General features: G+C 51.2%; 1 protein-coding gene across 1 annotated transcript; it reads left to right on the top strand.

Annotated features, from left to right (window-relative positions):
* The first annotated feature begins 26,458 nt into the window (after positions 1-26,458).
* On the top strand, positions 26,459-69,853 carry LOC116950712 (hepatocyte nuclear factor 6-like). Its single transcript, XM_032968698.2, has 2 exons — positions 26,459-28,016; positions 69,285-69,853. Exons 1-2 carry the CDS (start codon positions 26,639-26,641, stop codon positions 69,623-69,625), a joined length of 1,719 nt encoding a protein of 572 aa, XP_032824589.2. The 5' UTR covers positions 26,459-26,638; the 3' UTR covers positions 69,626-69,853.
* Positions 69,854-72,089: the final 2,236 nt, after the last annotated feature.

Genomic DNA, 72,089 nt, shown 5'->3' with positions numbered 1-72,089 from the left:
AGAGGAGGGGGTCTATGAAGAGGTCAGACGGGGGGGTCTATGAAGAGGTCAGACGAGGTGGTCTTTGAAGAGGTCAGACGAGGTGGTCTTTGAAGAGGTCAGACGAGGTGGTCTTTGAAGAGGTCAGACGAGGTGGTCTTTGAAGAGGTCAGACGAGGTGGTCTATGAAGAGGTCAGACGAGGGGTCTATGAAGAGGTCAGACGGGGGGTCTATGAAGAGGTCAGACGAGGTGGTCTATGAAGAGGTCAGACGGGGGGGTCTATGAAGAGGTCAGACGAAAGGGTCTATGAAGAGGTCAGACGGGGGGGTCTATGAGGAGGTCAGACGGGGGGTCTATGAAGAGGTCAGACGAAAGGGTCTATGAAGAGGTCAGACGGGGGGGTCTATGAGGAGGTCAGACGAGGTGGTCTATGAAGAGGTCAGACGAGGGGGTCTATGAAGAGGTCAGACGACGGGGTCTATGAAGAGGTCAGACGAGGGGGTCTATGAAGAGGTCAGACGAGGAGGGGTCTATGAAGATGTCAGACGGGGGGGGGTCTATAAATATATATTTACAAACTATCTATGGTTGTTTACAATATTAAAAAAACGAGTTCTGGCTGCGAGTTAGTTGTTCTATGCAAATGCGAAGCGCGGTGTAGTCGGTGTTGTTGTTGGGTCGTGACTGTCAATGTGGCACTGGCCCCGGAAGTCTGCTCAGGCTATACGCGGGATTTTTTTGTTTTTTGTGGGTTCGAATGTGTGGACTCCTCCGGGGAGGTTGAGAAAGATCTGTCCAACCACGTGGTTTGTGTGTTGGAGGTTGGAAGAGTGTTTGGGTTGTGGAGCGAAGTTATCCATCCTCATCATTGCCTACACATTCACCATCATCATAATTACCTGAATCACTTTCACCTCCATCACCATCACCATCTCCAGCTTCATGACCATCACATCCATCACCATCGCCATCATCCTGACTTGCACCAGCTCCTCCATCGTCATCACCACCTCTGTTTTCATTACTATAATCACCAACTTCATCATCGATCATCATCAACACCCAGAACAACTTCACATTCATCATCGTTATCATCATCATCACCACCACAGCCAAACGGCTAGGGATATGTGGGTAGGGCTATGTGGTTAAATCACTCTGAGTCGTTCTGCGAGTTGGTCTGTGCGGCTGATGTAGATGCTGACTACAATTTCACATTCAGGTGGCGAAGCGCAGATTACCGCGTCAGGAGCAGCGGAGTGGTGTCGTCACTGTGATGTCTCCTTCGTATTTGTGGATCGGGGCATTGCGTCGTGATATGTTGTACGGTCTGTTCTGCATTACTACAGTGGCACACGATTTGAGGAGTTTGGATCGGCCATGGTTTGTGGAGTGCATGCGGTTGGGGGTGGACCATGAGCTTCGTGGAAGATCAAACCCAGGGATCTTCTGCGTTGGGTCTTTCAGAAGGTTTATCACGTAGGAGGCTTTCACGTTCAATATCATCCTGAATACAGTTTTTTTTGGGTTAGATCGCGTACACATATAAATGTGTCGTTAAACCCGCCACCACCTGACACAGCCAACTAGTAAGGTTTGTCACGTAAACAGAACGTGGCCATATTCTTGGTTCTTTCGGTAAAGTCACGTACTCAGATTGTAAATGTTGTGGCTTGGCTCTCCAACATACCGGTGTGCTGTACTAGTGTAGGGGTGCTATGGGGAATAAACACATGGCACGGGAAGGTGTGGTTCACCCACACCTTGGTGGCTACAACAACGTCCGCTAAGGCTCCAGTGGGTATAAAGTGCGGGGAGCCAGGGAGCTCGGGGCAGAGTGTGGGGCCCGAGGCTGAAGCAACCAGTGAAGAAAGAAGGCCAGCTAGGTGAGACCCTGGAACTCCTGTGTCCGCTGCCCTTTTCAGGGCTGACACAGCAAGCCAGTGGTGCGGCCCCAGAGCCCCAGAGTCAGAGTCCTTCTAAGGGCCGGTCTGGTCGGCGGGGTGCCGAGATCTGTGCCTAACCAGGGCCGGATCTGATAGCCTCCCTTAGAGCCCTACCAGGAGGAACTGGGAGCCTAGAGCTTAGGCTAGAGAGCCTGGGGTGTGTTCCTGAGTTATACGGGTGGAGGGGCCGCTACCCCTTCTAGTGTAACCCTTGTTAAGGTTTAAATAAATAGTGCTGCTTCTATTCTGCCGTCTCCGTGTCCTGGAACCCACTACACTAGTAACGAATTGGCTACGTTCTGATTTAAAGCTTTCGTGACTGCAGGGATTCATATTCTTGGTTCTTTCGGTAAAGTCACGTAGAAGGGAAACAATAAAATAATATTATTAAATATTATTAAATAATATTATTAAATATTGTTTAATAATATTATTGATATTATTAAATATTATTTAATAATATTGTTAATATTATTTTATTGTTTCCCTTCTACGTGACTTTACCGAAATAATATTATTTAATAAGGTGTTTGGTGTTTGTTTGTCTTCCTTTCGGTCAGGCAGGCCTCATGCTGACCGGAAGGAAGGCCGAGGTGGTTACCAATCAGCACGCCTGGACGTTCCCACCGTCCATCTTCCTGTGGCGTTTGCCGAGTCCATAAACTCCCTCCCACTCCTCAAATGTCTCAGTTGAGAGGTGGGAATGGATTTTCTTCTTACATAATTTGTTTATGTACTGTATGTGTACGCGTGGGTATGCGTGTGTATTATCTGAGGCATATCAAGTTCAAGTTTCATTTATTAGGTATAGCCCTGTGAGCCATGCGGCTCTTAAGTCGGGTGCAACCGCAACAAACAATATGAATACAGAACATCTTAAAGCGACGACGCGCAACAGAAACATCCTGGAATAAACCAGCAAATATTCCACACAAAAAAACGTATTAAAACGCTGTGTGCAAAAATCACAACGTAGTGCAAGCCAACAACAAACATAAGACAATTTAGATTAACCATATGTTTTCGAATCACCAAAATAAAGCTATAAAAACAATGTAACAACAGTAATCATAGGAACTGTGATTTTAAATTTTACAATAAACGATATACATAACACGTACGACAAAACCTGCATCCATAGCTGGCAGCACGACACTCCCAGTGTATGATGTGTGAGTGAGTCAGCAGCAGCGTGAGTGAGTGTATGATGTGCGAGTCAGCGCACGATGTGTTAGCGCATGATGAGTGAGCGAGTGTATGACGTGTGAGTGAGCCAGCACACGATGAGTGAACCTGTGTATGATGAGTGAATGGGTCAGTGGTTGTGCGAGTGTATGATGTGTGAGTGAGTCAGTGCATGGTGTGAGTGAGTCAGTGCATAATGTGTGAGTGCGTCAGTGCATGGTGTGAGTGAGTCAGTGCATGATGTGTGAGTGAGTCAGTGTATGATGTGTGAGTGAGTCAGTGTATGATGTGTGAGTGAGTCAGTGCATGATGTGTGAGTGAGTCAGTGTATGATGTGTGAGTGAGTCAGTGTATGATGTGTGAGTGAGTCAGTGTATGATGTGTGAGAAAGTCAGTGTATGATGTGTGAGTGAGTCAGTGTATGATGTGTGAGTGAGTCAGTGCATGATGTGTGAGTGAGTCAGTGTATGATGTGTGAGTGAGTCAGTGTATGATGTGTGAGTGAGTCAGTGCATGATGTGTGAGTGAGTCAATGTATGATGTGTGAGTGAGTCAGTGTATGATGTGTGAGTGAGTCAGTGTATGATGTGTGAGTGAGTCAGTGCATGGTGTGAGTGAGTCAGTGTATGATGTGTGAGTGAGTCAGTGCATGGTGTGAGTGAGTCAGTGTATGATGTGTGAGTGAGTCAGTGTATGATGTGTGAGTGAGTCAGTGCATGGTGTGAGTGAGTCAGTGTATGATGTGTGAGTGAGTCAGTGTATGATGTGTGAGTGAGTCAGTGTATGATGTGTGAGTGAGTCAGTGTATGATGTGTGAGTGAGTCAGTGTATGATGTGTGAGTGAGTCAGTGTATGATGTGTGAGTGAGTCAGTGTATGATGTGTGAGTGAGTCAGTGTATGATGTGTGAGTGAGTCAGTGTATGATGTGTGAGTGAGTCAGTGTATGATGTGTGAGTGAGTCAGTGTATGATGTGTGAGAAAGTCAGTGTCGGCTCCCTCTGCTCGCGCCGTCGGCCCACCCCCCCCCCCCCTGCTCCGTCGCCCCCCCCGGCTCCGTCGCCCCCCCCCGGCTCCGTCGCCCCCCCCAGCTCCATCGCCCCCCCCCCCCTGGCTCCGTCGCCCCCCCCCCCCGGCTCCCCCGGCCCTGCCGGCTCCGTCGGCCCCCTCGGCTCCATCGGCTCCCTCCGTCGGCTCCCTCGGCCCCCTCACAAAGGGCCCCCTCACAAAGGACCCCCTCACAAAGGGCCCCCTCACAAAGGGCCCCCACAAAGGGCCCCCTCACAGAGGGCCCCCTCACAAAGGGCCCCCTCACAAAGGGCCCCCTCACAAAGGGCCCCCTCACAAAGGGCCCCCTCACAAAGGGCCCCGCCAGCCGCTGCTGGGAGCGCGGCCGGGAGTGCTCCCGGAGTGCGAGCACCTCAGGCGGCCATCTTGCTTCAGGCGGGGGTCAGATGGTGTCTACTTTCTCATTATGCATGTGCATTATGCGAGCCCTTTGAACTTGTCCTTCCTGTCGGTCCTGGGCCTCCCCTAGGAAGACTCCACCTCAAATGAGTACCCACAGCAGTCGAGCAACGACTTCTCAGTCGAGCAACGGCTTCTGAGCGCTTGACCATGCAGCTTCAGTTTGGCTGGATAGAGGGGGCTAAACGCATGCGGCACGGGCTGCAGAAGAGATAGACTGATGTGGTACAAAAGGATAGTGGACTTGAGCAATAGGTTTTTACCCTTTTAGCTGGCACAAAAACTGACACCTTAATACAAGGGATAATGTTTGCAATAACCACAAAACAAGCAGTCAAAAAAGCAAACAAAAAGAAACAACTCTGATAATGATATGCACTGTCCTTGAATTTGATTGGTCCACACCCGAGACGGCTTTTCTTAGAGCCTAGTCTCCACTGGTGTTGGACCAGATGACACCATAAGGCGTACAACTCAAAAACAGCGCACTATCAGAGTATTGATAGCTCGGGGTAAGCCTTTACATTATGAGACCTCTTCTGCCAGTAACAAGATACAGCAATAGGTTTTTACCCTTTTATCTGGCACAAAAACTGACACCTTTATACAAATTCAAGGACAGCGCATATCATTATCAGAGTTGTTTCTTTTTGTTTGCTTTTTTGATTGCTTGTTTTGTGGTTATTGCAAACATGATTCGTTGTATAAAGGTGTCAGATTTTGTGCCAGCTAAAAGGGTAAAAACCTAATGCTGTATCTTGTTACTGGCAAAGGAGGCCTCATAATGTAAAGGCTTACCCCGAGCTCTCAATACTCTGATAGTGCGCTGTTTTTGAGTTGTACGCCTTATGGTGTCATCTGGTCCAACACCAGTGGAAACTTGGCTCTAAGAAAGCCGTCTCGGGTGTGGACCAATCAAATTCAAGGACAGTGCATATCATTATCAGAGTTGTCTCTTTTTGTTTGCTTTTTTGGCTGCTTGTTTTGTGGTTATTGCAAACATGATTCCTTGTATAAAGGTGTCAGTTTTTGTGCCAGCTAAAAGGGTAAAAACTTATTGCTGTATCTTGTTACTGGCAAAGGAGGTCTCATAATGATAGTGCACTTGTCGATGATCGGTACCAGCGGTGTCAAGGTCGGCCTTTATGGAGGAGGCTCGTGAAGGACGCTACTAGGAAGTTGGAGGAAATCGCCCTCGGATGACAACGGAGGGCAGAGGAGTGACGCTCACAACAACGAGTGGAGCGCAGGGTGTCTAAAACACAGACAGTTGGCAAAGTAGGGGGCACAGGTGGTACATTTGCCAATCATCTCAGCCAGTCAAACCACAGCATCTGGATCTGTCCCGTAATCTCCTGCCAGCGAGCCTTCAACAATTCACGTGGCCTCAAAGTGCACCTAGCCCTGTACAAGCCTTGTAGTGATGTTACCGCCACTTATTAAACTATATATTGTTTATTTTACCATTAGTGGCGAATAGCTGGTTGTTGTTTGTGGGGAGCCGTGGCGCTACGAACCCTGGAATACAAGCTCGGCTCACAGTCAACAGAGACGAACATCAACACTGGGGAAACAAAGGCGGCCACGTGTCGCGCTGGCCACCCAACCCCCATCGTGTGCCGTGCCAGCCTTCATCGGTGTACGCTTACAGCGCTTGCACCCAACAGTCTGTTAAGGCTACACGGGGGATCTTTGTCTTTGTTATGCCCTAATGTATGTTAATCACCTGTTCGCGAGGCTCTGGGGAGCACTTGTTTAGAGTGCGGACTCCGAACGGCTCCGGGAAGCTGCCTCATCCCTAATCGATCGCCCCCTCCTCCGATGCCCCCCCCCCCCCCCGTCTTACCGTCATCAATCACCGCCCCCTCGTCACCAGTCACTGAAGCAGCAGAGTTGGAACGACTTAGGCTGCCCGCGCTCCGTTAGGCCGTTCAACCAATCTCCACGTTCAAAACGTCCGGGTGGCCATCTTGCTCTAGATATTCCACATTGCTATGGCGGGGGGCGAGGCTACCCATAGGGCCATCACCACCGGTGACTTGCCAACAGAGGCCCGTCGTATCGGGCCACGGTGTCGTGCGCCTAACACGGCCACTGCGTGCTTGATGGGATTGGTACAACAACTTTGTACTCAAATTGTGAATGTTGTGGATTTACTTTTCAACACACCGGTGGAGTAGTAACTAATTGGCGTGTTTTGTTTACGTGACCAAACTTACTGGCTGTGTCGGGTCGTGGAGGGTTACGACACATTTATACTTATGCGATCTAACCCAAAAACCTTTATTATGAATATATTGGTCGCGAAAGCCTACGTATTAAACTACTTTGTTCACCACCACTGTCTTTTCAAGTACCTGAAGCTCGTCTTTAAATCTCTCCATGGCCTTGCCCCCACCTCATCTCGCCTCTCTCATCTCCTTCCATGCCCCCTCCTCTCGTCCTCTTCGTTTCCAATCCTCTCTCCGTCTTTTTCTGTCTCTCTGTGCCCAATCCTGTGTTCGGTCCTTCTCCTTTCTTGCACCCTTCCACTGAACTCAACTTCCTATCCATATTAAGCACCACCGTCCATAAACTCACCACTGCCCATAAACTCAATACTGCCCATAGACTCAACACTGCCCATGGACTCAGCACTGCCCATTGACTCAGCACTCTCCATAGACTCAGCACTGCCCATGGACTCAGCACTGCCCATAGACTCGATACTACCCATAGACTCAGTACTGCCCATAGACTCGACACTGCCCATAGACTCGACACTGTCCATAGACTCAACTTTGCACATAGACTCAACACTACCCATAGACTTAACACTACCCATAGAATCAACATTGCACATAGACTCAACATTGCACATAGACTCAACACTACCCATAGACTTATCACTTCCCCTGTACAGGAAGCAGTCCTCCTCCTTAACCTCCTTTCAGTCCCCTCTTAAAGCCTCACCTCTCCTCTATTTACACGCTTTTATTTAACTCTGTCTGTTGTTGTTGTTCCTCAAATATTGTAACGCAATTTTAACCCACTTCCCAATGTGGCATCGACTGCAAACTTGGTATACTTACGTCATACTGATGACAATACTATATTCTAGCATAAAAATATATATTTTGAAACATTCTTTTTATATGTTATTTTGGGTCTCATTGTCCACGGTCAACTAACGTTGGCTGTAATTGGCCACGGCCCTTACGTTGTGGCAAGCTTCGGGGCCACTTCCTGGAGTCGTGGAGTTCTTCCACTACTAGTACGGTACATTTCATTAAAGCGTGATTTAAAAAAAGTTTTATTTAATATATATTACTTATTTATTTCCATTCGCTTCATCTTCCCTCCCCTCGCTCCTCCACTCAATCCCGTCCCTCTCCTGTCCTTGTGTGATCCTACTCACACCCACTCACTACAACGACAACCGCTGTTCACCACTAAGTAGTGTCGACGTCACCACGGCGCTTGTGCCACGCTAGGTGCACTTTGAGGCCACGTGAAGTGTCGAAGGCTCGCGGGCAGGAGGTCACGGAACAGACGCAGGTGCCTTGGGGTTGACTGACTGAGATGACCGGCAGATGTACCAACTGTGCTCCCCACTGTGCAAACTCCTCCTCGAAGACTCAAGTGGAACCATCGACCGTAGCGGGAGTGTGATTGTGGCCGTGCAAACTCACAACTATGGACCGGAGGCGAAGCAGAAAAATGACTGCACACTTTCTCTATCTCTCTCTTTCTCCTGAAGCCCTCTCGTTGTGACGAGCAGCAGACCTCGACATCGGCATCGAGAACCTGGACTCTCGTGCCTGCTGTTGCCATTGTGCGAAAGAACAGAGTAGAGTTATAGGTGGGCGGGGGGGGCGCTTTGGGTTGGGGGGGTGGCTTGTGTTGTGGGGGGGGGCTGCCGGTCCCGTAGTCTCTTTGTGCGGCCACCGCTTGGAATGAAATGAGACATCACCAGCCTCTCCTTCTTCTGGGGCTGTGGAAGCAAAGCTCCTTAGCGGGAAATCATCAGTGCCGGAGTTCATTTCCCCGGCGCCTGCGTTAATACAGCGCGACGCGTAATCCCCGCTTTAATCGGGGATCTTATCCAAGGTGCGTTAACGACTCCTTCATGCACTACACATCTTCTCAGTGCCGGGCAGGCAAGAGGCGCGCAATCACTCGGGTAGCTCCGCGTTCACGCGCCCTATGATGCAGTCGTGGCGACACGCGGTGCCTCGCATCGACGGCGCCCGGGTTCGATTCCTGACTTACGCGCCTCTCTCGTGTGAAGTTTGTGTGTTCTTCCCATGTTCTGCAGAGAGTGAGAGTGGAGTTTGTTTGGAGTTTGTATGTTCTCCCCCTGTTCTGCAAAGTAAAAGTCAGTGCTAGAGTGTGGAGTTTCGATATTCTCCCCCTGTTCTGGATGGGTTTCCCCCGGGTTCTGCATATGTTTCCTTCCCACAGCTAAACACCCACACGCAATGTATGTATTATGTTGAACTTCTTTGGCAAAGGTACTTAGCCAACCGTGCTAATCGGATGTGCGAGGGAAGGACAAAAACATAAACACGAAAAAACTGTTTTTAAAATGTTGTGTTAATTTGATTTAAAAGGAAGAGCGTTCCAGACAGGCCGCAGAAGCGTATCTGAAAGCGCGCGATGCAGTGACCATCTTTGTTCAATGGCGAGCAGCCAAAAGCTGCAGCGAAGATGCCCGGAGTTCGCGTGGTGGTGCATGCTCCTTGACGAGGTCAGCAAGGTATTGTGGTGCATTCGTGGCAGGCACTTTGTGTGTAATGAGTGCGACCTTACAAACTTAATAATAGCAATGACGTTGTAAAATTACATTCACACTGAAACTTTAATAATGTAATTTTAATAGAGTCAGTTTAAACAAGGACAGAGATGGCAGAGTGGAAACGTCAGGAGACAAAACTAGGTGAATTCAAAACTTTGAGGCAGCGACATTAATTGATTTTGATCGAAAGTGCGCGTGAAATCTGGGAACTATTAATCGACAATCAGTCGTGCGTCGCAGATCTTTTTTTCGGATTGTCCAACGGTAACAACAACAACTGGTGAGATAAATGGAGAGCAGATCTACAGAAAACAGCCTTGTCAATGAAAATAACCCTCGGGTGAAGATGTCTTCTCACATGCAAGGACAACTATGCCCAACCGTGGAATGGGGGCCCTTAAGAAATTGACCATCACAGGTCCAGTGCGACAGCTAAAAGTAAAAAGAGAGAAATATGAAGGTAGCGAACAGGTTCAAATCTTGAGTTGATTCCGTGAACCTGGTTGGGAACTCAAGAGACCAGGAATGGAGTCTCATTTGCGAGGTTGACTCGGGGTCGCGACTACAATTACCACGGTGATAACGTAAAGATTTGGCAGTAATCAGCTCGAGAGCTACGCCACAGATGCATTAACATAATCATCGTTAGTCATTATCTCCCCACAGCTATCGCTCGCGTTCCCCAGAGAAGCAAAGCGCAGATGAATCTTAGGCTTCACGGCAGCCACGCTCTTCCCCGGATCAACCTCTTAACCTCTCCACAACGCAACCACACTCGTCACCAAACACTGCGGCCTTCAGAGGGGACCTTTCGGAGAGCAATGGCCCGAATGTGCTGTGCTTATTTTGCTTTGCGCAAATCTAGACTAAGTTTATTAATAACGATAACGATGGGTTTATACACGTTATGAACGAGGCGAAGTTAAACAAGGTGGATTGGCACCGCGAGTTTTGCAATGCACTCGAAACCCGATGTAATGTTTGTGGAATGGAACACGGAGTGGATGAAGGAAGTGATTTGTAACTTTGATTCTTACCCAGGTATCGATATTTCATATTTTAATGTGCAATTTTATTCGATTTTACTTTTAGTTTAGTTGTCTTGGTGTGATTTTGCTGCCTTACCCAAGCTTGCGTTTAGTGTTGAAAAATCGGCAAGCAGTGTATGCACTTTTATAATTTGGACTCATATACTTAAATTATCGATTTGTTTTTCGTGACTTGCTTACCTACTCTCTATTTTATAGTCTTGTCGTGTTTGTGTTTATTGCTTGCTGTTGTAACTTGCTGACGCGCCCCTACTAGTCATCTGTGAAAAATATCTTCAGAGCTCATCGGATTCCTCCAGAAAAAATATTACAGATTCTGATGAAGTCCTGCGCAGGACGTTGGGGAAATCATAGGCCCTGTGATGTCCATGCAAGCGCATTTACTCAAGGCTCTGATGATTTCGAGCCCGAGTTCGACTCCCCTCTTGTGTCAACCGTGGTAATCCCACATTACTATGACGGGGGGGGGGGGGGGAGAGGTAGTCTTACCAATCGCCCATAAGGAGTCGCAGCCTCGTCACGTCTCGGAAACTCAGCAGGGTTTGGGGCCTGGATGTGGCGCTCGGGTGGGTGGCTACCGCCCAGCGCAAGACAGTTCTCGAGTGCCACGTGGATTTTGTTGAGTCAGGCGAGACCTCCAGGGGAGCAGGAGCGAGTAAAACTGGGACATCACGATGGACACAACGCGGGTTGAGGAAAACCCATAAAGAAAGTATTCTAGAGAAAGAAGAAGATTTTTTTATGGGACAAGTCTCAGAGCAAGGGTCCTGAAGGAAGAGGCTCTTCGACGAAGCCCCGCCCCCATCCACAGCTCCCCCCAACCCCCACTAATCCCCACCCTCCCCTCTCTCTCAAGCGCACAGCGAGCGTGACAGAGCGGCCAAGGCTCCAGCCAGTCGAGGCGTTAGGGCACCCAGAGCTTACACTCGACCCGTCGAATGTAGGCCACGCGGGCCCTCCATACGCTGAAGGAGAAGACGAAGATGTGAAGATGCCGTCGCTTCCTTGCTCATGCCAGAGCCAGAAGCTGCCGCACAGTCTACTCACGCTAGCACGGCCTTATTCACCGTCATAGTAATGTGGAATTGACATGCTAGGCACGAGACAGGAGTCGAACTCAGGTCCGAATCCTTTAGAGCCTAACACAAATTTGTGTTCTCCATTCCCTCTCTCTCTCTCTCTCGTGTGCACGGAGGAGCTGTCCCCGGTGCTGAAATGTCTTTCCCTCTCTCTCCCGTATACACGGAGGAGCTGTCCTTGGTGCTGAACTTGTCCTTCCTCTCTTCCATGTCGGCCCGTGAGCGTGGTGCAGGTCAGCTGCCCACAGCGCCTTATTACGGCGCAACACATGTATATGGAGAAGCTGTCCCTAGTGCTGAAATATCCCTCCCTCTCCTGTGTACATCAACTCCCCTATTCGATGAAGAGTCACGATTCAGAGTGACGATTTGAATAATCATTTGATGTTCGTGTTTGTTTGCGCATGGGATTCATATGGGAAGTAACGGTTATTGCCTGGTGTGTGCGATATTCGCTGCTTGAATGCAAACTTTGTAAGATATCGATTTAAAATGTGCAACTACTCGTAATTGCGTGTTTGTTATGTACGAGCGTGCGTGTGGATGTTTGCGTGCCTTTGTACGTGTATGTGGGTGCGTATGTGAGTGGGAAACGGTAGTGTAGTGTTTAGCACGCCAAGCTACAAATCCGGCGACCCGAATTCGAATCCCGCTCACGGCCAACACCTATTGAGAATGACGGCGCTCCTGGACCTCCCCTAGGTCGACTCAGCCTCGTGTGCCGTTCCGGCCTTCATACGTGCTCGCTAACAGTACTTTCACCACCAGCCTGTTGAAGACTATACAGGGGGTCTTTGTCGTTGTATGTATGCCATGTATATGCGTATGTGTATGTATGTCTGTGTGAGTATATGTGTAAGTGTATGTGTGTGGTTCTATGTGGATAGATTAGGCTAAACGGGCGCGGCACGGGCTGGAGAAGAGATTAACTGATTTCGTAATAAAAGATGTGGAGCTGAGTGGACTTGCCGATGATCGGCACCAGTGGTGTCAAGGTCGGCCTCTGTGGAGGAGGCTCGTGAGGTACGCTACTGGGCAGTTGAAGGCAGTCGCCCTCCGACAACAATGGAGGGCAGAGGAGCGACGCTCACAACAATGTGCGGAGATCAGGGTGGCTAAAATACAGCGAGGTGGCACAGTGTGGAGCACAGGTGATGCATCTGCCAGTCATCTCGGTCAGTCAACCCATGGCACCAGGGTCTGTCCCGTGACCTCCTGCCAGCATCGAGCAATCCACACTTTACGTGTCCTCAAGGTGCACCTAACCTGGTATAAGCACCGTGGCGATGTCACCACCATTGATTGGGGAACGGCGGCTGCTGTTGCTATGCCCTCCAAATTCGGCGACCCGAATTCGAATCCCGCTCACGGCCAAGACCATTGATGAGTATCTGAACCGGTCCTAGGCATCCCCTAGGTATATATTCGGCTTTACATAAGCACATGGTGTGATATGTAAATAAAGCTACAAGGGAGACAAAAGGCGACCGGGCGTGGAGCTGGCCACCCACACCCTCGTGCGCCACGTCAGACTTCATAGTCTGTTCTGACAATATTTCACCACCAGCGTGGTGAAGTATGGTCAGCCTCTCAGCATGACCGCGATAATAAATGACCTCGACAAGTGATGGCGGATCGTCGTGTCAGCTTCATTGAGTCTCGTCGAGTAACGCCACCGCCGCTAACCATCTCCTCCCTCTGCTCTCGGCCTCTCGCTGCGTTCAAATCGCGCACCGCAATCACAGACAGTTCAGAGACCGACGATGGATATTAATACTGTGTCACACCCCCCCCCCCCCGCTCACCTCGCCTCATTATCTTTCGCCTGCCTCTGTTTTGTGTCTTTGCACAAGTGAGAGCGAGGGACGATCCAGCGCTCGCGGATTCATTCGCCAAGTCACTCGCTTACTCGGTCAGTCACGCTCCATATCACTCGCCTATTGCTACTGCCGCGCTGGTTCCTGTTCCCGTGAACGTCACATGTGGAGGAGTCGGTCAACCAGACACTGGCTGTCTCGTCTGACCCTTCAACTGTGTTCAACGACCACCACACTGCAGCTCACAACAACAACTCACTCATCCACCCACACACTCAAACACTCACCCATCCACTCACCCATCAACTCACAACAACAGCTCACTCATCCAACACACCGTGTCCAACTACCATCACCACACCCACCACACTGCAGGTCACAACAACCCACTCACTCACCTACTGACCCACCCACTTACTCACCCACCCACCCACTCACCCACCCACTCACCACACTGCAGGTCACCTCACCTCACCTCTCTCTCTCTCTGCTTCTCCCCTCGCACTGCTCAAGTGTGGAACTCCCTCCTCCTCCTCCCATCGTCGCCATCGTCTCTCACCTTCCCAAGCTCTTTACACAGCAATCACTTGGTTCACTTCGAGACCTCGCGTCACGCTCTAAGCCAGTACAACTGTGATAACGGTTCTGGTTGTTGCTGGCCGCTCGCCTGACGTTTTGGGCCTTTTTGCTCAGCAACTGCGTTTAAAAAAAGTGAAGCGACCTTTGCGGGGATGAGAGCGAGCATCAAAGCCCATTAGGGGCTTCAAGCGCGCGGGGGGGGGGGGAGGGGCTCATGCATTATTCATGAGCGCACCCCCGCGACTCAATCATTAGCGCGCCTTCATTTAGGGTTTTCGCTCCCCGCGTCTCTTTCATGATTTCACTTAAAACTCTGGGGGCAATGAGTCACACCCTCCCTCCCTCCCCCTCGCCCCCATCCACCAGAGGCAGGTCTAGAAACTTACCAAAGGGAGAGCGGTCTCTAAATATCAAGTTCCTTTAAACAGGGGCCCCCACATTAGAAATATTTAATGCACACTCTTTCGGAAAGAACTATCATCAATAAAATACCAATGTTGATGATTTTCAGCAGGGGTCGGGGGTGGGGAACGATCACGCCCCCCCCCCCTCACCCCACTCTTGGACCCCTTCCACCCCCGCCCCCCACTATCATCAGCAACCCTCCCCCGCTCACCTCGCAGAGAGAACCGCGGATGATTCAAGGTCCGCGAATCAATTGGCGAATCGCTGCGTCTCCTTTGCCGCCTGTTCACCGTCTCGCTCGCATCGTTTTGTACTGCTATCAGAATCATTGCGACGTCGGCACAGCTTGCAAGCGCGTTCCGCACAGGAAAGTCGCTCGCTCTCGCAGGGAGGGAGAGAGGACTTAGCGTGAGCGACGAGGAGGAGGAGTAGTCACAGACGAGGAGGAGTAGTCACAGACGAGGAGGAGTAGTCACAGACGAGGAGGAGTCGTCACAGACGAGGTGGAGTAGTCACAGACGAGGAGGAGTAGTCACAGACGAGGAGGAGTAGTCACAGACGAGGAGAAGTACTCACAGACGAGGTGGAGTAGTCACAGATGAGGAGGAGTAGTCACAGACGAGGAGGAGTCGTCACAGACGAGATGGAGCAGTTACAGACGAGGTGGAGTAGTCACAGACGAGAAGGAGTACTCACAGACGAGAAGGAGTAGTCACAGACGAGGAGGAGTAGTCACAGACGAGGTGGAGTAGTCACAGACGAGGTGGAGTAGTCACAGACGAGGAGGAGTAGTCACAGACGAGGAGGAGTAGTCGCAGACGAGGTGGAGTAGTCACAGACGAGGTGGAGTAGTCACAGACGAAGAGGAGCAGTCACATACGAGATGGAGCAGTCACAGACGAGGTGGAGTAGTCACAGACGAGGAGGAGTAGTCACAGACGAGGTGGAGTAGTCACAGACGAGGAGGAGTAGTCACAGACGAGGTGGAGTAGTCACAGACGAGGAGGAGTACTCACAGACGAGGTGGAGTAGTCACAGACGAGGAGGAGTAGTCACAGACGAGGAGGAGTAGTCACAGACGAGGTGGAGTAGTCACAGACGAGGAGGAGTACTCACAGACGAGGTGGAGTAGTCACAGACGAGGAGGAGTAGTCACAGACGAGGTGGAGTAGTCACAGACAAGGTGGAGTAGTCACAGACGAGGAAGAGTAGTCACAGACGAGGAGGAGTAGTCACAGACGAGGTGGAGTAGTCACAGACGAGGAGGAGTAGTCACAGACGAGGTGGAGTAGTCACAGACGAGGAGGAGTACTCACAGACGAGGTGGAGTAGTCACAGACGAGGTGGAGTAGTCACAGACGAGGAGGAGTAGTCACAGACGAGGAGGAGTAGTCACAGACGAGGAGGAGTAGTCACAGACAAGGAGGAGTACTCACAGACGAGGTGGAGTAGTCACAGACGAGGTGGAGTAGTCACAGACGAGGTGGAGTAGTCACAGACGAGGAGGAGTAGTCACAGACGAGGTGGAGTAGTCACAGACGAGGTGGAGTAGTCACAGACGAGGAGGAGTAGTCACAGACGAGGTGGAGTAGTCACAGACGAGGAGAGGGAAGGCCGCCACGTGCCGGTGTGGAACCAGACGCAGTCCTCGGTATATGCGGGAAGGAAATGGGTCAGCCAGGAGACAATCAACGTTGCGTGTTTGTTCGCTGCGTTAACCCGAGAGGAAAAAACAACAACACCACCAATACCACCACCATCAGCACCACCACCATCACCACCACGAGCGGCACCCCAGCGCGGAACGCGATGCCACGCGGCGCTCGTCGTCACGATGGATGAGGAGGAGGAGGGAGGAGGAGGGAGGAGGATAGTCCGACTCTAACTAAGTCCCATTCCCGGGCGCGGCTAACACCAGTGTCGAGTCAATAGATGTATATATGACCCAGCTGGGGCCGTATCCTTCACTCACCCGTACTGACCAGCTTGGTGAAGTATGATTAGCCCCCCCCCCCCCCGCTATCCATGATAAGTTTCGCGTCGATAACCGTAGGTTCACTCGTTCGTTTTGTTCCGACTACTTCCCTGTGGCACGGAAGCCCACGACTCTACGTGGATATTCGTGCAACTCGTGCTGTGTCATTGACTTCCTCATGAACCTTCGATGTCGCACCGTCGTGTGTTTTTCCGCACGGTGTCCGACGTTCCGGTAAAGTGTCCAAAATGCCGAATAATAAGTGTATTTCCCGAGTAAAGCCCAATGAGATAACAGGCTATTTTTCCAGATCAACTCGACCAGCAGACAACAGCATTCCACAATAAACAGATTTAAAATAACATAAACTTTTAGATGTATTTTATGTTGCATTTCTTTCGCACCGTACGTAGCCAACTGCGCTAATCGGAGGTGCGGAGGGAAGGACAACAAACTGAACACGCAAAGCAGTTCTAAAGAAATTAGTTTTTAATTTATATTTAAAGTGCATAGCTCTGGTGGCTTCCTAATATCGGAAGGAAGATCGTTCCAGACGGCCGCGGAAGCGCATTTGAAAGCGCCCGATGAAGTGATCGTCTTTGTTCGATGGCCAGTAGCCAAAAGCCACAAGAGATTAAACCAAAACTTGGGCGCAAAAACATTAAACGCGTTTGATACAAATCTGCAATCATTCATTACGATTTACATTCACCGTGTGAGCCTTCATTGAGACTGAAAATTAACGCGCAAACGAGGACCGAGATCGCGCGCATAGAGAGTACGGCACAACAAAACGCATTGACTACGAAACTCCAAACGCAGCGCACGGGAAACGTGAAGTGCGCTGATTCGAAGGTTGAACGAGCCGACGTGAACGGCGCTCGAGTCGCCGATCAGGACGGCTGTCGAGTCACGGGATGCTGGTACGTTATCGACGCAGTCGCACGAACACGTGGCCTCCAACAGCCCAGAAACGCAGAGCGGCCAGCAGCAAACAGCATCCTTGCCACGGCTGCTTTTCGAGTGTAACGCGAAGTCTACAGACAGTCCACACATAGAGTATAGTGATAGATTACAGGTAGTATGTCGACAGTAGCTCCTATTTGTACGTGTGCACAAATGAATACATGCGTACATATATATACAAAGACAAAGATGTCCTTTATAACTTGCAGCAGACTGCTGGGGCAGGGGGTGTTAGCGAGCACCCATGAAGGGTGGCACGGCCCACAAGGGAGTGGATAGCCAACACCACCCCCGGCCGCTTTTGTCTCCCGAGTGCTGATAGTTACACAACGCACCAGGCACTAATTTGAGTCTGAGTCGACCTAGAGAAGGACCCAGGACCGGCTCAGACAGTCGTTACCGATCTTTGTCGAGAGCGAGAATCGAATTCGGGTCACCGTGTTCGTAGTGCAGAACGCTGACCACTGCGCCACCGCTCCCCACACACACATATATATGTATATACAAGACACACTCCCGTATAGCCTGAACAGACTGTTAGTGCAAGTGCTGTTAGCGAGCACCTATGAAGGCCGGAGCGGTACATGAGTGGGTGGATGGCCAACACAATGCCCGACCGCCTTTGTCTTCCCAGTGGCGATGATTTTATACACAGCACCAGGTGCTCATTTGAAGCTGAATCGACCTAGGGGAGGCCCAATACCGGTTCAGATATTCGTCACCAATGTTGGCCGTGAGCGAGAATCGAACTCGCGTCGCCGGCTTCGTGAAGCTCGATAAGCTCCGAGCTCTTTTCCAGAGGCGACCTTGCCGCACATTTTGATCGCCGGAGGTGACCCGAAGAACAGAGAGAGAGAACACGCACATAGGGTCCGGATCGAACCCACGCGCTCGTGTTTCGCAGGCGAGCCCCACCTTCACGCACACACACACACCTCCTGTGTTTCCCACACAGGCTGTTGTAGAAGTGCTCTCAGCGAGCACCTATCAAGGGCAGGAACGACGAATGGTCGTTCGAGATGACAGTGGTGTGACCAGGAACCACACGCGGTCGCCTTTGTCTCCTGAACACTCCGAGCAGCGCCACATTCAAGCCCCTCTCCCCCCACTCCCGCCCCCGAAACCTCCACCGATAACCCTCCCCCATCGCCCGACCCCTTCACAATGTCACTCGCCATTACCTTGCCGGGAGCCAAAAAGCCCGAAGCAGACGCGGTGGCGAGGGGCGGCGGATCGATGCGTTTCCATGAATGAGTTCCCCTCTGCAGATAGTCCCTTGCGCGGCCCCGCAAGAACCCCTCTGTGTAGGGGACCTCTCTTCCCTGGCACCACACGGAATTGGGGCACTCAGGAAGGCCAGAAGCCTCCTCCCTCCCACCCCCCTCCAGCTCCTAGGGGCTTGGCTCGAGGGAGAGATGTGTGGAGCAGGAGGAGGATCGTCCGCTCCATCCCCGTGTCGCTCATCTTATCTACTGCGGCGTCGGTGACGAACCTGTGCTGGTCACGGTGGAGTGTGTGTGTGTGTGCACGTGTGTATGTGCACGTGTGTGTGTACACGTGTGTGTACACGTGTGTGTGTGTGAGCGAGAGTGTGTGCGCACGTGTGTGTACACGTGTGTGAGCGAGTGTGTGTGTACACGTGTGTGTGTGAGCGAGTGTGTGTGTGCACGTGTGTGTGAGCGAGTGTGTGTGCGCACGTGTGTGTGTGAGCGAGTGTGTGTGTGAGCGAGTGTGTGTGTGTACACGTGTGTGTGTGAGCGAGTGTGTTTTAGAGTGGGGAGCGGTCGTGTAGCGCGTAGCACGCTGTGCTACGAACCCGCCCACCCGAGTTCGATTCCCGCTCACGGCTAACATCGGTGACGAATACCTGAACTGGTCCAGGGCCTCACGTAGGGCGACTCTACCTCAAATAAGTACCTAGTGGCGGTGTGTAAACATCGCCACTAGGGAGACAAAGGCGGCTGGGCGTTGTGCTGGCCTCCCACTCCCTCGTGAGCCGTGCCCCAACAGTCTGTTGAGGCTACACGGGGGTATATACCTGTGCCTTAATATAAAATAATCACGAGTTTAGCGTCGAGATAGGGTCCCTATCTACCAGAAAGGATCCGTGACAATAATCATCTGGGTAGTTAACCAGCACTGGTTAAAGGAAGCCTGGGTCTGCTGATGAGACATTGAAAGTCGAAACCAGTCCAGCGTGGGCTCACGTTGAACCAATGTTGCCAGCAATGACGCTCTCCTAGAAGGCCATGTGGCTGATGGGATAAGTTTTGCCTGTGTTAAATAAACTCACAGATACATATACATATAAACACACTATATATACATAGGCACACGCGCAGATACACACACGTACGTACGATCATATGAACGTTATTCATTACACAAAGCCACATATACGTACACACAAACACACACGCTCAATTGTATAAACATACATATATATACAAGCATATAATGACAAATCAACAACAAATATCCCCCGTATAGACTTAACCGATGTTTGGGGCATGTGCTGTTAGCCAGCACCCAATGCAAGCCAAAACTACACCAGCCAGTGGGGATGTTTATACCGCGAGCCAGGGACTCATGTGATAAACACACATACATATAAACATACATACATATAAACATACATACCCACATATATGTCAACATGCACACACACATTAGCGCATATTCACATATCTACACACACATTTACAGGACAAAGACATATTCTCACGTGCAACCTGTGACAGACTGTTGGGGCAAGTGCTGCTATCGAGCAGCACCTACGAAGGCCGGCACGGCACACGAGGGGTGGGTTGCCAACACCACGCCCGGCCGCCTTTGTCTCCCTAGTGGCGATGTATACACATCGCACCAGGTACTCATTTGAGGCTGAGTCGACCTAGGAGAGGCCCAGAACCAGTGCAGATAATCATCAGTGGTGTTGGCCGTGAGCGGGAATCGATTCCGGGTCGCCAGGTTCGTAGCGCAGCGCGCTAACCACTACACTACCGCTCCCCACACACACATACACACAAGCACACACTCACACAGATACACACACAGAGATACACACAAAAATACACACTCAGATACACAGAGTTACACACACGTACAGGCACACACACAGATACATACACAGATATACGCACACACACAAATACAAAACAAGATACACACACGCGCACATACAAATACACACATACGCAGATACACCCACACACACAGATACACACACGCACGCGTATTGATATTTACACACGCGTACGCACGTGTATCGACACACACACACGCGCAAACACATATGCATATTGATATTTAAACACACACACCGCGAATATGCATATTCGCACACCCACACGCGCATATTGACGTTTACACACACGCGCACACTACGCACACTCAAACGCACCCACAATCGATATTTACACACACGAGTTGTTAAACGACAACCGTATTCAGAATCGGTTACCGGTTTCCGAAAGTCAGGAACGAGGTAGCCGTTTCCAGTGGAGTTTTAGCCACGGATGCCCCTATTTGGCAGATGTGTGCCAGCGTACAAACCGCACGGCGGCCTAAGGCACCTCGTCGTACACGAGCGCGTTGTTGCTCAGTTATTAAAGAGATGCAGGCGCAGCCCTGCAAGTGCTCGTCCACGCCGCTGCCGGCGGAAAGAGGGCGTCTCTCGAGGGAGCTCCAGGCCTACTCCTCCACCACGCTGACTGGGCACCTTGGGACAGGTGACAGGGGTGCATACCCACACTTTGCTCCACCACATGGGGGGGGGGGGAGGATTTGAGAAACTTGCAGCAAATACTTCACTGCCGCGCCAGGAGATGGAGTGGAATCGGCCACCTCTAGATTGCGAGTCCAGCGATAACCATGAGGCCACCACCTTCACACCACACCTGTTACCACACCACCACCTCCACACCACACCTGTTACCACACCACCACCTCCACACCACACCTAGGGACGATGTTTACACACCAACCAGGTACTCATTTGAGGTTCAGTCGACCTAGGTGAGCCCCAGTACCAGTTCAAATAACCGTCACCGGTGTTGTTCTGAGTTGCAATGTAGTGGTGGTGGATGAACAGAGTGTGGTGGTGGTGGTGGTGGTTGAACAGTGTGGTGGTGGTTGAACAGAGTGTTGTGGATGAGACGACAGTCAGTGTCTGGTTGACGGAGTCATCGACACGGGTTGAGGGTGAGGGTCCAACCCCCCGCCCACCACCCCACCCCCCGTGCGACCCATGCGAGTCAAAGGAGGCGTCGATTGGTTTGACGTCATAGACACCCCGCCCCGCCACCTGTGACGTCGGGCCCAGACGAACCACCCCACATGGGCAACGACGGCAGCCGCCATAGCCACGCGGTGTCTGTGTACTTCGTGCGTACATGGTGTGTACTCAGTGTGTATATTATATGTGCTTCACATGTACTCAGTGTGTATATTTTGTGTACTCAGTGTGTATATTATATGTGCTTCATATGTACTCAGTGTGTACATGTTGTATCCTCAGTGTGTATATGACATGTGCTTCATATGTACTCAGTGTGTACATGGTGTGTACTCAGTGTGTATATTATATGTGTTTCATATGTACTCAGTGTGTACATGTTGTATCCTCAGTGTGTATATGACATGTGCTTCATATGTACTCAGTGTGTACATGGTGTGTACTCAGTGTGTATATTATATGTGCTTCATATGTACTCAGTGTGTACATGTTGTATCCTCAGTGTGTATATGACATGTGCTTCATATGTAATCAGCGTGTACATGGTGTGTACTCAGTGTGTATATTATATGTGCTTCATATGTACTCAGCGTGTACATGGTGTGTAATCAGTGTGTATATTATATGTGCTTCATATGTACTCAGCGTGTACATGTTGTGTGCATCATTCCCCTCCCCAGCTGCCACCTGCCCCCCCCCCTCCCGCCCCTCGTACCGACAGGGTGCCGCTCCGGGAGATGGGTGCAGACATAATTCTTCTCTCCCTTCACGTCTCTCGCTCCGTCTCCTCCCTCCCTCCCTCATTCCCTCACTCTCACTCACTCTCTGACTCATTCTCTCACTCCTCTCTCACTCATTCCCTCACTTCCTCTCTCACTCATTCTCTCACTCTCACTCCTCTCTCACTCATTCTCTCACTCTCACTCTCTCTCTCATTCATTCTCTCACTCCCTCTCTCACTCATTCTCTCACTCCTCTCTCACTCATTCCCTCACTCTCACTCCTCTCTCACTCATTCTATCACTCCCTCTCTCATTCATTCTCTCACTCTCACTCCCTCTCTCACTCATTCTCTCACTCCTCTCTCACTCATTCCCTCACTCTCACTCCTCTCTCACTCATTCTCTAACTCCTCTCTCACTCATTCCCTCACTCTCACTCCTCTCTCACTCATTCTCTCACTCCCTCTCTCACTCATTCTCTCACTCCTCTCTCACTCATTCCCTCACTCTCACTCCTCTCTCACTCATTCTCTCACTCCTCTCTAATTCATTCCCTCACTCTCACTCCTCTCTCACTCATTCTCTCACTCTCACTCATTCTCTCACTCTCACTCCTCTCTCATTCATTCCCTCACTCTCACTCCCTCTCTCACTCATTCCCTCACTTCCTCTCTCACTCATTCTCTCACTCTCACTCCTCTCTCACTCATTCGCTCACTCCTCTCTCACTCATTCTCTCACTCCTCTCTCACTCATTCTCTGACTCTCACTCCTCTCTCACTCATTCTCTCACTCTCACTCCTCTCTCACTCATTCCCTCACTCTCACTCCTCTCTCACTCATTCTCTCACTCTCACTCCCTCTCTCAATCCTCTCTCACTCCTCTCTCACTCATTCTCTCACCCTCACTCCCTCTCTCACTCATTCTCTCACTCCTCTCTCACTCATTTTCTCACTCTCACTCCCTCTCTCACTCATTTTCTCACTCCTCTCTCACTCATTCTCTCACTCTCACTCCCTCTCTCACTCATTCTCTCACTCCTCTCTCACTCATTCTCTCACTCCTCTCTCACTCATTCTCTCACTCCTCTCTCACTCATTCTCTCACTCTCACTCCTCTCTCACTCATTCTCTCACTCTCACTCCTCTCTCACTCATTCCCTCACTCTCACTCCTCTCTCACTCATTTTCTCACTCTCACTCCTCTCTCACTCATTCCCTCACTCTCACTCCCTCTCTCACTCATTCTCTCACTCTCACTCCCTCTCCAACTCATTCCCTCACTCTCACTCCCTCTCTCATTCATTCCCTCACTCTCACTCCCTCTCTCACTCATTATCTCACTCTCACTCCCTCTCTCACTCATTCCCTCACTCTCACTCCCTCTCTCACTCATTCTCTCACTCTCACTCTCTCTCTCACTCATTCCCTCACTCTCACTCCCTCTCTCACTCATTTTCTCACTCTCACTCCCTCTCTCATTCATTCCCTCACTCTCACTCCCTCTCTCACTCATTCTCTCACTCTCACTCCCTCTCTCACTCATTCTCTCACTCTCACTTCATCTCATACGCATGCACTCACTCCCTCACTCTCATTCACTTTCGCTTCCCCTTCTCTAATCGCTCTCCACACCCCTCACTCTTTCTCCCCACTCTCTCCCTCACTCCCTCTTAATCTCCCTCGCCCTCACGCAATCTCCCTCACCAACTCTCTCTTCCTATCTCCAGAACCCCCCTCCCCCTCTCTCTCTCACACTCTCTCTCTCTCACTCTCTCACACTCTCTCTCTCACACTCTCTCTCTCACACTCTTTCTCTCTCACACTCTCTCTCACACTCTCTCTCACACTCTCTCCATCTCGCGTCCTCTTCGTTTCTCTTCCCCCCTCTCTCTGCGTCTCCTGCTCTCGCTCCCCATCTCGACCATCTGTCCGTCGATCTCACTTTTCGTATCGATAGATCTGTGCCTCTCCCTCCCTCTCTCCTTACCTCTCCCCCTCTCGCTCTCCATGTCTCTCACCTCCGCTCTCTCTCCCTCGCTCTCTTGCTCTCCATTTCTCTCTCTCGCTCTCTGTCCATCGCCCTCACTCTTCGTCACAATCTCTCCACATCTATAGCCCCGTGCGTCTCCCTCCTTCTCACCCCCTACCCCACTCCCTCCATCTCCCTGGCTACGTCTCTCTCGCTCTCTCGCTCTCTCGAATCGATGCGGCTTTGTCGATGGGTTTTGCTCAGAAAATATCGACTCAATCGGGAAGGGCCCCCCTCTCTCCCCTCCCCCATGGATCAATGCCCCCCTTACCCACCCACATCCCTCCGCCCCCCCGCCCCCCGACCTGCCCCGCACCCACGGTCCACGCGCCAACCACCGCAGTGCCAAGAGAGGGCGCTCAGGTCGAGCGGCTGTCCACCTACAACATCTGTCTGGGTTCTTCACGCGCTCGGAATGCCTCGGTGTCCACCTCGAGTGATGGGTGGGTGGGTGTCCACCCACCACCCACTCACCGGGCGTGCCGTGCTGCTCGTTGTCCACCCACGCGCGCGGCCCGGGTGTCGACGCGGCGGGGAGCGCAGCCCTTGGGGCGAGCATCTGGGGCCCTTACAGCAGCGCGGCATCGATTCGAGCTCCGCGCGCCCTAATCCGCGTCTGCTGCTGCTGATGATGATGATGCTGCTGCTGCTGATGATGCTGCTGCTTTTGACAAAGCTGCTGCTGATGATGATGCTGCTGATGACAATACAGCTGATGCTGCTAATGATGATGCTGCTGCTGATGATGCTGCTGATGACAAAGCTGCTGCGATTGATGATGCTGATGGTGCTGCTGTTGGTGATGCTGCTGATGCCGATGACGATGCTGCTAATGGCAAAGCTGCTGCTGATGATGATGATGATGCTGCTGATGATGCGGCTGCTGATGCTGCTGCTTCTGATGATGATTCTTGATCCGGCTGCTAATGCCGATGCTGCTGATGCTGATGGTGCTCCTGATGATGATCCTGTTGATAATGATGATGATGCTGCTGCTGATGATGCCAATAAAATATAAACCGGGACAGTCTGCTCTTCTCAGAGCTCAAAGAAGGGAGATATTCACCTCTGAGATGAGAACGCATGAGTGAGACTCCACCTTCGGCCCAGCTACCAATGAATGAAGTTCCGCTTTGCCAAGGGCATCAATCGGCCCCGATCGGCTCCGGTCTCAGCAGCTCCAGCGGGGTTGAGCCTCGTCAGTCACTGGGATGGGTGACCAACTCCACCGGGAGGTGCTGAGCGGCGCCCCCTCGTGTGCAGCAGCGCGGCGCTGGGGTCTCGGTCTCCTCCGAACATCACGGAAGTGAACCCCTCGCCTCTCGGGGAACGCATGGCCACACGTCCCAGCGCAGCGGCAACAGCAGCAGCAGCAGAACCCTCCTGACAAGGTGTCCTGAGACTCGGCAAGGTTTTTTTTCTTTGGTTAAATAACTGTACAGGGCGTTGTCATTCATAGTTGTGTGATAGTTATTTATTGGTATTTATAGTGGGGGTTAACCGCCCCCGATCCACCCCTTCTCCCTCCCCATCCACCCCCAACCCTCACCCATGACCCCGTGAGTAACGCAATAGACAAGCAGGTAGCTGAACGCCTCCTCCTTGCGGCTGCCTGCGTGTTTCCACATAACGCACGTGCTCGCACACTGCCGATCGGGTCACACGCGGACCGGTTTCGACATTCAACGTCTCATCAGCAGAGTCGAACTGCCTGCCCCAGTGTGTGTTGGCACCGACCCTCTGTTAGACGCTGCACTCTGCAATGCACATCGCAGATTCGTCACCGGCGTCGTTATGGAGAAAATCAGCAGGATCATCAATGCGCAGTCAATCCGCATCTGCCTTTCCTTCCTTGCTTCCCATATACCTTCCTCCAGGCGATAAACACAACGCGCCTCTACGCATCCCATCAGCCACACAACCCCCTTCTCTCCGGGGAGTGCGTCATTTCAGCAGCGCTGGTTCCAACACGGGCACAAGCTCTGGACCGGTTTCGACATTCAGCGTCTCATCGACAGAGTCAGAGGCCTGCTACCCTTTAGGACGAGTGGGGGGGGGGGTCCAATGGAGGGGGTGGGGGGGACGGGGGTTGAGGGTCCTGTGGGGGGGGGGGTGGGGAGAGAGGGGAAGGGGGGCTCCTCTAGGGGGAGGGGTGATTGGGGGTCCTGTGTGGGGGGGAGAGGGGAGGGGTGGTTGTGGTACGGGGGATGGGGAAGCCGATCCGCGCGATTGAATTTGCGAGCGCGGTGACGTCACGGCGGCGGAGCGCGCGGGGTCTCAGTGCCCGGGATGAGCGAGGGAGGCGCGCATCGCTCTCCCCGCACTCTCCCCGCACTCTCCCCACACTCTCCCCGCACTCTCCCCACGCTCTCGCAAGCACTGCCGCCGCCTCCGCGCTCTCCCCTCATCGCTCTCCATCATGGATGTATACCAACAACAACAACAAGAATAATAACAACAACAACAATCACAGACAGGACTGGTACGGCGCAGCAGCAGCAAGAAGAGGAGGAGGCGGAGGGATGAACCCCGAGATTCTCATCGATGCCATGGGCGACATCCACCACGAGCAGACGCAGCCCGGAGCACTGATGAGCGCCGCGCACAGCCCTCACCACCGCCACCCGCAGCAGCCGCCCTACGAGCTGCCCGCCCCGGGCCGCGCCTCCATGGTGCCCGGCATGGTGGCCTCGATGCTGGACGGGAGCGAATACCGCGGGGAGCATGGACTGCACCCGGCCATCTCCATGGGCTGCGAGTCCCCGCCCGGCATCAGCTTGAGCATGAGCGGCGGCGGCGGCGGCGGGGGGGGCGGCGGCGGCGGCGGCGCCGCTGGCGGCGGTGGCGGCGGCACCTACGCCACTCTGACCCCGCTGCAGCCTCTCCCACCCATCTCGACAGTGTCGGACAAATTCCACCACCACCATCACCACCACCACCAGCACCACCACCAGCAGCAGCAACAGCAGCAGCAGCGGCTGGCGCACAACCTCAGCGGATCGTTCACGCTCATGCGCGACGATCGGACTCCTCTGCCGGCCACCGTCAACAGCATCTACGGGCACTACCACAAGGAGATGGCGGCCATGGGATCGGCTCTTCCTCCGCCGCCGCCGCTCGCCTGCTCGGGCATCGGCAACGGCCTCACGGCCATGCACGCGGCCCAGCAGCCGCTGTCGGCCTACGGCCACCCGCCGGGCGCAGCGCTGTGCGGAGGGGACAAGATGCTCGCGACGCACGGAGGCTTCGATGGACACGCGGCCATGCTGAGCCGCGCGGATCAGTCGCTGGGACGCGGCCTCGCATCTCCCACCGCGGGGATGATGTCCCTGAACGGGATGCAAACTCATCCTCACCACCCACACCCCCACCACCACCACCCGCACCATCCTCACCACCACCCTCACCACCACCACCATCACCACCACCACCACGGGGCCATGCTGGCCGCCAGAGGCGGGCTGGGGGACCGCGGCATCATGGGCGGTGGAGGCCACATGGGAGGTGGAGGCGGCGGTGGAGGTGGTGGAGGTGGTGGTGGAAGCCATCATGGTGGACAGGCGGAGGAGATCAACACGAGGGAGGTGGCGCAACGGATCAGCACGGAGCTGAAGCGGTACAGCATCCCGCAGGCTGTGTTCGCGCAACGGGTGCTGTGCCGCTCGCAGGGCACGCTGTCCGACCTTCTGCGCAACCCCAAGCCGTGGAGCAAACTGAAGTCGGGCCGCGAGACGTTCCGGCGCATGTGGAAGTGGCTCCAGGAGCCCGAGTTCCAGAGGATGTCAGCGCTCAGACTGGCGGGTGAGGAGGGACGCAAGTGCGTGCGTGTGTGTGACCAGCAAACCTGTGTGTGAGCAGACCTGTGTGTGTGTGTGAGCAGACCTGTGTGTGTGTGAGCAGACTTGTGTGTGTGTGTGAGCAGACCTGTGTGTGTGTGTGAGCAGACTTGTGTGTGTGTGTGAGCAGACCTGTGTGTGAGCAGACCTGTGTGTGAGCAGACCTGTGTGTGTGTGTGAGCAGACCTGTGTGTGTGTGTGAGCAGACCTGTGTGTGTGTGAGCAGACTTGTGTGTGTGTGTGTGAGCAGACCTGTGTGTGAGCAGACCTGTGTGTGAGCAGACCTGTGTGTGTGTGAGCAGACCTGTGTGTGTGTGAGCAGACCTGTGTGTGAGCAGACCTGTGTGTGAGCAGACCTGTGTGTGTGTGTGAGCAGACCTGTGTGTGTGTGAGCAGACCTGTGTGTGTGTGAGCAGACTTGTGTGTGTGTGTGTGAGCAGACCTGTGTGTGAGCAGACTTGTGTGTGTGTGAGCAGCAAACCTGTGTGTGTGAGCAGCAAACCTGTGTGTGAGCAGACCTGTGTGTGTGTGTGAGCAGCAAATCTGTGTGTGTGTGAGCAGACCTGTGTGTGTGTGTGAGCAGCAAACCTGTGTGAGCAGACCTGTGTGTGTGTGTGAGCAGAAAACCTGTGTGTGTGTGTGAGCAGACCTGTGGGTGTGTGAGCAAACCTGTGTGTGTGTGAGCAGGCGTGTGTGTGTGTGAGCAGACCTGTGTGTGTGTGTGAGCAGACCTGTGTGTGTGTGAGTAGACGTGTGTGTGTGAGCAGACCTGTGTGTGTTTGTGAGCAGACCTGTGTGTGTGTGAGCAGACGCGTGTGTGTGTATGAGCAGGCTTGTGTGTGTGTGAGCAGACGTGTCTGTATGTGTGAGCAGACCTGTGTGTGAGTGTAGACCTGTGTGTGTGTGAGCAGACCTGTGTGTGTGTATGAGCAGACCTGTGCGTATGAGCAGACCTGTGTGTATGAGCAGACCTGTGTGTGTGAGCAGACCTGTGTGTGTGTGAGCAGACCTGTGTGTGTGTGAGCAGACCTGTGTGTATGTGAGCAGACCTGTGTGTGTGTGAGCAGACCTGTGTGTGTGTGAGCAGACTTGTGTGTGAGCAGACCTGTGTGTGTGTGAGCATACCTGTGTGTGTGAGCATACCTGTGTGTGTGAGCATACCTGTGTGTGTGAGCAGACCTGTGTGTGTGAGCAGACCTGTGTGTGTGTGAGAGCAGACCTGTGTGTGTGTGACTAGACCTGTGTGTGTGTGTGCAGACCTGTGTGTGTGTGTGCGGCGTGAAAGAGCAGATATTTTTGTGCGTGAGATGAAGTGTGTGTATGTCTGTGTGTCTGTGATGAGCGGTCGTGTAGCGGTTAGCGTGCTGCGCTACGAACGCGGCGAGTGACGATTATCTGAATCGTTCCTGGGCCTCCCCTAGGTCGACTCAGCCTCAAATGAGTACCTGGTGCAGTGTGTAAACATTGCAACGAGGGAGACAAAGGCGGCCGGACCTGTTGCTGGCCACCCACCCCATCGTGTGTCGTGTGGGCCTTCATAGGTACTCGCTAACAGCACTTGCCCCGACAGTCTGTTAAGGCTATATCTGGGGGATCTGTGTTTGATCTTTGTGTGTCTGTGTGAGCAGATCTGTGCATGTATGTGTGTGTGCGATCAAGTGTGTGTGAGCAAGTCTTTGTGTGTGCAAGTGAGTGTGTTTATATATACGTGCTAACTGCACTTGTCCCAAAAGTATGTTAAGATTATACGGGAATCTTTTTCTTTGTGTGTAGATGTGTGTGTTCGTGTCTCTGTACACGTTTGCGTGAGCGAGTGTATGTGGCCTTTAAAGGTGCTCGTTAATAGCACTTGCCACAAAAGTCCGTTAAGGCTATACCGGGGATTTTTGTCTTTCCGCGCGTTTGTATGCATATGTGAGCATTTGTTTGCGTGTGTGTGTTCATGCCTATGGGGAGCGGTAGTGTAGCGGTTACAGCGCTGTGCTACGAATTTGGCTTCCTAAGTTTGATTCCCGCTCACGGCCAACACCAGTGACTATTATCTGAAGCGGTCCTGGGCCTCCTTCAGGTCGACTCAGCTTTAAATGAGTACCTGGTGTGATGTGTAAACGTCGTCACTGGGGAGACAAAGGCGGCTGGGCGTGGTGCCTCGTGTGCTGCGCCGACTTTCACAAGTGCTCATCGCTAACAGCACTTGCCTCAAAAAGTATGTTAAGGAAACAAGGAATCTTTGTCTTTGCCTTAACACGAATACTCATGCGTCGTAGAGGTGTGTGTCGAGCATGGGCCCATACCCGCCAGAGAGGGTCCGTGTCAATAATCCAAACCTCTGGGCACTTCGCCTGACTCTGCCGCTCATGAGACACGGGGAGTTGGACGCCGGGGAGCAGACTTTGCCGCTGTGTTGAACCAATGCGGCTGCATTAATAGCACTCTCAGAAGGAGAGCCGCGTAGCTGATGGGATGAGTGGTGGACAACGATCGTGTTCTGTATGTGGAGGGACGGGCCTACCTCGAGAGGAGCTCGCTAATAGCACCCCCACCACGAAGGCGGGCGGGTGGGTGGGCAACACCACGCCCGACCGCCTTTGTCTCCCCAGTGATGGTAATCATGAAGCTCAGTCGACGTCAAGGGAGGCGCGGAAATGGTTCTGATGGTCGCCGCCACGTCGCAACTACTGTGGTCGCAAATGAATGAGTGAAGGAATGGAAGTTTTTGCGATTTATTGAATGGTGAATGAAATGTCCGCGATTGGTTGCGTAAAATGAATGAAAGTGCCGCTTTAATGAGTGAATGAATGAAAATGCCGCGAATGAATGAGTGAATAAAAATAGTGCTGCGATTTAATGAGTGAGTGAATGAAGGTTACATGATTGAATGAGTGAATGAGGGAAAGGGCTGTGATTGAATGAGTGTGAATGAAAATTCGGCGAATGAATCAATAATTAAATTTTGATTTAAAGCTTTCGTGACTGCAGGGATTCATATCTTGTTTAATATTTTTATTATTTTGTTTCCCTTCTACGTGACTTTACCGAAAGAACCAAGAATATGAATTAATAATTAACTCATTGGACATCGGCATTTTCAAAGTCCCGTACCGCGATTAAAGCAGTGTGCGGAGAAAAAACTCTGCAATGTAATGAGTGCACAAATGAAGGAAAGTGTCGAGATTGAATGAGTGCGTGCATGAATAAAATTGCCGTTATTTGATTGATAATTGAATGAAAGCATCCGCGGTTGAATGAGTGAATGCATTTAATTGCCGTGATTTCATGAGCGACAGTTCCGCGATTTACCGAGTGAATGAACGAAAGTACCGTGATTTGAATGAGTAAAAGAATGAAGAGTTACGTGATTGATAGGAGCGAGAGTGTGAGAGGAGTCTCGCGGGCTGACTCGCAACGGCGCGAATGCCGTTCCCGTCACCGCGAATCGCGGTCTAGGCTGTAGCGCTAGGGCTGTAGCGTTAGGGCTGGCGTTATAACGTGAGTGCGTTCGTACACTAGGGCTGTAGCGTTAGGGCTGGCATTATAACGTGAGTGCATTAGTACACTAGGGCTGTAGCGTTAGGGCTGGTGCTATAACGTGAGCGCGTTAGTACGCTAGGGCTGTAGCGTTAGGGCTGGTATTATAACGTGAGTGCGTTAGTACACTAGGGATGTAGCGTTAGGGCTGGCATTATAACGTGAGTGCGTTAGTACACTAGGGCTGTAGCGTTAGGGCTGGCGTTATAACGTGAGTGCGTAAGTACACTAGGGCTGTAGCGTTAGGGCTGGTGTTATAACGTGAGTGCGTTAGTACGCTAGGGCTGTAGCGTTAGGGCTGGTGTTATAACGTGAGTGCGTTAGTACGCTAGGGCTGTAGCGTTAGGGCTGGTGCTATAACGTCAGTGCGTTAGTACACTAGGGCTGTAGCGTTAGGGCTGGTGTTATAACGTGAGTGCGATAGTACACTAGGGCTGTAGCGTTAGGGCTGGTGTTATAACGTGAGTACGTTAGTACACTAGGGCTGTAGCGTTAGGGCTGGTGTTATAACGTGAGTACGTTAGTACGCTAGGGCTGTAGCGTTAGGGCTGGCGTTATAACGTGAGTGCGTTAGTACGATAGGGCTGTAGCATTAGGGCTGACGTTATAACGTGAGTGCGTTAGTACGCTAGGGCTGTAGCGTTAGGGCTGGTGTTATAACGTGAGTGCGTTAGTACACTAGGGCTGTAGCGTTAGGGCTGGTGTTATAACGTGAGTGCGTTAGCACACTAGGGCTGTAGCGTTAAGGCTGGTGTTACAACGTGAGTGCGTTAGTACGCTAGGGCTGTAGCGTTAGGGCTGACGTTATAACGTGAGTGCGTTAGTACGCTAGGGCTGTAGCGTTAGGGCTGCTGTTATAACGTGAGTGCGTTAGTACACTAGGGCTGTAGCGTTAAGGCTGGTGTTATAACGTGAGTGCGTTAGCACACTAGGGCTGTAGCGTTAAGGCTGGTGTTATAACGTGAGTGCGTTAGTACGCTAGGGCTGTAGCGTTAGGGCTGGTGTTATAACGTGAGCGCGTTAGTACGCTAGGGCTGTAGCGTTAAGGCTGGTGTTTTAACGTGAGTGCGTTAGCACACTAGGGCTGTAGCGTTAGGGCTGGTGTTATAACGTGAGTGCGTAGTACGCTGGGGCTGTAGCGTTAGGGCTGGTGTTATAACGTGAGCGCGTTAGTACGCTAGGGCTGTAGCGTTAGGGCTGGTGTTATAACGTGAGTGCGTTAGTACGCTAGGGCTGTAGCGTTAGGGCTGCTGTTATAACGTGAGTGCGTTAGTACACTAGGGCTGTAGCGTTAGGGCTGGTGTTATAACGTGAGTGCGTTAGTACACTAGGGCTGTAGCGTTAGGGCTGGTGTTATAACGTGAGTGCGTTAGTACGTTAGGGTTGTAGCGTTAGGGCTGGTGTGAGCGTAATTGTGTCATAAGTATGCTTAGGTCTGGCGGGAGTGCGTTAGTGCGCTCGGACTGTCGCGTTCGGGCTGGCATTATAACACGAGCGCTATCGTTGGGGGCTGTGGGGGCTGGGGCGGGTGACTGTAGCACGTGACCCGGGTTTGGGTTGCAGTGCCCAGGCGATTGTTGGGCTGGAGTCGGGCCCCGCGGCTGCCGCGGCACGAGGCCGAGCGAGAGCTCCCGAGACAGCATCGCATTCTCAGCGCTCGCGTTCGCGCTAACCCTGCGGGCTCGAGTGTGCGTGTGACGACGGTGCGGGCTGCTTGCAGGGCTGCGCCTGTGTCCCTACAACCCCCACCGGCTCCTCCTCCTCCTCGTCTCTCAGGGTCACCCCGAGCTGCATCGATCGGTAAACGCGCCATGGCGCGGCCATTGTGTTCGGGCGCCGAGCACCCGCGTGTCGTACACAAAGACAAAGGTCCCCCCTATAGCCCCCAACAAACTGTCGGGGCAAGTGCTGTTAGCGAGCACCTATAAAGGCCGCCACGGCGCACGAAGAAGTAGCTGTGCCCGGCGTCATGACCGACCGCCTTTGTCTCCCCGGGCGCTGACGTTTATTTCGCACCGTGGACTAATGTAAGGCTGAGCCGACCTAGTGGAGGCACAGGACCCGTTCAAACATTCGTCACTGATGTTGGCCGTGACCGGGAATCGAACTCGGATAGCCCGGGCTCGCAGCGCAATGCGCGAACCACTGCGCGACCGCTCCCCATGCTGTACTCACGAAGACAAAGACACAAAGACAAAGATCCCCCGTATAGCCTTAACAAACTGTAAGACAAAGACACGTGCACACTCGCACACACACGCATGCGCGCACACACACTCGCACACTCGCACACAGACGCGCACGCGCACACACTCGCACACACACGCGCGCGCACACACACGCATGCACACTCGCACACACATGCACACACACACGCACACACACACGCGCACACACACACGCATACTCGCACACACATGCACACACGCACACACACGCACACACGCGCGGGAAGTGCTGGCGCAGTGGTCGGTGCACTGCATCGTGAACCCAGCTGTCCAAGTTCGATTCCTGACCACGGCTATCATTCGTGGCGAGGGGCATCCGAAACCGACAACTCGACGCCGAATCGGTTCGGGTGCGAGCGGCATCCGAAGCGATTCTTGAGACATTGGTCAAACATCCCCCACGAGCGAGACGCTGCGTGCGGAGGCGTTCCGGCAGCAGTGGATTGACAACGGCCTTCGATTAAGATTGAACAAATAAATAAACGCCACTGCAGATTGGGCCTGAGCTGGAGAAATCAACAGCAGAATGCGGAATATTCCTGAATGCGGGCCGGGATCAAAGCGCCCTGGCGAACTCCCGCGGAGAGTTGCGTTATCAATCCGTGCTGAGCGGCGGACTCCGGCCAGAGAAAGCGAACACGAAAACTGAGACCTGTGGCGATGCGAGGCCCACGCCTGCAATGACTGCGACAGCGACAGAGGGAGATGAACGCGCGCCAATCGCGCTTAGGGCGGGACACGTCGATGGTCGAGCGTGGTGACGGAATGGCAGCCACAGAGATAGAGGAGCGAACGCTCCCGATGGGACGTCACCAAGCGGGTGGTAATAGAGCGTTGAGATCAGCAACTGCAGCACCGCCATCGTCAGCAGCAGCACTATCATCATTATCAGCATCAACACCACCATCATCTGCACCACCACCATCAGCAGCAGCACCGCTACCATCATCATAATCAGCACCAAAGACAAAGATCCCCCGTATAGCCTTAACAGACTGTTGGGGAAAGTGCTGATAGCGAGCACCTATGAAGGTCGGAACAGCACACGAGGGGGTGGCCAGCACCACTTCCGGCCACCTTTGTCTCCCCAGTGGCGATGTTTACACAACCATGACCGGTTCAGATAATGGTCACCGGTGTTGGCCGTGATCAGGAATCGAACCCGGATCGCCGGGTTCGTAGCGCAGCGTAGCGCTAACCGTTACGCTACCGCTCTCTACTATAATAATCAGCACCATCAGCAGCACCACCACCGCCATCATTAAAGTCACCACTATCAGCAGCAGCAGCTCACGGGATGAGGGAGCGTTGGTGTGGGCGCGAGTGTTGTTGTAAACGGCCGGATGCGTCGAGACTGGCGGTGGCTCTTGTGCGAGTGACCGCAACCTCGCTGATGCTGTCTGCACAGTCCTGCCCAGTGAAGTCACTGGCGTTGCGACCGGCGTCTGTGTGGCCGTGTGGCGGGATTTTTGTTTCCTTCTGCGACATTCCGCTCGCGCGTCGCCTTTCTCGCGTCGATGACCGCGCCGCAGAGGCCCGGTCCACCGGCGAGACGGAACGAAAACGGAATTGGCCATCCATGTGGAGAGTTGGCAGCGGATTGGCGAGGCCGTCATCCAGAAGTGGATTGACCATTGGTTTCATGATGATCGAATATATTGATTACAATTACGCGGCGTTTACGAATTAATCAGCGCCAGCATCATCAGCAGTAGAAATCATCAGCAGAACCATCAACGTCGCCATTCATCACGATCACCAGCATCATCAGCGTAATCATCAGTAACAGCATCACCATCATCAGCTGCTCATCATCAGCTGCTCACGGGAGGGAGCGTTGTAGTGAGAGCGTTGCTGTGGCTGTGAGTTCCCGTGCTCGCGGCTCGTGGTGGACACGACCCACGTGGGGTAGAGTCGCTTCAAACAGATAGCCTGTGCCTGCACGCGTGTGTACGTGTGTGTACGCGTGCATGTGTGCGTGTGCGTGTGTGTACGTCGTGTGTGTACGTCGTGTGTGTACGCGTGCATGTATGCGTGTACGTGTGTGTACGCGTGCATGTGTACGTGTGTGTACGCCGTGTGTGTGCGCGTGCATGTGTGCTTGTGTGTACATGTCTTTGTGTGCGTCTGCATGCGGGCCCCTCCTCTATAAGAAGGGGGACCGTGCACAGACTGTAACAACGACAGGGGCATCTCCCTCCGCATTATGCCAGGAAAGGTCCTGGCAAGGATTAATCAACATCGCCTTGCCAGGCACGCTGAGGAGAGGCTTGCGGAGCCTCAGTGCAATTTCAGGCCAAGGCCGGCCTGCACAGGCGCCATATTCCCTGTCCGTCTGCTACAGCAGAGGTGTAGGGAATTCCAACAAGACCTACATCTCTGCTCTATTGACCTGGTCAATGCCTATGATGCCATCAAAAGGCCAAGGCTCTGAGTTGTTCTTCGTGCTTTCAGAGTCCCTGACTCTCTGCTCACAATCAATAAGGTGAGTCATGATGGTGGGCAGGCCAGAGTAAAGCTGCTTGGCCCGGGAGTCGGAGCCATTCCCTGTTCACCTTGGGGTGCGACAGGGATGTCCTCTGGCTCCTACATTATTTAACATCTGTTTCGACCACGTCGCCCGGGAGTCGGTGTGCCATTCCCTGTTCACCTTGGGGTGCGACAGGGATGTCCTCTGGCTCCTACAGTATTTAACATCTGTTTCGACCACGTAGTTCTGGAATTTTACAAGGCTGTTCCGGTAGAATTTCCATTCGGTACAGATACAATGGGAAGATGGTCGATGGCCTGGTGCGGTCGATGGATGGCTCCCTATTGGTCAAGCATATTATGTATGCTGATGATCTGATGATTGCTACTCACGCAGAGGAGTTAAAGGCGCTGCTGTTGAACCTGGAACGTGCTACGAAGAGGTGGGGCCTTACCATCAGCCCCACCAAAACTAAGCACCTGCCTGGGTATTTTGTGTCACCAAACACTTCACCTCCTCAGCCCCCAATCGGTGATGGGGCAGTTGTGGAGAGAGTGGAGAAGTTTCCATAACTGGGTAGTATGCTTATGACCAGCTCTGATTTGACAGCAGAGACCTCACTCAGAATAAATATTTTTATCGGCTGCACAACGCTGTACGGAAGCGACCTGGTCTGTCGCTCCACACAAAGCTTCAGGTCTTTTCGGCCACAGTCAAGCCCCCCCTTCTCTATGCTTGCGAAACGTGGACCCCCCTAATGAAAGATCGGCACTGGCTATAAACTTTCAGACTGGCCGGCCTACGATCCACTCTGGGTTTCACATGGCTGGATTGTGTGAGGAGTTCACAAATCCTTGAAAGATCTGGGCATAGTCCTATTGGTGAGCTCCGGCAGGCAAGACTGCGTTGGCTGGGTCATGTAGCCCGCATGCCCAGTCACCGCATACCCAATTAGCTTTTGTTTGGCTGGATAGTGGGGATTAAACGGGCACGGCACGAGCTAGAGAAGAGATGGAGTTAAGTGGTAAATGAGGATATGGAGTTGAGTCGACTTGCCGACGACTGGTACCAGCGGTGTCAAGATCGGCCTCTGTGGAGGAGGCTCGTGAAGGACGCTGCTACTGGGCAGTTGGAGGCAGTCGCCCTCCAACAACAACGGAGGGCAGAGGAGCGACGCTCACAACAACGAGCGCAGCGCCGGGTGGCTAAATCACAGCAAGTTGGTACAGTTGGGGGTACAGATGGTGCATCTGTCAGTCATCTCAGTCAGTGAACCCATGACACCTGGGTCTGTTCCGTGAACTCCTGCCAGCGAGCCCTCGACATTTCACATGTCCTTAAAGTGCACATAGCCTGGCACAAGCGCCCTGGTGACGCCACTGCCACGTAACGGCGATTGGCGTTTGTTGTTGTGTCTCTGTATAGGTGTGTGTGGAGGAGCGGTGGTGTAGTGGTTACGCGCTGCACAACGAACCCGGCCACCCGGTTCGAATCCTGCTCATGGCCACCAACACCAGTGACAATTGTCTGAGCCGGTTATGGGCCTCCCCTAGATCGACTCAGCCTCAAATGAGTCAATATTGCCACTGGGGAGACAGGTGTGGTGCTGGCCACCCAACTTTTTCGTGTGCCGCTAACAACACTTGCCCCAAAAGTACGTGAAGGCTATACGGGGGAATCTGTGCCTTTGTGAGTGGCGAATATTTGAACCGATCCTGGGCCTCCTCTAGGTCGGCTCAGCCTTTAAATGACTGCCTCGTGCTGTGTGCAATCATCAGTACTGGGGAGACAAAGGTGACCGGGTGTGGTGTTGGCCACACCGTCCGCTCGTGTGCCGTTTGGGCCCTCAAACGTGCTCGATAACAGCACTTACCCCAACAGTCTGTTCAAGGCTATACGCGGGGGCGTCGTTTTCAATCATCAGGCGCGTGCAGCATGCTTTGCTACTTCCTTCGTATTTGAGCGGAGCGAGAGAGGAGCGGCGATCTTGCAAAGGCGAGGACTGGAGATCGTGAGGCCGTGAACACGGAGAGTTCCGTGATGTCACCTCTCTTTCAACCAGCTCAAGCCTCCCGTAAATCACGTGGCTTCTATGTGGCCACCCGCAACTAGGAATGAGTCAATATTGCCACTGGGGAGACAGGTGTGGTGCTGGCCACCCAACTTTTTCGTGTGCCGCTAACAACACTTGCCCCAAAAGTACGTGAAGGCTATACGGGGGAATCTGTGCCTTTGTGAGTGGCGAATATTTGAACCGATCCTGGGCCTCCTCTAGGTCGGCTCAGCCTTTAAATGACTGCCTCGTGCTGTGTGCAATCATCAGTACTGGGGAGACAAAGGTGACCGGGTGTGGTGTTGGCCACACCGTCCGCTCGTGTGCCGTTTGGGCCCTCAAACGTGCTCGATAACAGCACTTACCCCAACAGTCTGTTCAAGGCTATACGCGGGGGCGTCGTTTTCAATCATCAGGCGCGTGCAGCATGCTTTGCTACTTCCTTCGTATTTGAGCGGAGCGAGAGAGGAGCGGCGATCTTGCAAAGGCGAGGACTGGAGATCGTGAGGCCGTGAACACGGAGAGTTCCGTGATGTCACCTCTCTTTCAACCAGCTCAAGCCTCCCGTAAATCACGTGGCTTCTATGTGGCCACCCGCAACTAGGAATTTTTCCCCACGCCCCGCCCGCTGTGAAAACAGACGCCGCTCGTCCATGCAGCAGCGGCGTCGAGGCCCTCGTGTAGCCGCCACTTCTTCCTCCCTCTCATCATCTCTCCTGTCCCTGTGCTCCCGTTTCTCCAGTTCCTTACCCATCCCTTGTCCTCTGATTGCACAATCTCCCTCCCACGCGCCTTCTCTCTTACCAAGCATCACGTCCTCGACTCCACTGCCCCTGGTTTATAGCCACTGGGGTACAACGTCGCTCGAGTTGCTGATCTTCTCCGTTGTAGCGCGGCGCAGCGAGCTGGGACCCGTAACCAACAAAGAGAGGGGTCCCTGCCTATCAATGTCTGGCCGTTCAACAGCATTGGTTTTAAGGAAAGCCTCTTGTTGCTGCTGATGATGAGATGCTGAATATGACAAATAATAATAAGTTTCACCCTTTATGGCAATAAAACGGGTGCTGTTAAGATGTTCAAACACTAAATAGAAACCTTTTCCAAGGAATCAAGTTTGCATTAACCACACACGGTACTTGTGGTGAACATGCAAACAACACACATGCTCTGGTGATTAATACATGGACATTGTCCTGGAAACTGATTGGCCTACACCAGAGACAGCCTTCTGTAGGGTCTAGTCTCACCAGTGTCAGACCAGAGAACTTCAAAAGGCGAACAGGTTTGTCTTTGATGGTTGAACATCTTACCACCTCGTGTTTTATTGCCAGAAAGGGTAAACCCTATTCTTATTTTACATACTTTGATACTGCCAAAAAAAGGTCCCCTTTTGAGACACTGAATGTCGAAACCGGTCCAGAGGTTTCTTGTTTAGAACCACTGCTACTCAACAAATGCACATCCCAGAATCAATGCCGTGTGGCTGATGGAGAGAAAAAAAAAACATCTTTGGGCGACGTGCGTGTGACAGGAGGCGTCCTATTTGCTTGTGCATCTCATAAACACTCAAGCATTCGTGGTTGACTGATGCAATCGAGAGCGAGAATGTTCTAGAAGGGTTGGAGACATGAAACTTGGCAAAGGCACAGCCACAACAACCACCACCAGTGGGGCGACTGCAGTGAGCTGATATCGTTATCATTATCTGGATATAATATCATTATCTGGATATAACATCATTATGTTGCCTTGGTTGTTATTATTGTCATCATCATCGCCATAATCACATCACGGTTTGTCGCTGTTGCGATTGTTATGAGGTCCATGGCCGATTGAACCCGGCAGAAACTAGAGAGAGTTCGATTCGCGCTCATGGCGACCACCGCGACCAGTAATGGTTATTTGAACCGGTCCTGGGTGTCTCCTATGTCAACTCAGCCTTAAAACGAGTACATGGTGCGGTGTATAGTAAACATCAGCTCTGGAGAGACAAAGGCGGCCAGGCTGATTACCATCACCATGGCGATGCTTGTCATTGTGATGAATAGCACCGTTGATGATAATTATCCCGTATTTTGATGATTAAAATATTCTAGCAATATTGATTATTATAATAAATATAATATTACCGGATAGTAATTATATTATTAAGGATGATAGTAATCGTATTGCGATATAATGGCAATGGTTGGTTATGATGGTGATAAATTATCGATATCAATTACAGTAGACACGAGTATCTTGAAATACATCGTAGTAATATTTTTATCAACAATGATGGTTTTCTAATGATCTTGACAGCAGCGGGTTAATCAACACGGAGGTCGTAATAACAGTGACACCGCGAGTTCATCAACACAGCAGTCGTAATAACAGTGACACCGCGAGTTCATCAACGCGGCAGTCGTAATAACAGTGACACCGCGAGTTCATCAACACGACAGTCGTAATAACAGTGACACCGCGAGTTCATCAACACGGCAGTCGTAATAACAGTGACACCGCGAGTTCATCAACACGACAGTCGTAATAACAGTGACACCGCGAGTTCATCAACACGGCAGTCGTAATAACGGTGACACCGCGAGTTCATCAACACGGCAGTCGTAATAACAGTGACACCACCAGTGCATCAACACGGCAGTCGTAATAACAGTGACACCACCAGTGCATCAACACGGCAGTCGTAATAACAGTGACACCGCGAGTTCATCAACACGACAGTCGTAATAACAGTGACACCGCGAGTTCATCAACACGGCAGTCGTAACAACAGTGACACCGCGAGTTCATCAACACGGCAGTCGTAACAACAGTGACACCACGAGTTTATCAACACGGCAGTCGTAATAACAGTGACACCGCGAGTTCATCAACACGGCAGTCGTAATAACAGTGACACCGCGAGTTCATCAACACGACAGTCGTAATAACAGTGACACCGCGAGTTCATCAACACGGCAGTCGTAATAACAGTGACACCGCGAGTTCATCAACACGACAGTCGTAATAACAGTGACACCACCAGTGCATCAACACAGCAGTCGTAATAACAGTGACACCGCGAGTTCATCAACACGGCAGTCGTAATAACAGTGACACCACGAGTGCATCAACACGGCAGTCGTAATAACAGTGACACCACCAGTGCATCAACACGACAGTCGTAATAACAGTGACACCGCGAGTTCATCAACACGGCAGTCGTAATAACAGTGACACCGCGAGTTCATCAACACGACAGTCGTAATAACAGTGACACCGAGAGTTCATCAACACGGCAGTCGTAATAACAGTGACACCGCGAGTTCATCAACACAGCAGTCGTAATAACAGTGACACCGCGAGTTCATCAACACGGCAGTCGTAATAACAGTGACACCGCGAGTTCATCAACACGGCAGTCGTAATAACAGTGACACCGCAAGTTCATCAACACGGCAGTCGTAACAACAGTGACACCGCGAGTTCATCAACACGGCAGTCGTAATAACAGTGACACCGCGAGTTCATCAACACGGCAGTCGTAATAACAGTGACACCGCGAGTTCATCAACACGACAGTCGTAATAACAGTGACACCACCAGTGCATCAACACGGCAGTCGTAATAACAGTGACACCACCAGTGCATCAACACGGCAGTCGTAATAACAGTGACACCGCGAGTTCATCAACACGACAGTCGTCATAACAGTGACACCGCGAGTTCATCAACACGGCAGTCGTAACAACAGTGACACCGCGAGTTCATCAACACGACAGTCGTCATAACAGTGACACCGCGAGTTCATCAACACGGCAGTCGTAATAACAGTGACACGCTATAGCAAATATAATAACGACTTTTGTAATGATGTTGATAGATTGATGATGAAGTTGATCCATCGAGTATGATGAACGATAGACAACGATGAGCAGCAAGAGTCGTCGCGGGCAACGCGGAGTCGTTGATGGAAGTCGCGGCACTCCGCTGTGAATGGGAACGCCCTGGCATCGTTCACGGCAGTGCGAGTCACTGGCGTGTTCATTAATTAATTAATCATCACGGTGTCTGCGGGAATCTCCCGTGGGAAAGTCGCAAGTGCCTCACACGTACACAAAGACAAAAAAGACCCGTATAGCCTTAGCATATGTTTGGGGCAAGTGCTGTTAGCAAGTACAAACGAAGGCCATCCCTAGTGGCGATGTTCACGCACCGCACTGTGCACATTGGAGGCTGAGTTAACCTAGGGGAGGCCCGGCACCGGTGCAGATAATCGTCGCTGGTGTTGGCCGTGAGCGGAAATCAAATTCGTGTCGCCGGGTTCGTAGCACAGCGCACTAACCGCCACGCTACCACTCCCCACAAATGCACAAAGGCACACAGGCATACATACACACGTACACACACATAGACATGCATACACACACAAAGACATACATACAGAGACAAAGACATGCATACACACGTACACACACAAAGACATACATACACACGTACACACACAGAGACATTCATACACACGTACACACACAAAGACATACATACACACGTAGACACACAAAAACATACATACACACGTACACACACAAAGACATATATACACACGTACACACACAAAGACATATACACACGTACAAAGACATACATACACACGTACACACACAAAGACATACATACACACGTACCCACAAAGACATACATACACACGTACACACACAAAGACATACATACACACGTCCACACACAAAAACATATACACACGTACACACACAAAGACATATACACACGTACACACACAAAGACATACATACACACGTCCACACACAAAGACATATACACACGTACACACACAAAGACATATACACACGTACACACACAAAGACATACATACACACGTACACACACAAAGACATACATACACACGTACACACACAAAGACATACATACACACGTACACACAAAGACATATACACACGTACACACACAAAGACATACATACACACGTACACACACAAAGACATACATACATACACACGTACACACACATAGACATACATACACATGTACACACACAAAGACATACATACACATGTACACACACAAAGACATATACACACGTACACACACAAAGACATATACACATGTACACACACAAAGACATACATACACATGTACACACACATAGACATACATACACATGTACACACACATAGACATACATACACATGTACACACACAAAGACATACATACACATGTACACACACATAGACATATACACACGTACACACACAAAGACATACATACACATGTACACACACAAAGACATACATACACATGTACACACACAAAGACATACATACACACGTCCACACACAAAGACATATACACACGTACACACACAAAGACATATACACATGTACACACACATAGACATGTACACACGTACACACACAAAGACATATACACACGTACACACACAAAGACATATACACACGTACACACACAAAGACATATACACACGTACACACACAAAGACATACATACACATGTACACACACAAAGACATACATACACACACCCTTTGGTTCTATTCGGTAAAGCCACGTAGGTAAAAAACAAAAAAAATCACGACGTTTCGGCCACAACACAAGTAGCCTTCATCAGGTGAAGGGACCAGACTGTCCAGCGCTGTCCTCTAGACAGTCTGGTCCCTTCACCTGATGAAGGCCACTTGTGTTGTGACCGAAACGTCGTGATTTTTGTTGGTTTTTTTACCTACGTGACTTTACCGAATAGAACCAAAGAATATGGATCCTTGCAGTCACGAAAGCTTTAAATCTAGAATACATACACACGTACACACAGAGACATACATACACACGTAGACACACAAAAACATACATGCACACATACAAAGACATACATACACACGTAGACACAAAGACATACATGCACACATACACACGTACACACACAGAGACATACATACCCACGTACACACACACAAAGACATAAAAAGATAAAGATCCCCCGTATAGCCTTAACAGACTGTAGGGGCAAGTGCTGTTAGCGAGCACCTATAAAGGCCGCCACGGTACACGCGGGGGTGGGTGGCCAGCACCACGCCCGGCCGCCTTTGTCTCCCTAGTGGCGATGTTTACACACCACACGAGGTACTCATTTGAGGCTGAGTCGACCTAGGGGAGGCCCGGGACCGGTTCAGATAATCGTCACTGGTGTTGGCCGTGAGCGGGAATCGAACCCGGGTCGCCAGGTTCATAGCGCAGCGCGCTAACCGCTACACTATCGCTCCCCACATACATACACACATACACATACAAAGACATACATACACACGTACACACACAAAGACATACATACACACGTACACACACAAAGACATACATACATACACACGTACACACACAGATACATACATACGTACACACACAGAGACATACGTACACACAAAGACATACATACACACGTAGACACACAAATACATACATGCACACATACACACGTACACACACAAAGACATGCATACACACGTACACACACAAAAACATACATACACACGTACACACACAAAGATATACATACACACATACACACAGATACATACATACACACGTACACACAGAGACATACATACACACGTACACACACAGAGACATACATACAGACGTATGTATGTGTTAGCGAGCACCTATCAAGGCCGGCACGGCACGCGAGGGGGTGGGTGGCCAACACCACGCCCCTCACCAGGTACTCATTTGAGGCTGAGTCGACCTATAAATACATACACACGTACCCACACAGAGACATACATTCACACGTACACGCACATATACATACATTCCCACGTACACACACACAGACAAAAGACAAAGATTCCCCGTGTAGCGTGGACAGACTGTAAGGGCAAGTGCTGTTCGCGAGCAGCACCTATAAAGGCCGCCACGGTACACGCGGGGGTGGGTGGCCAGCACCACGCCGGGCCGCCTTTGTCTCCCTAGTGGCGATGTTTACACATCGCACTCGGTACCCATTTGAGGCTGAGTCTACTAGGGGAGGCCCAGGATCGGTTCATATGATCGTCGCTGGTGTTGGTCGTAAGCGGGGATCGAATTGGGGCCGTGGGGTTCGTAGCGCAGCGTAGCGCTCACCGCTGCTCGACCGCCCCCCCCCCCCCCCCCCCACGTAGACACACACAGGTACACACGCACACACACAGGTACACACGCACACACACACACACAGGTACACACGCACACACACACACAGGTACACACGCACACACACAGGTACACACGCACACACACACACAGGTACACACACACACAGGTACACACGCACACACACAGGTACACACGCACACAACAAAGATCCCCCATATAGCCTTAACAGACTGTAGGGGCAAGTGCTGTTAGCGAGCACCTATGAAGGCCGGAACGGTACACGAGGGGGTGGGTGGCCAGCACCACGCCCGACCGCCTTTGTCTCCCTAGTGGCAATGTTTACACACCGCACCAGGTACTCATTTGAGGCTGAGTCGGCCTAGGGGAGGCCCGGGACCGGTTCAGATAATCGTCACTGGTGTTGGCCGTGAGCGGGAATCGAACCCGGGTCGCCAGGTTCATAGCGCAGCGCACACGCACACACACACAGATACACACGCACACACACAGGTACACACGCACACACACACAGATACACACGCACACATAGGTACACACGCACAGGTAGACACACACAGGTACACACACAGGTACTCACACGTACACACGTACACACGCACAGATACACACACACAGGTACACACACACAGGTACACACACACACACGTACACATGCACAGGTACACACACAGGTGCACACGTAGACACACACGTTCACACACGTACACACGCACAGGTACACACACAGGTAAATACGCACACGTAGACACACACAGGTACACACACACAGGTACTCACACGTATGCACGCATCCAAAATAAAGACGTACACAAGGACATGCATTAATATACTATACAAAGACACTGTGACGTACAAACATATACTGCACACACATACAAATACACATATATACACGTACATACACAAATACTGAACAAACAAGTATACATATACACACATAGATATGCACAAATATGCACGTACATACACAACTATTGAACACACATATATACATATGCACATATAGATATGCACATATATACATATACACATATATATGTATATATGCATATACACACGTAGGTATACACACATATATACATATTGACACATATATACACATAGGCAAATAAATATATACATATACACACATAGCTATACACACATATATACACATAGGCAAATAGATATATACATATACACACATAGCTATACATACATATATACACATAGGCAAATAGATATATACATATACACACATAGCTATACACACATATATACACATAGGCAAATAGATATATACATATACACACATAGCTATACACACATATATACACATAGGCAAATAGATATATACATGTACACACATAGCTATACACACATATGTACACATAGGCAAATAGATATATACATATACAACAACCGCCATTCGCCACTGACGTCAACACGGCGCTTGTGCCAGGCTATGTGCACGTTACGGCCATAGATAAACACATACGTACATACATACACACAATCACTCGCACATACAAAGACAAAGGTTCCCCGTAAAGCAGTGGTTCTTAACCAGGGATGCATGCATCCCCAGGGGGTGTGAGATGCCCTTTCTGGGGGAAGGGGGGGGGGTAGCGAGATATGGCCAGATTTTTTTTCGAAAGGGAAATCATCGAAACACAAATGAAGCACGGAGCACACGTCAGTACAGCTGCTTTGTGTCGTCAACAACCCACGTGTTTATGAACATTCTAATAAAAAAATAAACTCAAAATATTCACAAATAAACACGCGAATTGTTACAAATAAACACGTGAATAATCACAAACAATACGCGAATAATCACAACTTAACAATCGAACAATTACAAATAAACACTCGAATAATCGAAATGTAACAATCGAAGAATCACAAATAAACACGCAAATTGTCACAATTAAACACGCGAATAATCACAACTAATTACACAAATAATTACAAATTAACAATCGACTAATCACAAATAAACACTCGGATATTCACAAATAAACACGCGAATAACAACAAATAAACACGCGGATTGTCACAAATAAGCACAAATATAATCACAAATAAACACGCGAATTGTCACAAACATGCAAATAATCACAAAAAAAACCACGCGGATTTTCACAAATGAACATGGAAAGAATCACAAATAAACACACAAATTGTCACAAATAAACATGCGAATAGTCACAAATATACACGCGAATTGACACCAATAAACACTCGAATTGTCACAAATAAACACGCGAAATGTCACAAATAAACACGCGAAATGTCACTAAAAAACACACGAATAATCACAAATAAACACGCGAATTGTCCCGAATAAACACACGAATCGTCACAAATAAACACGCGAATTGTTACAAATAAACTCATGAATCGTCACAAATAAACACGGGAATTGTCACAAATTACCAATCAAATAATAAAAAATAAGCACGCGAATTGTCATAAATAAACACGCGAATTGTCCCGAATAAACACACGAATTGTTACAAATAAACTCATGAATCGTCACAAATAAACACGGGAATTGTCACAAATTAACAATCAAATAATCAAAAATAAGCACGCGAATTGTCATAAATAAACACGCAAATTGTTATAAATATACAGGCGAATTGTCACAAATAAACACGCGAATTGTCACAAATAAACACGCGAATTGTCACAAATAAACACGCGAATTGTCACCTAAACACGCGAATTGTTATAAATAAACACGCGAATTGTTATAAATAAACACGCGAATTGTTATAAATAAACACGCGAATTGTTATAAATAAACACGCGAATTGTATAAATAAACACGCGAATTGTTATAAATAAACACGCGAATTGTTGTAAATAAACACGCGAATTGTCACAAATAAACATGGGAATTGTCACAATCGAATAATCACAAATAAACACGCGAATTGTTATAAATAAACACGTGAATTGTTATAAATAAACACGCGAATTGTTATAAATAAACACGCGAATTGTCACAAATAAACACGCGAATTGTCACAAATAAACACGCGAATTGTCACAAATAAACACGCAAATAACCACAAGTAAACACGCGAATCGTCACAATAAACACGCGAATTGTCACAAATTAACAATCGAATAATCACAAATAAACACGCGAATTGTCACAAATAAACACGCGATTTGTCACGAATAAACAATCGAATAATCAAATAAACACGCGAATTGTCACAAATAAACACGCGAATTGTCACAAATAAACACGCGAATTGTCACAAATAAACACGCGAATTGTCACAAATAAACAATCGAATTGTCACAAATAAACACGCGAATTGTCACAAATAAACAATCGAATAATCAAATAAACACGCGAATTGTCACAAATAAACACGCGAATTGTCACAAATAAACACGCGAATTGTCACAAATAAACAATCGAATTGTCACAAATAAACACGCGAATTGTCACAAATAAGCAATCGAATAATCAAATAAACACGCGAATTGTCACAAATAAACACGCGAATTGTCACAAATAAACAATCGAATTGTCACAAATAAACACGCGAATTGTCACAAATAAATACGCGAATTGTCACAAATACGCACAAATGTACGCCTTTTGGCGTCACCTAGTCCAACACCAGTGGAAACTAGGCTCTATTGAAAAGCCGTCACGGGTGTGGACCAATCAATTTCAAGGACAGTGCATATCATTATCAGAGTTGTCCCTTTTTGTTTGCATTTTGACTGCTTGTGTTGTGGTTATTGCAAACATGATCCCTTGTAAACAGGTGTCAGTTGGTGCCAGATAAAAGGGTAAAAACCTATTACTACTACTAAGCACAAATATAATCACATAAACACGCGAATTGTCACAAACATGCGAATGATCACAAAAAACACGCGGATTTTCACAAATAAACACGGAAAGAATCACAAATAAGCACACAAATTGTCCCAAATAAACATGCGAATAGTCACAAATAAACACGCGAATCGACACCAATAAACACTCGAATTGTCCCAAATAAACACACAAATTGTCCCAAATAAACACACGAATAATCACTAATAAACACGCGAATAATCACAAATAAACACACGAATAATCACAAATAAACACGCGAATTGTCCCGAATAAACACGCGAATCGTCACAAATAAACACACGAATTTTCACAAATAAACACGCGAATAATCACAAATAAACACGCGAATAATCACAAATAAACACGCGAATTGTTCCGAATAAACACACGAATCGTCACAAATAAACACGCGAATTGTTACAAATAAACACGGGAATTGTCCCAAATAAACACGGGAATTGTTACAAATTAACAATCGAATAATCAAAAATAAGCACGCGAAATTGTGACGAATAAACACGCGAATTGTCACAAATAAACACGCGAATTGTCACAAATAAATATGCGAATTGTCACAAATAAACAATCGAATAATCAAATAAACACGCGAATTGTCACAAATAAACACGCGAATCGTCACAATAAACACGCGAATAATCCCAAATAAACACGCGAATTGTCCCGAATAAACACGCGAATTGTCACAAATAAATACGAGAATTGTCACAAACACGCAAATAACCATAAGTAAACACGCGAATCGTCACAATAAACACGCGAATTGTCACAAATTATCAATCGAATAATTACAAGTAAATACGCGAATTGTCCCAAATAAACATGCGAATAATCACAAATAAACACGCGAATTGTCACACCAGAAACACGCGAATTGACACAAATAAACACGCGAATTGTCACAAATAAACACGCGAATAATAACAAATAAACAAGCGAATTGTCACACAGAAACACGCGAATTGACACAAATAAACACGCGAATTGTCACAAATAAACACGCGAATAATCACAAATAAACACGCGAATTGTCACAAATAAACACGCGAATTGTCACAAATAAACACGCAAATTGTCACACATAAACACGGGAATTGTCACACATAAACACGCGAATTGTCCCAAATAAACATGCGAATAATCACAAATAAACACGCCAATTGTCACATAAACACGCGATTTGTCACACATAAACACGCGAATTGTCACGAATAAACACGCGAATTGCACAAATAAACATGCCGCCAATTAAATTTTGATTTAAAGCTTTCGTGACTGCAGTAATTCATATTCTTAGTTTTTTCGGTAAAGTCACGTTGAAGAGAAACAACAAAATAATAAAATATATATATAACAATTATTTTATAATGGTTATTTATAATGGTTTTATATATATTTTATTATTTTGTTGTTTCTCTTCAACGTGACTTTACCGAAAAAACTAAGAATACGCCGCCAATTGTCACAAATAAACACGCGAATTGTCACGAATAAACACGCAAATTGGCACAAGTAAACACGCCAATTGTCACAAATAAACACGCGAATTGTGAAAAATAAATACGAGAATTGTCACAAATAAACGCGAATACTCACAAATAAATACGCTAATTGTCACAAATAAACACGTGAATTGTTGCAAATAAACACGCAAATAATCACAAATAAATACGCGAATTGTCACAAATAAACGTGAATTTTCACACAAAAATACGCGAATAATCACAAATATAAGCACGCAAATTCTCACATAAACACGTGAATAATCACGAATAATTAAGTGAATTGTCACAAATAAACGTGAATTTTCACAAATAAACACGCGAATAATCACAAACAAACACGCGAATTGTCACAAATAAACACGTGAATTGCCACAAATAAACACGCGAATTGCCACAAATCCACGCACCAATAATCACAAACAAACGAAAAATAACAATTGAACGCACGAATCAACATCTAAACAATGACAAATGAATACGTAATTAAACACTTAAACACTTACAAATGAACGCGTGAGCACAGGCGGAATGAGTCACGAACAGTGACGCGCCAGCGAGCGCGCCGCGCCGGGGGCTCCCGTCCGGGCGTGAACGTCGTGGCGACGTCGTAGCGACGTTCACGTGGAAGCGTTGGCGATCGTGTTGTTGACGAAAACAACGACAAATTGTCGGAAACCCGCAGTGAGTGTAACGCGTCCTGGCAAGACTGCAATAATAAGTGTCATTTGTATGTAGCGAGCGCCTTCACTCAAAAGCGCTTGACATAGTTGAACGAAACTGTGACAATGGAATGATTAAATTAACAGGGCTGACGAATGAGTGACAGCGATAGAGGGATGCTTAGGGATCACAAAAGGGCAGGGGAGGGACGGGAAGGGGTGGAGGGGCGAGGAGAGGGAAGGGAATTGGAAATAGAGACGTGAAGGAGGTTAAGGAGCGGGACAGCTTCATCTACAGGGGAAGTCTTGAGTCTATGGGCAGTGTTAAGTTTATGGGCAGTGCTGAGTCTATGGGCAGTGTTAAGTTTATGGGCAGTGTTGAATCTATGGGCAGTGTCTATGGGCAGTGTTGGGTCTATGGGCAATGTTGAGTCTATGGGCAGTGTTAAGTTTATGGGCAGTGCTGAGTCTGCGGGCAGTATTAAGTCTATGGAGAGTGTTGAGTCTATGGGCAGTTTTGGGTTATGGGCAGTTTTGGGCTATGGACAGTGTTGCACGGTTGGTACGGTGCGAAAGAAGTCCAACATACATACGTACGTTGCGTCTATGGGGGGGGGGGGGGGGGGTGCTGCTCAATGTACCAGGGGGAGTTGATACTAGTGAGAAGGGTACAAGGAGGGAGAAGCGCCGGACACGGGATTGTGCACGGGGAGAAGGGGGGACAGAGAGAGACGGAGAGAGGATTGGGAACGAAGAGGAAGAGAGGAGGGGACATGGAAGGAGAGGCGAGATGAGGTGGGGGCAAGGCCATGGAGAGATTTAAAGACGAGCTTCAGGTACTTGAAAAGACAGCGGTGTAGTTAACGGGAAGCCAGGGAAGTTGACGGCGGAGAGTCGAAGTGTGAGAATTAAAGGTGAGATTGAAGATAAACTCGTGCATAGGCTGCTGGATGAATGATCAGGCTAGGCTCCTCGTTTTGCCAAATTTGAAAATGGCACAGCGAGCTGCTCAATGGGGATCACACGCAGCCACACGGTAGCGACCATCGCCCCCTGCTGACAGCAGGGACAGGAATCTCACCAGCTGGTGACGCTGCTACCCCCCGGGTCTTTTGAGCTCTTAACGTCTTGGGTGTCACAGAATGACCCTGGGACTCAAACTTGACCCCGTGACGAAGGGCCGCCTCCTCCACCAGCATCCACCGTTCCGCACCCCAATTCACGATCCCGCGAGCCGACAATCCTCGCCTTGCCCCACACGCACGGCTATTCCATCGCTCCATCTCTCTCCCATGGACGGACTCTCGGACGCGTTCCATTGGCCACGGTAGCACTGCGATCATATCGGTAAATGATGATGAATGATGAAGGATGATGATGAATGATGACACGAGCAGGAGTGGTGCTGTAGTCCCAGGAGTAATGCTGCCGCTGATGCTGACGATGTCGGCACTGCCAGCGATGTCATGGAGGGAGAATGGAGCGCTGATCGCAGTTGAGGGGCCCTGCTGAACCCGCGTGTGGCCGCTCCTTCCCGCCTCAGATCCGATTATGCGGGCCACTGTTGCCGGATAATCGCGTTAGACGCTGAAACGGAGATAAGATGAACAGAACAAATACCCCCGCCCCCCATATCCCACCCCCCATCCCAGCCCGTATTGCTTAATGTGCAAGGGAAGTTGATTCCAGTGAGGCGAGATGTTGACATTCTCGCCTGCTATGCAGGAAATCATGGGTTCGATCGCGACTCTGACGCCTGCTGTCTATTTAGAGATCGTGTCTCTCTCTCTCCCCGAAGCCGCGTGGATTTTTCTCCGGATCCTCTGGTGTTTTCCTTCACATTTCGAATCAACATCACGCGTTTACAATATGTGGCTGCTATACATGTCGACGGGATAAGCCGTTTCGTCGAGATATAATTTGTGATGGCCAAGTCACTTTAACAAAAATATCTAAATAGCTCAGTGGGCCTTACCTGGTAAAATAAAAATAGTAATAGAATACCCTCACAGACCCCAAACACAGCCCCCATGCGTTGTCTCCTTTCACCGTCTCTGGGCCCAGTCTCGTTCCCAGTCCTCTTCCCTCCTTGAACCCCTCTACTGGAATCAACATTGAGCAACACTGCCCGGAGACTCAACACTACCCATAGGACTCAACACTGCCCATAGACTCAACACTGCCCGTAGACTCAACACTACCCATAGACTCAACACTGCCCATAGACTCAACACTGCCCATAGACTCACCCAGCCCATAGACTCAACACTGGCCGCAGACTCAACACTGCCCATACACAACACTGCCCATAGACTCAACACTGCCCATAGACTAAACACTGCCCATGGACTCAACACTGTCCATAGACTCAACACTGCCCGTAAACTCAACACTGCCCGTAGACTCAACACTGCCCATAGACTCAACACTGCCCATAGACTCAACACTGCCCATAGACTCAACACTGCCCGTAAACTCAACACTGCCCGTAGACTCAACACTGCCCATAGACTCAACACTACCCGTAGACTCAACACTGCCCATGGACTCAGCACTGCCCATAGACTCAACACTACCCGTAGACTCAACACTGCCCATATACTCAACACTACCCGTAGACTCAACACTGCCCGTAGACTCAACACTGCCCATGGACTCTGCACTGCCCATAGACTTAACACTACCCGTAGACTCAACACCACCCGTAGACTCAACACTGCCCATAGACTCAACACTGTCCATAGACTCAACACTGCCCGTAAACTCAACACTGCCCGTAGACTCAACACTGCCCATAGACTCAACACTGCCCATAGACTCAACACTGCCCGTAAACTCAACACTGTCCGTAGTCTCAACACTGCCCGTAGACTCAACACTGCCCATAGACTCTACACTGCCCGTAAACTCAACACTGCCCATAGACTCAACACTGCCCATAGACTCAACACTGCCCATAGACTCAACACTGCCCGTAGACTCAACACTGCCCGTAGACTCAACACTACCCATAGACTCAACACTGCCCGTAGACTCAACACTGCCCGTAGACTCAACACTGCCCGTAGACTCAACACTACCCATAGACTCAACACTGCCCATAGACTCAACACTGCCCGTAGACTCAACACTGCCCGTAGACTCAACACTGCCCGTAGACTCAACACTGCCCGTAAACTCAACACTGCTCATAGACTCAACACTACCCATAGACTCAACACTGCCCATAGACTCAACACTGCCCGTAGACTCAACACTGCCCGTAGACTCAACACTGCCCGTAGACTCAAAACTGCCCATAGACTCAACACTACCCATAGACTCAACACTGCCCATAGTCTCAACACCACCGATAGATTCAACACTGACCATAGACTCGACACTACCCATAGACTCGACACTGCCCATAGACTCGACACTGCCGATAGACTCAACACTGTCCGTAGACTCAACACTGCCCATAGACTCAACACTACCCGTAGACTCAACACTGCCCGTAGACTTAACACTGCCCGTAGACTCAACACTGCCCGTAGACTCAACACTGCCCGTAGGCTCGACACTGCCCGTAGACTCGACACTACCCATAAATTCGACACTGCCCATAGACTCGACACTGCCCATAGACTCAACACTACCCATAGACTCAACACTACCCATAGACTCAACACTGCCCATAGACTCAGCACTACCCATAGACTCAACACTACCCATAGACTCAACACTGCCCATAGACTCAACACTACCCATTGACTCAACACTGCCCGTAGACTCAACACTACCCATAGACTCAACACTGCCCGTAGACTCAACACTACCCATTGACTCAACACTGCCCGTAGACTCAACACTGCCCGTAGACTCAACACTACCCATAGACTCAACACTGCCCGTAGACTCAACACTGCCCATAGACTCAACACTGCCCGTAGACTCAACACTGCCCATAGACTCAACACTGCCCGTAGACTCAACACTACCCGTAGACTCAACACTGCCCATAGACTCAACACTGCCCGTAGACTCAACACTACCCGTAGACTCAACACTGCCCATAGACTCAACACTACCCGTAGACTCAACACTGCCCATAGACTCAACACTACCCGTAGACTCAACACTGCCCATAGACTCGACACTGCCCATAGACTCAACACTACCCATTGACTCAACACTGCCCATTGACTCAACACTGCCCGTAGACTCAACACTACCCATAGACTCAACACTACCCGTAGACTCAACACTGCCCGTAGACTCGACACTGCCCGTAGACTCAACACTGCCCGTAGACTCAACACTACCCATTGACTCAACACTGCCCATAGACTCAACACTACCCATAGACTCAACACTACCCATAGACTCAACACTGCCCGTAGACTCAACACTGCCCGTAGACTCAACACTACCCATAGACTCAACACTGCCCGTAGACTCAACACTGCCCGTAGACTCAACACTACCCATAGACTCAACACTACCCGTAGACTCAACACTGCCCGTAGACTCGACACTACCCATAAATTCGACACTGCCCATAGACTCGACACTGCCCATAGACTCAACACTACCCATAGACTCAACACCACCCATAGACTCAACACTGCCCATAGACTCAGCACTACCCATAGACTCAACACTACCCATAGACTCAACACTGCCCATAGACTCAACACTACCCATTGACTCAACACTGCCCGTAGACTCAACACTACCCATAGACTCAACACTGCCCGTAGACTCAACACTACCCATTGACTCAACACTGCCCGTAGACTCAACACTGCCCGTAGACTCAACACTACCCATAGACTCAACACTGCCCGTAGACTCAACACTGCCCATAGACTCAACACTGCCCGTAGACTCAACACTACCCGTAGACTCAACACTGCCCATAGACTCAACACTGCCCGTAGACTCAACACTACCCGTAGACTCAACACTGCCCATAGACTCAACACTACCCGTAGACTCAACACTACCCGTAGACTCAACACTGCCCATAGACTCGACACTGCCCATAGACTCAACACTACCCATTGACTCAACACTGCCCGTAGACTCAACACTACCCATAGACTCAACACTACCCGTAGACTCAACACTGCCCGTAGACTCGACACTGCCCGTAGACTCAACACTGCCCGTAGACTCAACACTGCCCATAGACTCGACACTGTCCATAGACTCAGCACTACCCATAGACTCAACACTACCCGTAGACTCGACACTGCCCCTGTATATGAAGCAGTTCCCTTCCTTAACCTCCCTCCATTCCCCTCTTAACGCCTCACCTCTTCTCTACTGCCCATTATCTCCCTCTTCCCTTGTCCCTCCAATCCTTCCCGTCCATCCCCTTCCATTTCGTGATCCCTAAGCACCCCTCTGTCGCCGTCACGCATCCCTTCAACCTTGCACCGCTGGTGGCAACTACAAGGTACCATTCTTTGTCGCCGTTTTGTAAGCTACGTCAAGCCCCTTGAGTGAAGGTGCTCGCTATATAAATATACAATTATATTAGATTATAATCTAATATCATTAGATTATAATCTAATATTATCACAGTTTTAGAGGTAAGAGTGTAGCGCGTTTCTCTTGAATTGAGCGGCGACGTTTTGATTTGTAAGCGCTTGAGGAAATGGAGTCGAAGGTGGTGGTGGTGAGGAAGGGAATTCCCAATGTACCTTCATATAAAGAACACTCCGTATGTACCCACATGAGTACACGCACGTACACCCAGCCTACTGAATGGACAATCATCGCTTCGACGTTGCATCTTTTGAACCTCGGTATACTCTGTGTGTGCGTGTACCTCGGTACACTCTCTGTGTGTGTACCTCGGTATACTCTGTGTGTGTGTACCTCGGTATACTCTCTGTGTGTATACCTCGGTATACTCTGTGTGTGTACCTCGGTATACTCTCTGTGTGTGTATACCTCGGTATATTCTCTGTGTGTGTGTACCTCGGTATACTCTGTGTGTGTACCTCGGTATACTCTCTGTGTGTGTATACCTAGGTATACTGTGTGTGTGTGTACCTCGGTATACTGTGTGTGTGTACCTCGGTATACTCTGTGTGTGTGTGTACCTCGGTATACTCTGTGTGTGTGTGTACCTCGGTATACTCTCTGTGTGTGTGTACCTCGGTATACTCTCTGTGTGTGTGTGTACCTCGGTATACTCTGTGTGTGTGTGTGTACCTCGGTATACTCTGTGTGTGTGTGTACCTCGGTATACTCTCTGTGTGTGTGTACCTCGGTATACTCTGTGTGTGTGTACCTTGGTATACTCTCTGTATGTGTCTGTGTGTGTGTGTCTGTGTGTGTGTCTGTGTGTCTCTGTGTGTGTGTGTCTCTGTGTGTGTGTCTCTGTGTGTGTCTGTGTGTGTCTGTGTGTCTGTGTGTGTGTCTCTGTGTGTGTCTGTGTGTGTGTCTCTGTGTGTGTCTGTGTGTGTGTCTCTGTGTGTGTCTGTGTGTGTCTGTCTCTGTGTGTCTATGTGTGTGTGTCTCTGTGTCTGTGTGTCTCTGTGTGTGTCTGTGTCTGTCTCTGTGTGTGTCTCTGTGTGTGTGTCTGTGTGTCTGTGTGTGTGTCTGTGTGTGTGTCTCTGTGTGTGTCTATGTGTGTGTCTGTGTGTGTCTCTGTGTGTGTCTGTGTGTGTGTGTATCTGTGTGTGTCTACGTCTATGCGGGCGTGGTGCTGGCCACGCATCCCCTCGTGTGCCGTGCCGTTCTTCACAGGTGCTCGTTAACGGCACTTGCCCCAACAGCCTTGTCTTTGTCTTGTATATGCCTATAGGTTATACATACGCGTGTTTTGCGGACTGTGTGTGTGTATATGTCATACATAGACATGTACATAATGTGGACTTTGTGCATATATAAGTGATGCATACACGAGCAAAGAGTGTGGACTTTATAATTGTGTATATGTGATACATACACGTGTGTATTGTGTGGACTATATAAGTGTGTGTATATTACAATAACGCAGTGATTCCCATTCTCTTTGCGTTCGTCATCAGGAAGAGGATGATGACGAACGCTCGTGTTGCGATCGAAACGTCGTAGTTTTTTGTTATTTTATTTGAACCTATCTACGTGACTTTACCAAAAGACCCAAAGAATATGAATTCCTGCAGTCATGAAAGCTTTAAGTCAAGCAGTGATGATCATTGTAGTTAGAATGATAACGCAGTGAATGTGATTCCCATTGTAGTTACAATTATAACACAGTGAATGTGTGATTTCCATTGTAGTTACAATGATAACACAGTGAATGTGTGATTTCCATTGTAGTTACAATGATAACACAGTGAATGTGTGATTCCCATTGTAGTTACAATGATAACACAGTGAATGTGTGATTCCCATTGTAGTTACAATGATAACACAGTGAATGTGTGATTCCCATTGTAGTTACAATGATAACACAGTGAGTGTGTGATCATTGTAGTTACAATGATAACACAGTGAATGTGTGATCATTGTAGTTACAATGATAACGCAGTGAATGTGTGATCATTGTAGTTACAATGTGTGATCATTATAGTTACAATGATAACGCAGGGAGTGAGGCGTAAGATGGAGGCTCCATTGGTGCGGAAGGGAAGTGTAGAGCGGATTGAGAGCGAGGCAAATACAAAGATCCCCCGTATAGCTTTAGCAGACTTTACGGGCAAGTGTGTGTTAGCGAGCACCTATGAAGGCCGGTACGTTACACGAGGGGGTGGGTGGTCAGCAACCACGCCCTGCCGCCTTTGTTTCCAGAGTGGCGATCTTTACACACCGCACAAGGTGCTCATTTGAAGCAGAGTCGACCTAGGGGAGTCTTGACCACCCACCCCTCTTTGTGCTATTCCGGCCTATATACGGCTCGCGAACACAGCGCTTGGCCCAACAGTGTGTTAAACGGCTAGACGGGTGATCTTTGTGTGAGTTAGTGTGAGTTTGTATTAGTGTGTTTGAGAGTTAGTGTGTGTGTACGTGTGTGTGTGTACGTGTGTGTGTGGGGAGCGGTAGTGTAGCGGTTAGCGCGCTGCGCTACGAACCTGGCGACCCGGGTTTGATTCCCTCTCACGGCCAACACCACTGATGATTATCTGACCGGTCCTGGGCCACCCCTAGGTCAACTCAGCCTCAAATGAGTACCTGGTGCGATGTGTAAACATCGTCACTAGGGAGACAAAAGCGGCCGGGCGTGGTGTTGGCCACCCCCTCGTTTGCTGTGCCGGCCTTTATAGGTGCTCGCTAACAACACTCGCCCCAACCGTCTGTTAAGGCTACACGGGGGATCTTTGTCTTTGCTTGTGTAGACTTGCACGCGACAAGTCGCGCTGTATCGGGGTGTCCGTGGCGTTGATCGGGGTCCATCAGCGGCGCTCGTAGGAGTTTAATCGGGGAGGGGTGGATTGGGGTGGTGGGGGGGGGGTCGCGGGGCCCCCCCGTGGGCCCTGACTGCAGCTGCTCTTCTTTATGCCTCAGTCCTGGGCGGTGGGAAAGCGCGCGGCCCCGGGACCCGCTCGGCCGAGACCAAACCCCGGGCCCCCCCCGCGGAGCACCGCGAACCCCGGGCCCCCCCCGCGGAGCCTCGCGCACCCCTGCAGCGGTGAGCGACGCTGCTGCTGTGGGCACGGCACGGGTTGGGGAGGGGGGGGCAGAGTGAGTGGTGAGGATCTCACTCACCATGACGGGGGAGCGATTCCCAAAGCTCACGCCTCATCTCCGTTCAGATGGCACTAAGGCGGGGTAGAGAGCGCTGATGGCTGCTTGACTGGTATGTGTGTGTACCCGTGTGTAGGCATGTGTGCACTCGCCCCAACAGTCTGTCACAGGCTAAACGGGGGATCTTTATCTGTATTTTTGTTGTTGTTGTCCCTCTACGTCGTTAGCGCTGCGCTGAGCTATGAACGGTGCGATCCGAGTTCGTTTCCCGCTCCCGGTCAACATCGGCGATTATCTTAACCGGTCCTAGGCCTCCCCGACGTCGACTCAGCCTCACATGAGTACCTGGTGCAGTGTATAAACGTAGCCACTAGGGAGACAAAGGCGGCCCGGACATGGTGCTGGTCACCCACCCCCTCGTGTGCCGTGCCGGCCTTCATAGGCGCTGCTCGTTAACAGCACTTGCCCCGACAGTCTGTTATGTCTATCCGGGGTATCTTTGTCTTTGTGTATGCGCGTCGAGTAGAAATGGCGCGCGCTCTCCCCGTGTGCGGCACGCGGGGCGCGATTTAGCAATCATCGGGCGCGTGCAGCGTGTAGCGGCTGGGGTTTTCATGCGCGGGGAGGAGGCGGCTCGGCACGCCCACGTGGCGGTGCTGCGAGGGCGACGTGCGGCAAGCAACAAGCAGCCCTCCTCCAGCTGTTCGAGTCGAGCTCGCTGTCGCTAGCGGCGGGGATGACTCTGGGTGGGGGCCGGCTGAGCCGTCTGAGTCGCATCCACGCGAGTGGCCCCGGTCGCCAGCGCTTAAAAAGCAGAGAAAACAAATCACGCAGCATCACAGCGTGAGGCATCGTGAAACATCACACCGTGAGGCATCGTGAACATTGTACCGTGAGGCATCGTGAAACATCACACCGTGAGGCATCGTGAACATTGCACCGTGAGGTATCGTGAAACATCACACCGTGAGGCATCGTGAAACATCACAGCGTGAGGCATCGTGAACATTGCACCGTGAGGCATCGTGAACATCGCACCGTGAGGCATCGTGAACATTGCACCGTGAGGCATCGTGAAACATCACACCGTGAGGCATCGTGAAACATCACAGCGTGAGGCATCGTGAACATTGCACCGTGAGGCATCGTGAAACATCACACCGTGAGGCATCGTGAAACATCACACCGTGAGGCATCGTGAAACATCACACCGTGAGGCATCGTGAAACATTACACCGTGAGGCATCGTGAAACATCACACCGTGAGGTATCGTGAAACATCACACCGTGAGGCATCGTGAAACATTACACCGTGAGGCATCGTGAAACATCACAGCGTGAAGCATCGTGAAACATCACACCGTGAGGCATCGTGAAACATCACAGCGTGAGGCATCGTGAACATTACAGCGTGAGGCATCGTGAACATTGCACCGTGAGGCATCGTGAAACATCACACCGTGAGGCATCGTGAAACATCACAGCGTGAGGCATCGTGAACATTACAGCGTGAGGCATCGTGAACATTACACCGTGAGGCATCGTGAAACATCACACCGTGAGGCATCGTGAACATTGCACCGTGAGGCATCGTGAACATTGCACCGTGAGGCATCGTGAAACATTACACCGTGAGGCATCGTGAAACATCACAGCGTGAGGCATCGTGAAACATCACACCGTGAGGCATCGTGAACATCACACCGTGAGGCATCGTGAAACATCACAGCGTGAGGCATCGTGAAACATCACACCGTGAGGCATCGTGAACATTGCACCGTGAGGCATCGTGAACATTGCACCGTGAGGCATCGTGAAACATCACACCGTGAGGTATCGTGAAACATCACAGCGTGAGGCATCGTGAAACACTGCACCGTGAGGCAATGTAAAACATTTCACCGATGAGGTTACCTGCTGTGCCAATCGGTTTGGGCAGATTTCACGTCCAGCTCGAACGCAGCAAGCTACAGAACCCCAGCGACAGAACCACAAGCAGTTACTCAGATGTCGGCTGACCCCTGTAGCATTCTGCAAAACGGACGAAAGATGTAAGCGTCGAAATGCAGCTGCGAGCGAAGTTTTCATAAATAATCTCCAGCTGCGAGCGAAGTTTATATAAATAATCTCCAGCTGCCAGCTCGCGATGGCGATTGGAGGAAGATGCCGAACATCGCGGGGCATTAACAGAGACCGAGTGGGGTGCCACGTGCTGCGTGCGTCACGTCTCCGTGCAGACGACGATGAGAGACAGGATACAACAATCACCATCTTCATTCTTTTTATATTCGCGATTTCGTTCGTGAGGTTTGTAAGTTGAGATGAGAATCGAGGCAGATGATACCACGGTGCTTGCACGGGCTGATGTGTCCGGTTGGAGTGCAGCACTCACACACACAGAGAGAGAGAGATCACGTGCTTGAGCAGAATTGGCGCTCACAAGTCAACACATTTTGTTTGGTTTGCATGCAGGTGGAGTTGCAGGGCTATATTGGAGGTTTGTTTAACGGCTGTAAAGTTCATCTTGAGATCTCAGTTGTGCAGGATACAAGGGGAAATATCTCGGGGAGCCCAGCCAGGGGGTTGGGTTCCTCGCTGTGGCCCCACGATTGGTATCAGCCCCTGGAGCAGGTCGCTAGTTGGGGAGGGGACCCCCCCCCCTCGTCCCCCACCCGCCGGTTCCCCCCCCCCCCCCCACACACTCACACCCCCCACCGGTGTAACCCTCGCTCGCTCTGCATAGCGGCGTCATTCATTGCAAATGTTATATGACCTCGAGTGGTGCAGCGTCTCCTTGACATGAGGCGCTTTACAACGAGAATAAAAGGTACTAGGATAATGGTGGTTGAAATAAAGAATGGGGTTGTTATTAAGAGTGGGTAGTGATAGTGGTTGGGGTAGTGATGGGGGTTGGGGTAGTGATAGTGGTTGGGGTAGTGATGGGGGTTGGGGTAGTGATAGGGTAGTGATAGTGATGGGGGTTGGGGTAGTGATGGGGGTTGGGGTAGTGATAGGGTTGGGGTAGTGATAGGGGTTGGGGTAGTGATAGGGGTTGGGGTAGTGATAGGGGTTGGGGTAGTGATAGGGGTTGGGGTAGTGATAGGGTTGGGGTAGTGATGGGGGTTGGGGTAGTGATAGGAGTTGGGGTAGTTATAGGGTTTGGATAGTGATGGTGGTTGGGGTAGTGATAGGAGTTGGGGTAGTTATAGGATTTGGGGTAGTGATGGGGGTTGGGGTAGGGATAGGGTTGGGGTAGTTATAGGGTTTAGGGTAGTGATAGGGGTTGGGGCAGTGATGGGGGTTGGGGTAGTGATGGGGGTTGGGGTAGTGATAGGGGTTGGGGTAGTGATGGGGGTTGGGGTAGTGCTAGGGGCAGTGATGGGGGTTGGGGTATGGCTTGTCGTAGCTGGAGGACAGGGGCAGGGAGTAGCCGCAGGATGGGCTATGGGAGAAGAGTTGGAAGTTGTTTTAAGGGAGGATCGGAAGCTGCCAGTTTTCGTGAAGAAGGTCGTTCTGTGTGCAGCAGTGGGAGTCGGTTCAGTGAAGGGGGAGCGAGAAAGGAGAAGGGGCGAGAGAGCGAGAGACTGGGCACAGCAGGGCGAGGGAGGCACAGCGAGGAACGGTCGGGACTGGGAGCGTGGAGAGGACGGGGATGGGGGGGACAGAGTGGTGAGAGACGAGAGAAGCGAGAGGCGGTACGGCAAAATAGCATCTCACGGTCGCCGAGTAGAGCCACGGACGCGAGTTGGAACAGCTTCCTGGCGGTGGGTCCGCGCCAACGCTTGCTCTGCGGTTCTCTATGTATTAAGATGTTTTCAGCCAATTGGTAGTGAGCGTTATACATGTGGGAGGGAACGTTCTCCGCCACCGTGCGGAAGGGATGGCTGACACACTTCGCTGGACTCTGCTGCATTCGCCTGGCAGAAGCGGGGTACTGCACCTCGGCCGACGCGCACGGTGAAGGGGAGACTCGCAACATCGCTCATCTGTGTGCGATCCACCAACGCCCGCGACTGCTCCCACAGCGCTGGATTGCGGGCCACGCTGTGTGGGGGTGGGTGGGGGGGTGCAGGTAGGGTAGTGGGGGTCAGATGTTCATTGACAAAGAGGGGCCCACACGGGTTCCACGGAACGTTGCATTCGGGGCTGCAGACTGATCCACGGCACGCGGATGTCATCCGAATATTGTTTCTGGTCGCAATTATTTCATAAAAATCGTATCTGTCTCGTGGGGCAGCACGGGGCAGCACGGACCCCGTGAATGTCGCGACTGCACGCGACTGCACGCGACTCCCTTCCCCTCTGCTCCCGCGCGCCACCCCAAAGCGATATCCATCATCTCGCCGTGTGTGGCAGAGGGTCCCCCGGCCTGCGCGTGTTTCTCTGTGCGTCTGTGGGTGTCGGTGTGCGTGTCTGTGTGTGTGTGTAGGTCGACTCAGCCTCAAATGAGTACCTGGTGCAGTGTGTAAACATCGCCATTGGGGAGATAAATGCGGCCGGACGTGGTGCTGGCCATCCACCCTCCCGTGTGCCTTGCCGGCCTTTATAGGTGCTCGCTAACAGCACTTGCCCCAACAGTATGTTAAGGCTATAGGGGGATATTTGTCTCTGTGTGTATGCGCGTGTCCGTGTGTTTGTGTGTGTGGAGAGCGGTGGCGTAGCGGTTAGCGCGATCCGGGTTCGATTCCCGCTCACGATCAACACCAGTGACGATTATCTGAACCGGTCCTAGGCCTCCCCTAGGTCGACTCAACCTCAAATGAGTATCTGGCGCGGTATGTAAACATTGCCACTGGGGAGACAAAGGCGGTCGAGCGTGGTGTTGGCCACCCACCCTCTCGTTTGCCTTGCCGACCTTCAAAGGTGCTCGCTAACAGCATTTGCTCCGACAGTCTGACAGTCTGTTAAGGCTACATGGGGGATATTTGTCTTTGTGTGTGCGCGTCTCTGCATCTCTGCGTGTCTGTGTGCGTATTTCTGTGTGTGCGTGTCTGGCGGGGAACGCACAGACTGTAACAACCACAGGGACATCTTACTCAGTGTGCCGGGAAAGGTTCTGGCAAGGTTTATTCAACATCACCTTGCCAGGCACGCTGAGGAGAGGCTTATCGAGCCCACGATGTGGATTCAGGCCATTATTAACCTGGTCAATGCCAATTAAACGTATGTATGTTGATCTTCTTTCGCACCGTACGTAGCCGACCGTGATAATCGGATGTTCAGATTTCCCATCAATAGGCCAGGGTTCTGGGTTGTTCTTCGTGCTTTCGGAGTCCCTGACTCTGCTCACTATCATTAAAGATCTCCATGATGGTGGGCTGGCCAGGGTAAAGCTACATGGTTGGGAGTCAGAACATTCCCCGTTCACCTTGGGGTGCAACAGGGATGTCCTCTAGCTCCTACATTATTTAACACATTTTTCCACCACGTAGTTCTGTTACCGGAGGAATTTACATCTGGTAAAGATACAATGGGAGGCTGATCGATGCCCGGGTGCGGTCGAGGGATGGCCCCCTATTGGTCAAACCACATCATAGGGCATGGTGGTGTCGGGCCAGCTGGTGCTGCTGTGCCTCAAATATTGGAGGACGTAGCCGCTCCGTGTGAGTGGTTGGCTGATGTGTTGAGGAGGTGCGAAGGGCGATCCAGAGCTTGAGACCAGGTAAAGCACCGGGGAGAGATTAACTCTCCAGAAAACTGTTGAGGGAGGGTGGCGTCTGTGTGCAGGCTGCTCGATGTGACATCATTACAACCGTCTGGTCCACAGGACGGATTCTGCAGGATTGGAAGGATGCCCTTGTGATCCCCATTTTTAAAAGGGGGCACTGCACTGATTGCTACAACTACCGGGGCATTCAAAATTGCCTCGCTATGAATTCTGAGGAGAGGCTTGTTGGGCCCCAATGTGGGTTTCACACCAGGGCACCATTTCCTTCGTCCGTCTGCGACAGCGGAAGTGCATTTGGAGTCCCGGATCCTCTGCTCACAATCATTAAGGACCTTCACGAATACATTGAGGTTGGACTCAGTATACACACAGTGCTTGCCACAAATGAACCACAATACCTCGCTGATCTCGTCAACGAGCAAAAGCCACCACGCGAACTCCGCTCATCCTCGCAGTGGCTTTTGGCGAGCCATCGAACAAAGATGGTCACTGCATCGCGCTTTCAGATGCGCGTCTACGGCCGACAGGAAGGTTCTTCTTCCGATATTAGGAAGCCACTGGAGCTTTGCGCTTTTAAATCTAGACTTGAAAAATAATTTCTTTAGAACTGCTTTTTGTGTTTGGTTTATTGTCCTACACCCGCACCTCCCATGAGCACGGTTTTCTGCGTACGGTGCGAATAAGTTAAACGTACAGTACACACGTGGTGGTGGGCAGGCCCGGGTAAAGCTGTGACCGTGAGTCGGAGACATTTTCTGCTCACGTTGGAGTGCAACAAGGATGTCCAAAGATGGCCCGTACACTATTTAACATCTTGGACTGAGATAACTGGCAATTAACTCATAGCCACAACTTGGTTTTTTTAATATTTTAAATAACTATAGATAGTATATATATTTCTCATTGTATAGACTTCTCTATGTTCATGGGGTAAGGTATGAACAGGGGCGGAGCCAGGATTTTGCAGCAGCCAGATATCCGGTTATCCCGGTTATCCCGATTTTCCCAAAATTTCAGGGGGGGCTAAGCCCCCCCCAGCTCCCTCTGTGGCTCCGCCCCTGGGTATGAATGTCATGATGGTGCATTGAGTAGAATATTTGTGCCAGAAAGGCGCTACGGGCGACTCGACCTTACAGTCAACCCATGGCACCTGGGTCTGTCCCGTGACCTCCTGTCAGGGAGCCTTCGACATTCACCTGGCCTCAGAGTGTACCTAGCCTGGCACAAGCGCCATGGTGACGTCCCCGCCACTGGGTGGCGAACGAGGATTGTTGTTGTGAGCTGCAGTGTTGATGAGTGAGTGAATGAGTCCGTTTGTGAGTGACTTCGTGAGCGAGTGAATGAGTGGGTTTGTGAGTGAGCGTTGCTGTGCCCTGCACGGTGGTGAGTGAGTGTTGACGTGAGCTGTACTGTGGTGTTGTTGTGGACTGCCGTGTAGTGAGTGAGGAATGAGTGAGTTTCTGAGTAAGAGTTATTGTTCCCTGTGCTGTGGTGAGTGTTGGTGCGAGCTGTACTGTGGTGTTGTTGTGGACGGCCGTGTGGAGAGTGAGTGAATGAGTGAGTTTGTGAGCGAGTGTTGTGAGCTGCTGTGTGATGACAGTCCATGGGCCAGAGCAGAATTCGGTACCATCTTGGATATCAACACTGTAGCAGTGCCTGTTTAGCGAATTATCTGACATCGGGGCTCATTTTAATCATTTCACATAATGCATTGGTATCGGCCGCATTGAGGAATTGGAACCGAGAAAAGTGACACCACGTGGGGTAACAGCGACCAACGAAACATCCCCTCTGAGTGCGGCGAGAGAGCGAGTGAGTAGCTAAGTGAGTAGGTGAGCGGGTGGACAAGCGGGTGAGTGAGCGGGTGAGTAGCTGAGTGAGTAGCTGAGCGAGTGGACAAGCGGGTGAGTGAGCGAGCGAGTGAGTAGGTGAGTGAATGGACAAGCGGGTGAGTGAGCGGGTGAGTAGCTGAGCGAGTGGATAAGCGGATGAGTGAGCGGGTGCGTGGCGGGTGAGTCGGGGTGAGTTGTTTTGGCTTGCAGTGCGCGGTGGTTGAAGGCAGTGTGGATGATGAGACAATTGGGGGTTGTCAGCGGGGTGCACAAGCATACATAACCCCGACGTGCCATGAAGGAGGGCCTTTGCCCGAAACATCGCCTCTATTAGGTTTGCTTTTCACTTCAAGGCCACACGGTGTTGATAACGTTGGCGTTGGGTGGGAGATGCCGCGGGTAGAGTGTGTGTGGAAACCATGCGTTGGAGAGCGGTGGCGCAGCGGTGAGCGCGCTGCGCTACGAACCCGGCGACCCGAATTCGATTCCCGCTCACGGCCACCAACACCAGTGGCGAATATCTGAAGCGGTTCTGGGCTTCAGCCTCAAATGAGTACCTGGTGCGGTGTGTAAACATCGTCACTGGGGATACAAAGGTGGCCGGGCATGGTGCTGGCCACCCACGCCCTCACGTGCCGTTCCGGCCTCCAAAGGTGCTACTCACTAACAGCACTTTCCCAAAGAGTCTTTTAAGGCTACACGGGGGGGTCTTTGTCTTTGAGGAGTCTATGAGTTGAATTCCCGGCTACGGCTAACATCAGTGGCGACGAGAGATGTTCGAACCGCTGCTGGATACCCCCTCCCCCACTTCACTAACCCACGATGACCAGCCTGGTGAAGTATGGTCAAACAACCTCCCGTAACTAAGGCATAGGGAGGCCGTCATCCAGCAGTGGATTGTCACGAGTGGGGAGTGGGGGGGGCGCGGTCGGTGTGTGTGCTGCTAGACATGTCGCGTTTACTCACCTGTGTGCTGCGTGTACTGTGTCGCGCCGGACTGCATACTCATTGGGTGCGCTGTGACCTGCAGCCTGTGTACTAACGCTGTGGTGGTGCTGTGTGTGTGCTGTGCCCCGTGTGTGCTGTGTGTGTGTGCTGCGTGTGTGCTGTGTGTGTGTGCTGCGTGTGTGCTGTGTGTGCTGTGCCCCGTGTGTGTGCTGTGCCCCGTGTGTGCTGTGTGTGTGTGTGCTGCGTGTGTGCTGTGTGTGTGTGCTGTGCCCCGTGTGTGCTGTGCCCCGTATGTGCTGCGTGTGTGCTGTGTGTGTGCTGTGGTGCTGTGTGTGTGCTGTGCCCCGTATGTGCTGCGTGTGCTGTACCGTGGCGTACCGTGCTGGTCTGCGTGTTCCATATGTGTTGTGTGTACTGTTTGTGCACTGCGCGTGCGTTGTGTGCGTGCTATCTGTACTGCATGTGTGTTCTGCACGCGTGTACTGCATGTGTCATGTTTCATTCGGTGTTCTGCGTACACCACGTGCTCCACGTGTACCGCGTGTTGTACGTGTAACGCCTACTCCACTTGTTCTACGTGTGCCGCGTGTCCCACCGCCACCACGCGCGCGCGCAGCCTGTAAGCGCAAAGAGCAGGAGCAGGGCCGCGACAGCGGCGCCTCGCAGCCCAAGAAGCCGCGCCTCGTCTTCACCGACGTGCAGAGGCGCACGCTGCTTGCCATCTTCAAGGAGAACCGCCGGCCCTCCAAGGAGATGCAGGTGACCATCGCCCAGCAGCTCGGCCTGGAGCTCACCACGGTCAGCAACTTCTTCATGAACGCGCGGCGCCGCAGCCTCGACAAGTGGCAGGACGAGGGCGGAGGGTTGCTGGGGGCCGCCTCGTCAGGGGCGGGAGCCTCCTCCCAGCAGCCGCCTTCGTCTTCCTCCGTGGCGTCCTGCGGCAGCAGCAAGGCTTGAGGGAGTGTGCGGAGCGTGACGTGAGATCGGCAGTGGCGAGAGGGAGGGGGCCACTGTTTGTCGTGCGGGAGGCGAAGGGACAGATGGTGATGAGTCTTCGCCTGCGCTGACGACCTCGTGAAGAGCAGCCGCACCCCACCGTAACTTCACCTGAGCCGCTCCGCTCCCCCCGCACTCCCCGCTAGCCCCCACCCCTCCCCCCACACTCCCCCCCTCTCCCGCTGCCCCCCACTCCCCACCCACCCACCCGTACCCCACCCCCCCTGACACAAGAACATTGTGTTGCAAACGAAACCAAAGATGGATTTTTTTTCTTCTTCAAAGGGGGAAAAAAACCCAAAAAAACATTGAAAACCTCAAAATATAACACGGGAAGAAGGGCGATCATCACGGGTCTTAGTAGCACCTTAACCACCCCACCCCCTCCCTTTGGGAGTCCCCCCCCCACTCCTCCAGGGTGTTCATTCTCAAAGCTGCGTCTGCGTTGAGAGCGCGACCTCGACTCCTGTCCCAGGAGCTCCGTGATGCGGGGGGGTGGGGGCCCTGCGGAGGACTCGGGCCCCCTACCACAACGGAGGGGTTCCTGGACGAGGGGAGATGAGTTGAAAGCGCTTCCCACCATCGTTCTGGCAGTATTAATATTATTGTTGCGATGTATAATTACGCATTCTTTATAAGTACTATTTGTATGTTTGTTGTAGTTTGTTGTTGTTGTGAGGCGTCACCCTCACGCCTCCTCCGAGGCTCGCGATGTCGCCTCAGCGTCCCGTCGGGTGGCTGTGTGTTGTTGTTTGTTGACGATGATTTACCCGCCTGCTAGCTGATGGCTCTGATGACGCTCAGTGTCACCCCTCGCTCAGTGTCACCCCTCACTCAGTGTCACATTTCACTCAGTGTCACATCTAACTCAGTGTCACATTTCACTCAGTGTCACATCTAACTCAGTGTCACCCCTCGCTCAGTGTCACCCCTCACTCAGTGTCACCTCTCGCTCAGTGTCATCTCTCACTGTCACCCCTCGCTCAGTGTCATCTCTCACTCAGTGTCACCCCTCGCTCAGTGTCACCCCTCGCTCAGTGTCACCCCTCGCTCAGTGTCACCCCTCACTCAGTGTCACCCCTCGCTCAGTGTCACCCCTCGCTCAGTGTCACCCTCACTCAGTGTCACCCCTCGCTCAGTGTCACCCCTCACTCAGTGTCACCCCTCACTCAGTGTCACCCCTCGCTCAGTGTCACCTCTCGCTCAGTGTCACCTCTCGCTCAGTGTCACCCCTCGCTCAGTGTCACCTCTCGCTCAGTGTCACCCCTCGCTCAGTGTCACATTTCACTCAGTGTCACCCCTCGCTCAGTGTCACCCCTCACTCAGTGTCACCCCTCACTCAGTGTCACCTCTCGCTCAGTGTCACCTCTCGCTCAGTGTCACCCCTCGCTCAGTGTCACCTCTCGCTCAGTGTCACCTCTCGCTCAGTGTCACTTCTCATCTTCAGTTTCTCCCCGGGCGAACTCCGTCCTCCCCCGTAGCCCGGCGAGGAGACGCGGCCTGGGCTCGAGCCTCAGGGCACGCCACCTCGGAGTGGAAATCTGTGTGTCACATCTCCTCCAGCCTCTCACCGTTCTTCTCGAGTCTTTCTTCTCCACCCTGCATCATCCACCCTCCCCCCCCCCGAACAACAATCATAGGGGGTGGAATCATTCATCCGAGCCACGTGCACTCTCGAGAGTCATCAGGAACGTAGCGATGAGTGGTGAGTCGTCCATCCTCCTCCTCGCCGGGGGAGCGAGGCAGGGAGGCAGGGATCCAAGGATTGTGGTGTCGATTGAAGGAGGAAGCCCAGGGAGCGAGAGAGGCAAGGGAGCGGTGCCTGGACAGGAGGATGGAGCGCGGGGTTGGTGGAGCCGAGCCGAGCGAGCGCAGCCGCGGCCGCCGAGACGGAGCGCGGACCCGGAGCCTCGCGCGACGGTGGTGGAGGAGGAGGAGTAGGGGAGAGGGCGATCAGTGCCTTGAGTGAGCGGCCCAACGTGAAGGAGGAGCTCCGAGGTGGAGCCACCGCATGGGTGGAAGTGGAGCTGCTGCCGTCGATGTTGAGACCAAAGCGACGTCCCCGCCGCCCTTCGCTCGGCCGAGCCGCCTCCACAGCCCCCCCCCCACTCCCAACCCTCCGCCTCGTGACTTGAAAGGCGCAGCCCTGCAATGTCTCGCTCACGCCCCTGCTGGCGAAAAGCGCTCCATTAGAGAGAATTGTAGAGAGCCCCCCCAATCTAAAGGGTGTTTGGCCTACTCGTCCACGCTGGTAGAGATGTGTGGGTTAGATCGCGTGAATATCAATGCGTCGTTAAAACCGCCACGGCCGACACCGCCAATTAGTGAGGTTTGTCACGTAAACAAAACGTGCCAATTCGTTATTAGTACAGCACACCGGTGCGTTGGAGAGTAAACCCGCAACATTTACGAGTTCCACGTTTCG

The sequence above is a fragment of the Petromyzon marinus genome, chromosome 40, assembly GCF_048934315.1.
Source record: "Petromyzon marinus isolate PM22_M1 ecotype Great Lakes invasive population chromosome 40, UKy_Petmar_22M1.pri1.0, whole genome shotgun sequence".
Lineage (NCBI taxonomy): Eukaryota > Metazoa > Chordata > Hyperoartia > Petromyzontiformes > Petromyzontidae > Petromyzon > Petromyzon marinus.
Note: the sequence above shows the minus strand (reverse complement) of the source record. Positions and strands in the feature narration are given on the sequence as shown.

What these genes read in the sequence shown, in the direction of transcription:
- LOC116950712 (XM_032968698.2), top strand. Translation starts at nt 26,639, where the DNA reads ATGTATACCAACAACAACAACAAGAATAATAACAACAACAACAATCAC. An exon ending in GTCAGCGCTCAGACTGGCGG is followed by an intron (nt 28,017 to 69,284) that starts GTGAGGAGGGAC and finishes GCGCGCGCGCAG; the next exon opens with CCTGTAAGCGCAAAGAGCAG.